This window comes from Dendrobates tinctorius, unplaced genomic scaffold (assembly GCF_039654945.1).
Source record: "Dendrobates tinctorius isolate UK_male_01 unplaced genomic scaffold, ASM3965494v1 ptg000366l, whole genome shotgun sequence".
NCBI classification, from domain to species: domain Eukaryota; kingdom Metazoa; phylum Chordata; class Amphibia; order Anura; family Dendrobatidae; genus Dendrobates; species Dendrobates tinctorius.
Window position 1 is genome coordinate 652,790 of NW_027362032.1, and position 72,089 is coordinate 724,878.

Genomic DNA, 72,089 nt, shown 5'->3' on the forward strand with positions numbered 1-72,089 from the left:
ATACATTTTTATAGCACGATTTATTCCATGTCACTTTACAAATATGGACAAGTACAATCAACATGAGCAAAACAAGGTACACACAAGTACAGAAGGCAAGAGGACCCTGCCGGCAAGGGCTCCCCGTCTACAGGACACGGGTGAGGGTACACTAGGAGAGGGTAGAGCTAGTCGTGTGGCGGTTCACTAGACTAAGGATCACCGCAGGTTGTAGGCTTGTCGGAAGAGGTTGGTCTTCAGGTTCTTTTTGAAGGTTTCTGTGGTAGGGGAAAGTCTGATGTGTTGAGGTAGAGAGTTCCAGAGTATGGGGGAAGCACAGGAGAAGTCTTGTATGCGGTTGTGTGTAGAAGAGATAAGAGGAGAGTAGAGAAGGAGATCTTGAGAGGATCGAAGGTTGCGTGTGGGTAAGTACCGGGAGACCATGTCACAGATGTATGGAGGAGACAGGTTGTGGATGGCTTTGTATGTCATAGTTAGGGTTTTGAACTGGAGCCTCGACAATAGGAAACCAGTGAAGGGCTTGGCATAGAGGAGAGGCTAAAGAATAACAGGGAGATAGATGGATTAGTTTGGCAGCAGAGTGTAGGATGGATTAGAGTGGTGCAAGAGTGCTAGAGGGGAGGTCAGAGAGTAGGAGGTAGCAGTAGTCAAGGTGGGAGATGGTAAGGGCATGCGCTAGTGCTTTTGTGTCTTCGTAGTCAAGGAATGTACGGATCCGGGAAATATTTTTGCGTTTGTGTCAGCAGGAGGAGGCAAGGGCTTGGATATGTGGCTTGAAAGAGAGGGCAGAGTTGAGGATCACCCCAAGGCATTGAGCATGCGGGACTGGGGAAAGTTTATCTCATGATAAATTCCCTCTTGTAAGTCACTTTGTAAGGCTGGTTTCACACTTGCGTTTTTTTGCGCTGCGTTTTTGCGCATGCGGTTTTTCCCCTATACTTAACATGGGTGCGCATAGTCATGCGTTCGTACGCATTTGTATGCGCATGCGTTTTTTTGTAGTGTGCGCCCGGGCACACAAAATGCATCCTGTGGCATTTTTTGTGCGTCCGACCTGTCTCAAAAAAATGCATGCACTCGCAATGCGCACAAAATTCACCCAAAAACACATTATAGTCTATGGGTGCTCTGACGTGCGCATGGTCGTGCGCACGCAGCGCAAAAAAACGCAAGTGTGAAAGTAGCATAAGGGTGTTATTTTATCATGTGCGGTTCCATGACAATTGTGTACAAGATAATGGTGTACGGACAATTGTGTACAGAAAATTGTGTACAGGCCAATTGTGTCCAAGGACAATTGTGTACAAGGACAATTGTGTACAGGGCAATTGTGTACAAGGACAATTGTGTACAGACAATTGTGTACAGGGCAATTGTGTACAAGGACAATTGTGTACAAGGACAATTGTGTACAGGGCAATTGTGTCCAAGGACAATTGTGTACGGACAATTGTGTACAGGGCAATTGTGTACAAGGACAATTGTGTACAGACAATTGTGTACAGGGCAATTGTGTACAAGGACAATTGTGTACAAGGACAATTGTGTACGGACAATTGTGTACGGACGATTATTTACAGACAAGTATAGGGAAAACAAAAAATTAAACGTCCAAAAAAAGAAAATACTATATTCATCATTGATTTTAACGTAAGATTGCTTATTGAATAACAGTTTCAAAGCTTCTTCTATTCTTATTCTACAAATATTGCTGGTCTTGTCTATCGTGCCTGCATGTTGCTGATCGCTCGTAGATACCGCAGCTTGTCTCCTTGATTGTGATAATCAGCCACTTTCACACGCAGTCGTTCAGCTAGCTGGACATACTTGCTTCGTGGATGCTCAACATTCAGTACCTCAGCATTCTGGGCTGTAAGTCTATGAATTGCCATGTCACTAATGAGTCCGTTGAACAGTTTCCACACGGTAGGATGAGCACAAAGAAAGAGTGCTTGTAAGGCGTTATGAAACCCCTCGCAGCAATTCGTGGTCTTGGGGGCAGAGGCCAAAGCGTCAGCATAATGATTCCAGACCTCTGGAGTAAACCTTGCATTTCGAAAGCGTCCATCTACTCCTGGCCCCCTAACGTAGGTATGCTCAAAGTAGGAGAGGAGCTGATTGGTAGCATCATCATCAGGGAAGATTTGGGCTAGTTCGTCATACCTTGCACTTACTTCGGCTGGTGGGACAAACGCCAAGGAGGCCAAAGATTTTACCTTGAGATTGAACTCTCCATCCTCAGCCTCAAATTCAGCCTTTAGGCCCAGCTCATTGACCTTTCGAATAATGGACTGGCTCAGATGAAAGAAGCAGCCAGAAATCGCTGCAGCTGGAAACTCATCTTGGAAAGCTGACATTGCTGCCATCTCAAAGTCAAGAAGAATTTTCTGGGGATTTGCACCTGGCATCAACCCTTTGAGCGCCGTGATCATTCGACGATAGGTTGGACCAGTCTTGTTTGGCAGCAGGCAGTAGATCAGGGGAGGATAGGAGTTGCTGACTTTTGCATGGAGAGAATACAGCTGAAAGAACATGGTTGGCACCACCTTGAACGTTCCATCGCCAAACCATGTGTCTCCTCTTTCGAAATAAGGCAACAGTTCATTGCTACCAATGACAAGAATCCTTTGGGGGTCATCTCTTGCAGAGTCATATAAAATGATGTCGCTGTATTCCTGGGGGATAGCAAAATTGATGCTTTGAGGAGGAGCCAGCATGGTGTTTGCTCGCTGCCTGACCCGACGTGTATTTCGCTCAACGTCACTTCGCTTGGGCATTCGAGACAACACGTCATCAGACCTGTCTCGAAGAACCTGTCCAACAATGCTTCTAGTAGATGCTTGAGAGCTGATTGCTTCTTGCCTCAGAGCAGCCATTGTAGCTCTGGCTTCAGCTTGAACTGGATCTGCAGAGTGACTGTGCTCAGTCGGCTGTTTAACAATCGCGGCTCCAGATGTGTGCATGCGTGCGGGACACTTGAATTTGTTGACTTGCCTGCACCGCCATTCTTTGATGCTGTCATCACGTGTCCTGTGCAGGATATACTCGTGTCCCCCAAGCCTAAGGACATCTTTGTCTTTTTCAGACTTGCTCATAGTAAAAGTCATGGTGAAAGTTGCAAGGGGTGAGTAATGAAACCGAAAGTAAGCGTCAGTGTGAAAGTGGCCTGTACAATTATCTTTGTCTTTTTCAGACTTGCTCATAGTAAAAGTCATGTTGAAAGTTGCAAGGGGTGAGTAATGAAAGTGAAAGTAAGCGTCATTGTGAAAGTGGCCTGTACAAGTGGCCTGTACACAACAAGTAAAAGTCATGGTGAAAGTTGCAAGGGGTGAGTACTGAAACCGAAAGTAAGCGTCAGTGTGAAAGTGGCCTGTACAAGTGGCCTGTACACAAATAATTGCCTTGTACACAATTGTCCGTACACAATTGCCTCTTGTACACGGTTCCATGACCTTGTACACAATTGCCCGTACACAATTGCCTTGTACACAATTGCCTTGTACACAATTGTCCGTACACAATTGCCTTGTACACAATTGTCCGTACACAATTGCCCGTACACAATTGCCTTGTACACAATTGCCCGTACACAATTGCCTTGTACACAATTGCCTTGTACACAATTGCCTTGTACACAATTGTCCGTACACAATTGCCTTGTACACAATTGCCTTGTACACAATTGCCTTGTACACAATCGCCTTGTACACAATCGCCTTACACAATTGCCTTGTACACAATCGCCTTGTACACAATTGCCTTGTACACAATTGTCATTGTACACAATTGGCCTGTACACAATTGTCTGTACACAATAGTCCGTACACAATTATCTTGTACACAATTGTCCTGTCACCCCATGTTACTGCTAGACAAGATTAGAGGGAAACATGTGGATAATGGAGAGGATCCAGCTATGGTCACACTGGACGCAGAAAAAGTGTTCGATAATGTGAGGTGGCCATGGCTGGGTCAAGTGTTGGATAAAATAAATCTGGGGGGTCCGTTTAGACAATTTTTGGCGGTACTACATCAGAAATGAGACAGTCAAAAATGCCCTATTTGCAGATGACATAATTCTGTTCATGAACAACCCAGAGGAAGATCTCCCTATGTTGCTGCTTGAAGTTTGGAAAATTCTCGGCTTTCGTTTAAACAAGTCTAAATGTTGAGATTCTGTTCATGAGGACTGAGGTAAAACGTGGCCAGGAGAGTAATATAATGGGTATCCAGAAAGCAACAACATCTATAAAGTACTTGGGAATTTACTTGGGGAGAACACCAAAACAAATTTATGATCTCAATTATAAGCCTATCATAGACAAAACAGAGAAGGAGATGAGAGGTGGGGAAATCTACCCCTCTTGCTGCTAGATCGCTGCCACCTAATCAAGATGACAAGCTCTGCGAGATTACTGTACCCAGTGCAAACTATCCCAATGTTAATTCGTCACGCAGATGTTCTCAGATTAAACAGGGCCTTTTCTAAATTCATCTGGAGGGGTAAAAGGGCGAGATTGGCTACAGGAACTCTAATGCACACAAAGGAGGGAGGGGGCGCGGGATTGCCAAATATTAGGGGATATAATTTATCGTGTTTAATGAGGAATGTAATAGAATAGATTAAAAAAACGGGGCGATATACTGACTACAAATTGGAAACGGAATTTTGTGGCTTGTGGGACCTGATGGCGCTGCTACATACGCCGCTGTCACACATACCGCCAAACATTAAATATACGGTAATATGTAAAGATACCATTGCTACATGGAAGGCAGTAAGAAAAAAACTAAAAATGTCGTGGAGAGTGTCGAAACACCTGAACCCTTGGGCATCTCCTGCCTTTAGATTAGGAAGAGAAAATAAATTATACACAGTGGTTGGGGAAAGGAATAGAGACGTTAGGGGACTTACTACATCTACAAGAAGGCCGCTGGTTGATGGGATTGGAAGTGATAGACAAATTTGAGCTGCCGAGATTTCATTTGATGCTATATAGTCAATTAAAGCATTATGTATTAGACCTCCTTCAGGATGTGAGGAAGGAAATCGATTCAGAAATATGGTAGGACTTGGTTACCAAAGACATTTAGAAATATCTATCACCTCACTATATGGGATGCTGAGGGACATAGTACGCCCTTCAGGGAAGGGCAAAATATTTCACAAATGGGAATGAAGAACTTGAGCATAAGATTCTGCTGGGCTGGGAATTGGTAAGAAAGCATATCATCAATGAACAATGGAGAGATAGTCAGTTCAGAATAATGCATAAAACAATAGGTGGCTTCAATATACCTCCGACTCCGCAGAATCCTGATAGGCAGACAAGCTGCCCAAAATGTACAATGGCCAAATAGACACAGAACATGGATTGTGGTCATGTCCCAGGACACAAGAACTCTGGGTAAAAGTCCAGGATATGTATCTGAAGACCTGTGGTATATGGGTAGAAGTAGATCCATTGTGTTGGTTGTTTGATGACTTCCATTGAAGGAGAACTCACCACTTCTCATGGCAGCTTGCTCCACTCATTGATCACTCTGTCAAAAAGTTTTTTCTAATATCTAATCTGTCTCCTCCCATTCAGTTTCATCCCATTGCTTCTAGTCTTTCCTTGTGCAAATGAGAATAAAGTTGATCCTTCTACAATGTGACAGCCCTTTAGATATTTGTAGACAGCTAATAAGTCTCCTCTCAGTCTTCTCTTTTGCAAACTAAACATTCCGAAATCCTGCAACCTTTCCTCATAAGACAGGGTTTGCAGACCAGTCACCATTCTGGTCGCTCTTTTCTGAACTTGCTCCAGTTTGTTGATGTCTTTTTTAAAATGTGGTGCCCAAAACTGGACACAATATTCCAGATGAGGTCTGACCAAAGAGGAGTAGTGGGCAATAATGACTTCACGTGATCTAGACTGTATGCTTCTGTTAATACATCCTAGAATTGCATTTGCCTTTTTTGCTGCTGCATCACACTGTTGACTCATATTCAGTCTGTGATCTATTAGTATACCCAAGTCTTTTTCACATGTGCTGTTGCTTAGCCCTATTCCTCCCATTCTGTATATGCTTTTTTCATTTTTATTGCCCAGATGTAGTACTTTGCATTTCTCCCTGTTAAAAACCATTGTGTTAGTTGCTGCCCACTTCTCCAGTTTATTTATATCTTTTTGAATCCTCTCTCTCTTCTCTAGTATTAGCTATCCCTCCTAGCTTTGTGTCATCAGCAAATTTAATCAGTTTACCCTCAATTCCTTCATCTAAATCATTGATAATGATGTTGAACAATACAGGGCCCAGGACAGAGCCCTGTGGTACCCCACTTGAGACATTCTTCCAACTGGATGTGCAGCCATTTACGACCACTCTTTGGGTCCGATCACTAAGCCAGTTAAGAATCCACCTAACAGTTGCCTTGTCCATTCCATACTTAGTTATTTTTTCAGTAAGGATTGTATGAGAGACTTTGTCAAATGCTTTGCTGAAGTCAAGATATACTATATCTACAGCATTTCCTTGATCCACCCAATCAGTGATTCTGTCATAGAAGGAAATTAAGTTAGTCTGACATGACTTATTAGTTACAAACCCATGCTGACTCTGTTTAAGGTGCAGGCTTTATTTTCAAGTGTAGGGGTGTGAAGTATGAGGTCCTGCAGCAGCTGAGGTGTGCAGTATGAAATTCTGCGGAACAGTATGAGGTTCTGCCCCCCCAGGTTTGATCCTGGCTACGCCCATAGTGTGAATGTAGCTTGAGGATCTAGGCTTTATCTTAGCTGAGATAAGTCATAGTGTGTGTGTGTGTGTATATATATATATATATATATATATATATATATATATACATACAGTACAGACCAAAAGTTTGTAGATTGTAGATTCACTCTGAAGGCATCAAAACTATGAATTGACACATGTGGAATTATATAATTAACAAAAAAGTGTGAAACAACTGAAAATATGTCTTATATTCTAGGTTCTTCAAAGTAGCCACCTTTTGCTTTGATTTCTGCTTTGCACACTCTTGGCATTCTCTTGATGAGCTTCAAGAGGTAGTCACCGGAAATGGTTTTCACTTCACAGGTGTGCCCTGTCAGGTTTAATAAGTGGGATTTCTTGCCTTATAAATGAGGTTGGGACCATCAGTTGTGTTGTGCAGAAGACTGGTGGATATATAGATGATAGTCCTACTGAATAGACTGTTAGTATTTGTATTATGGCAAGAAAAAAAAAAGCTGAGTAAAGAAAAACGAGTGGCCATCATTACTTTAAGAAATGAAGGTCAGTCAGTCCGAAAAATTGGGAAAAATTTGAAAGTGTCCCCAAGTGCATTGGCAAAAACCATCAAGCGCTACAAAGAAACTGGCTCACATGAGGACCGCCCCAGGAAAGGAAGACCAAGAGTCACCTCTGCTGCGGAGGATAAGTTCATCCGAGTCACCAGCCTCAGAAATCGCAGGTTAACAGCAGCTCAGATTAGAGACAGGTCAATGCCACACAGAGTTCTAGCAGCAGACACATCTCTACAACAACTGTTAAGAGGAGACTTTGTGCAGCAGGCCTTCATGGTAAAATAGCTGCTAGGAAACCACTACTAAGGACAGGCAACAAGCAGAAGAGACTTGTTTGGGCTAAAAAACACAAGGAATGGACATTAGACCAGTGGAAATCTGTGCTTTGGTCTGATGAGTCCAAATTTGAGATCTTTGGATCCAACCACCGTGTTTTTGTGCGACGATGAAAAGGTGAACGGATGGACTCTACGTGCCTGGTTCCCACTGTGAAGCATGGAGGAGGATGTGTGGGGGTGCTTTGCTGGTGACACAGCTTTGCTGGTGGCTACCACAGCATCTTGCAGCGGCATGCTATTCCATCCGGTTTGTGTTTAGTTGGACCATCGTTTATTTTTCAACAGGACAATGACCTCAAACACACCTCCAGGCTGTGTAAGGGCTATTTGACGAAGGAGAGTGATGGGGTGCTACGCCAGATGACCTGGCCTCCGCAGTCACCAGACCTGAACCCAATCGAGATGGTTTGGGGTGAGCTGGACCGCAGAGAGAAGGCAAAAGGGCCAACAAGTGCTAAGCATTTCTGGGAACTCGTTCAAGACTGTTGGAAGACCATTTCCAGTGACTACCTCTTGAAGCTCATCAAGAGAATGCCAAGAGTGTGCAAAGCAGTAATCAAAGTAAAAGGTGGCTACTTTGAAGAATCTAGAATATAAGACATATTTTCAGTTGTTTCACACTTTTTTGTTAATTATATAATTCCACATGTGGTAATTCATAGTTTTGATGCCTTTAGAGTGAATCTACAATTTTCATAGTCATGAAAATATAGAAAACTCTTTGAATGAGAAGGTGTGTTCAAACTTTGGTCTGTACTGTATATATGTAATCGATATTATACAGTGTATGACATATTTACAATTTATTACAGTTTTTTGTGTTCTAAAGTTGTATTCCAATAAATAGATATTATGTTCTTTCTAAATATCTTGATTATTGGATCATAGAAATGATTAAATGTCTGATGTTCACATTGTACTACAATAAATTTTTCACCTAAATATAAGCAATATATGTGGGAGATGGAGTCAGTGTAAGGGAAATTGAGGAGTTGGAGTCGCAGGTTTGGTTTACCGACTCCACAGCCCTGTTAGCAGGTTTAAATATGTTCCTTGTAACAATTCAATGCAACGTTTATAACTTGTAATATGCAACTTCATTACAAAATCAATAAAAATGATGCTTCAAAAAAAAAAAAAAAAAGATACAATGCTGTATGTCTTCACAATGCCAAAAGTAAAAAAAGTTTTTAAAAATATAAAAAAAATATAAAAGTTCAAATCACCCCCCTTTCGCCCCTTTTAAAATAAAACAATAAAAAAAATCAAACATACACATATTTGTTATAGCCATGTTCAGAATCGCCCGATCTATCACTATAAAAAAGAATTAACCCGGTCGCTAAATGGTGCAATTAGAAAAAATGTCAAAACGCCAGAATGACTTCTTTCATTAAAATGCAATAAAGGATGACAAAAAAAATCGTAGCTGCACCAAAATGGTATCCATTAATAACGTCAGCTCGGCCCGCAAAAAATAAGCCCTCACCCAAACTGAGATCATGAAAAAATGGAGACACGACGGGTATCGGAAAATGGTGCAATTCTTTTATACTTTACCTAATAAAGAGGAGTTATTTTTACTGATACAGCGGGTATGGAAAGTATTCAGACCCCTTTATATTTTTCACTGTTTGTTTCATTGCAGCCGATTGGTAAATTCAAATTCATACTATCTATTCCTGACACTGGAGGGGCTTATAAACTTACGAAGTATATAGTTTGAGGTCTGGGATCTGCCAATATATGGCTAGTTTTCTGACTGTTTCGGATAATACATGATTTTAGGGTTTTTTTCCTTTTGTCTCGTTCGAATATAGGTCAATATTAAATAGTCTCCTGATGAGTCGACTTTGGTGAGGACGATGAAACCCGTAGAAATGAGAGGCTTGGAGAATGAGTGTGTATATGTCACCTCACCCGATATACTGAGAAGTGGGGTATGTTTTTTCTATTAGTCATCTTCTGACTAAGCTTCAGGGGGTGAATTATGGGTATAGTTTTACATTTGGAATTAATAAAGTTTAGTTTTATCCTTTTGTCAGCAAACATGAGGAATGACAAGAGACAACCCATTTAAGAAAATTCAATTTTGGGTAAAACTATTCCAACACTATGAACATAAAAAAGGCTTCTCCCCTATGTGACATCTCTGATGTTTATTAACAGCTGATTTCCAAGTAAAATATTTCCCATATTAAGAAAATGAAAAAGGTTTCTCCTCTGTGTGACTGCTCTGATGGTGATCAAGAAGTGCTTTCTAGTTAAAACATTTCCCACATTAACATGTAAAAGGCTTCTCCTCTGTGTGAGTTATCTGGTGCTTAACACAATTTGATGTCTTGCTAAAACATTTCCCACATTCTGAACATGAAAAAGGTTTCTCCCCTGTGTGAGTTCTCTGGTGCTTAACGCAATCTGTTTTATTGTTAAAACATTTCCCACATTCTGAACAGGAAAAAGGCTTCTCCTCTGTGTGAGTTCTTTGGTGGATAACAAAATGTGATTTCTGTGCAAAACATTTCCCACATTCTGAACAGGAAAAAGGCTTTTCCCCTGTGTGAGTTCTCTGGTGAGTAACAAAACGCGATTTCCATGTAAAATACTTCCCACATTCTGAACAGGAAAAAGGCTTGTCCTCTGTGTGGGTTCTCTGGTGGTTAACAAAATGTGATTTCCATGTAAAACATTTCCCACATTCTGAACAGGAAAAAGGCTTCTCCCCTGTGTGAGTTCTCTGGTGGTTAACAAAATGTGATTTCCATGTAAAATACTTCCCACATTCTGAACATGAAAATGGCTTCTTTGCTTTAGGAGCAGTTTGTTTTTTAATGTCTCTTTGGTGACATTGATTTTCCTTAGTAGTCAGTAATGAATCAGAAGATGGGACCTGTTTCAAAGGATCAGATGACAGATCTTTGCTGTGAATGGATGATGATATATCTGGTGTAATGGCAATCACTTCAGTTGTATCTTGTAGAATCTCAAGATCATCAGATTTAAAAGTTGAAGATGTCAGCTGTCCCTCTGATCTCCTGGTACAGTCATCTGCTAAGACAAAAAAACAATTTTTTTTATAAAATATCCTTGAGCTTTATATTTTTGAATGTCTCTATTTAAACTGTCCATAAAAATGGCAAGCTATGTAAAAAAAACTTTAATTATTTACCAAGACAATGACAGTTCACAGTCTAATAGAAAACCTTGTTGGATGAACCAGTAGTGTGTGGTGTTCAACTGTTTGTTCATTCTGCCTCCCAAATATCAAATAAAAAGAAACCAATCAATGTTATGTAGATGAAAATAATACCTATTCTCATCTCACAAAAAACAAGTCCCCACTCAGGTCCATCATCTGTCAATGGAAATACAGAGGTTCCCACACTATTAGTGGCTCAAAGGCTGTTGAAAAGCAACAGAGTTTCTATAAACCAATCCAGCAAAATCCGCTCTCACTTCGGAGTCTTGCAGTGTGCGCAAACAACATTTAGGATCCCTGTATTTAGCAATATTATAGTGAGAAGAATCCACTTAATTTGCGGTGTGTGTCTCCTGGAGCACAATCTGGGCACTATGTGCTGGGTAATAAAATGGCAAATGTGTAATTTTCACTCTCCAACATCCACTGCGTGTTAATTTCCGGAAAGTGGCTGTGGAGTCAAAATATTCACTCCTCCTAAGGATTATAACCCTCAGTGAATTAATAACATGGAATCACTTTATGGGGATTTCTACTCTTCTGGTTTTCTGTGATTTAGTTATATTAGGGCTTCTGCATATGGTGTGTCCAATCTCATCTGGGATCTGTTCCTGCTGTCCAGCTGGAGTAATCTGCTCCCTACTTCAGCCAATTGGAAAGTACCACACCCTACTAAAGCGCAAAGCACATGGCCGGAATCTGCCAAATACAGCGTTGTTCTCCTCTGGTTCAGTCCTCTGTGCTCAGCTTGCGCATTTGCTTCCTGTTGTGACCGTGGCCCGTTTACTGACTACTCTTGTGTCTTCTGATTCTGTATTCTGTCCTTCTGGTTCTGACCCAGCTACCTGACTATTCTTCTTGCCATCGAACACCACAGACTAGCAGGTAACATCATGGTCCAAGCCTAGGGGTCCCAGTGTAAGTCCAGATCCACGTAATGGTGTTAGATGAGCAAGGCAATCCTTGGGATATGGAAAGCAGAGAATGTTCATGGTGGACATCTTTTGAGCTGCCAGGTGACCATGAACAGTGCTCCCAATACATTCAAAGAAAAAAAGGGGGGTTTCCAGCTTCCAAATGTACAAAAAGTTTATTAAAGGCATAAGAACAGAGATAAACGGACATGCCCCATAATGGCGGAAAGCAGAGCAACGCGTTTCATACAATATGTTCTTTTTGCGCTTGAAAAAGAACATTGTTTGAAAGGCGTTGCTCTGCTTTCTGCCATTATGGGGCATGTCCGTTCATCTCTGTTCTTATGCCTTTAATACATTTTTTGTACATTTGGAAGCTGGAAACCCCCCTTTTTTTTCTTTGGATGTATCTCACGTTTGGCTTGACTGAAATCCGAGCTTCCATGCACCACTATTAGCCGGGACAGGTGAGCTGGTTACTGTTTTTTCATTATACTCCCAATACATTGTGTCTGCAAACTATTCCAGCTAGATCTGCATTCAAATAGCTAAATGGCGCTCCTTCCCTTCTGAACACTGCCATGTGCCCAGACAGTAGTGTACAACCGTATGTAGGGTATAGTGCGAAGCTGGAAAATAATTTGTAAGATCCATTTGTTTTCTATTACCCTTTGTGAAGAATTCCAAACTTACCACCACATAAAGTGACACACATCAGATAATAATAATGGGGCCTGATTAGGAACTACTGAAATGATCAAACTCCACAGTCTCCATCAGTAATAAATGAGTAACTAGTGGTGAAACCTCTCTGGGGTAATTAGAGTATGGGGCTCGGAGACTTCACAATCTATACTAGCCTAAGCTTCAATATTTTCTGTCAGATAAGTTTCAAGAAGAAATATTAGGCATTTAAAGAGAACTGTGTATTAGGCCGGTTTCACACATCCTGATATTTCCGGTACCGTTTTTTCTGATCCATGTGCATAATACTTGTGGCACATGTGTGACAACCCTGTGCAGCATCAGTACCACATGGACGGCCGGCAGGGAAGAAGCGCTACAGTAAGTGCTGTTCCCCTGCGGCGGGTGCTGAAAACGCTCTCATCATTCTCCCCTGATCTGCCGGCAGGGAGAATGATGAGCGTTATATTAAAGTCAGAATGATGACAGCAGGTGGGGGCTTTTGGGACTATTACTCCCATCAACCTACACCTGCTGCTAAGAACAGTGACAGCAGGAGCGGATGATTGGAGTATTCCTCACCCGTCGTCTGCACTATAACTAAATAAATGAATGAAAAAAACGGCGTGGGTTCCCCTTATTTTCTATAACCTGTCTGGCAAAACTCACAACTGGGGGCTGCAACCCTCAGCTGTCAACTTCTGCAAGGCTGGTTATCAAGAACAGAGGGGTCCTCACACTGTTTTTTTAATATTTAAATAAATAATTTAAAAAAACGGAGTGGAGTCCCCCATTTTTGAAAACCAGCCATGCTACAGCTGACAACTGGGGGGCTGGTATTCTCAGGCTTGTAAGGGGCCATGGATACTGACCCCCCCAGCCTAAAAATAGCAGCCCACAGCTGCCCAGAAAAGGCACATCTATTAGATGCGCCAATTCTGGGCGCTTTGCCCGGCTCTTACCACTTAGGTGTTAGTTGAGTATAACTGTGTTTGTTATTTTTGAAAAAGGAAAACTGTTTTGTTTTATTTCTAATAAAATACTTTATTCTGACTGTGTGTTTATTTACCATGTAACTATGGGGTTAGTAATGAATAGACACCTTTCCATTACTAAGCCATGGGCTTGATGTCACCTGACAATACAAAGGTGACATCAACCCTACAAATATGAACTCCACGTGCCACCACTACAGGGCAAGTGAGAAGAGCCGGGCAAAGCATCGAAATTGGAGCATCTAATAGATGTGCCTTTTCTGGGCAGCTGCGGGCTGGTTATTGTTTAATCTGTAGTTGTAGTTTTCAGTTAATGAGATTCTCATGCTCTGGGGCGGGGCTGTGGGTTGCGTTGTGGGTGGGGCCTTATGTGGTGCTCTGCGTACATATTAATCTGTATTTGCTTATGACATTGATCCTTCAGTGACCTGCCCCCTATTTTACATAAAAAAATTACATACAGAAAAATGTCAGCGCAGTACCATCTATAAGTAAGAGATAGAGGCTACTGGACAGGCGCCGTCAGTGTCATGTGTAATTTTTTTTTTCTAAGCCTCACAATAGCCACAATATTATAGGCATTATCAACAATAATATCAATACTATTATATGCATTATGTAAAAATGGGGGGCAGGTCAGTGAGGGATCAGCGACCTGTCATAAGCCAATACAGATGAATATGTAATCAGCGCACCACATAAAGCCCCGCCCATGGGCCACCACAGCCCCGCCCCAGAGCACGAGAATCTTATTAACTGAAAACTACAAATACAGATTAAACAACAACCACAAGACGGATTTCATCACCAGGTATCATTGTAATCAGTATAACGGCGCCGACCTGATAGTGTCTGTAGGTTACTGAGCACAATCCTGCTGACAGGATCCCTTTTATATTTAGATCTTAGGCATTTGGAAGAGGCAATGGAGAGATTTTTTTCCAAGACTATCAAGAAGTTATAGACTCACATTAGGCAGGAAGGCCGATCCCACCACAATCAAACTATCATACAGAAGGAACAGGTTAAAAAAAAAGACAGAATAAAAAAATATGCTACATCCCCAACAACAACGTATGTATGAGGAGAGAACACTAAACTGGAGTTGCACTCATTTATAGTGGACCATTGGAGCCACTATGAGTCCTGACCAGAAGATTAGAGAAAGTATTAGTGCCTCCATTTCAGGAGACATTGTGCAGTAATCTGAATTTCTTAGGTTGGAAAACATAATGTAATTTATGACGTGGAGTGAATCCATGAAACCAGGGCTGGAGCCATGCCAACACATCTCCTGCAGGCGTGAATAAATGTATATTACAGCCATCAGCCACGCACAGTTTAGAGATATATCATGGCACAGGTGGAATGTTTGTCCTGTAGATTATCACAATCCTCCTTGAAGTTAGTTAGAATCATAGAATCGTGCATTTTCTCACCTCTATCAAAAAGCAGCAGTCACAGCCACCAATGTGCATCACATCTATTGGTCTGCCTTCTATTGGTGAGTGATCTGTTATATATATTGTACATGCCATTAGTTTATCCATGTATGTTTTAGAGCAGGTGTTTTTCTATTTGGTTTTTATCATTGCTTATTTTCTTTAGTCCTATAGCGCAGGTCAATCTGTTTATTTTTGATATCCCCAAAATCCTTTATTATTGCTTTTGACATCTCTTGCAAGCCTCAATTCATTGTCAGCTTTAGCTAATCTGATTTGTGCCCTGCAGGTTCTGCAGACAGCATTATATTCTTCTTTAGATATGCCTCCCTCTTTCCATTTTATAAACATTTTTTTCTTCCTTTTTAGCATGTGCTTAAGTTCTGTGTTCATCCATCCTGGTTTCCTTAAATGCTTCCTATTCTTCCCTCTTTTCGGAATTGTTAACAATTGTGCTTTGAGAAATTCATTTTTCAAGATTTCCCATCCTTCCTGGACATTTTTGTCTTTAAGGATATCCAGCCCTTGGATCCCTCCAATTCTCTTTCTGAATCCCTTAAAATCTACCTTTCTGAAATCTAACCTTGACGTCTGAGTCTTCACAGGTCTTCCTCCTCTAGTTATCCAAAATTCTAAAATAGCAATAGTTGGTTTTAAAAGAAATTGAAATTTCAGGCTAAAGGGAAACTCACACTTGCCATATTTTTTGGACCATAAGACACACCTAGGTTTTAGAGGAGGAAATTAGGAAAAACAAATTGAAGCAAAAAATGTGGTCAATTCTGTACTTAATATCCCCTATCCTGGTATATATGGTCCCTTCACCCCCATCCTGATACAAATGTCCCCCTCATCCCTACCCTGGTATGCATGGCAACCTCATCCCTATCCTGGCATGCATGGATCCCTCATCCCTATCTTGGTATGCATGGCCCCATCACTATCCTGGTATGCATGGCCCCATCCCCATCCTCGTATGATTGGCCCCCATCCTGGCATGCATGGCCCCATCATCCCTATCCTGGTATGCAGGGCCCCATCTTGTCCTGGTATGCAGGGCCCCATCTCATCCTGGTATGCAGGGCCCCATCTCGTCCTAGTGTGCATTCCACCTCATATCTATCCTGGTATGCCTGGCCCCCATCTTGTCCTAGTATGCATGGCCCCATCATCCCTATCCTGGTATGTAGGGCCCCATCTCGTCCTAGTATGCATGGTCCCATCTCTATCCTGGTATGCAGGGCCCCATCTTGTCCTAGTATGCATGGTCCCATCCCTATCCTGGTATGCAGGATCCCCATCTTGTCCTAGTATGCATGGTCCCATCCCTATCCTGGTATGCAGGATCCCCTATCTCATCCTAGTATGCATGGTACCATCATCCCTATCCTGGTAAGCATGGCCCCATCCTTATCCTAGTATGCATGGTCCCATGTTGTCCTGGTATGCATGGCCCTGTAGGAGGAAGGAACGGAACAATGAAGGCAAGTGTCTCTGGGCCGTAACCATTGGGTATGCCACTGGTGTGGCAGGGGGACGGAGAACCTGACCGGGACAGACCTGTGACCTCTGTTTCAAAGGTCGAGTCTGATATAAAAAGTGGGGTGCGCCGGAACCTGGGGCTTCTGGCGGGAAGACAGGAGGTGCAGCAGAGGAAGATTTGCTCCCTCCCTGCGGGTAACACTACTGACGACAGACTGCGCTTGAGTGCGCACCCCCCCACCATCCAGCAACAGCACCAGTGACTGCTTACCGCTGCCGGACACCGACCCTACGCAACCGCAGGCAGGAAGGGCTGACCGTACTCTGCAACGCTTGACAGCAAACAGTGTAGAGTGCATGGCTCCCGTCGGAGACTTTGACTTTACATCCACGGCTACGGCCTTAATACCAGAACCTTCCGCCTCATCCGCTGAAACAACAGCCACCGATACCCGGACATAGAGCAGCCCACCAAAAGGTCCCGGACTCTTCTTCACCGCTAAGAGACAGTGCCTCCGGTACATCCAGGATCGCTTCCTCAAAGTAACGCGCCATCTGCGGGGCCATCGTGGAATCTTCCAACCACCTCCCTTCGGATGACAGAGTCTGATAAGTTGAACCCTACGTTTTTTCCTTTCCCGCCGTTAGCAATTCTTTTTTTGTTGTTATCATTGTTGACAGCTGAAGTCAAGCTGTCACTGCATAATATTGAACTTCCACATATTTGTCTGCGCAATACTTCTGTGCATCTTGTATATATTAACTCCCTGCATGGAGAAAGCATTATCTTTTTCTCTGGTTATAAAAAGACACCCGTTAACACTTGCTCTGCCCCCTGCTAGTCACTGCATCCAACGCACCTGCTAGTAACCTACAATTGGTGTAGTTGGCAGGATGCAGTCTATCAGCATGGTGGTGGCAGACCAAGGAGTTGGGGACAGCCCAAGGTCTAGCATATCATTGGTGGCCATACTGAATAATCTGCCAAAGTACACCGGTAGTAACACCATGCTGCGGAGCTGGACCAAGCGGATACGGGCCATGATGAGAATGCACCCGATGACCCCTGCTTTAGAGGCTGAGGTGGCCATTATGACCTTAGATGGGGAAGCCCGAAACTCGGTAATGTTACGGACCCCTAGGTAACACGATACCTTCGGCAAAGTTCTGCAGCTCCTAGAGGAGACTCATGGGGACCCGACTGATGTAGAGGAACTGAGGACTCACCTATTCAGCCGTATGCAGAGGGAAGGTGAAACAGTGACCCAACATATGAATGCTCTGCAAGAACTTAATACCGCCACTGTTAGAACAGTGTGGGAGTGGGCCCCATAGACGTAACTTTGCGAGACCTCTTAGTGACTCGACTGCGGGATACCCTGACGAAGCAGGCCTTGTGGGAGCGCGTACGGGTGAATCTTCGCCAGACGTTTTCCAAAATAGGGAGTGAGGCGTGCACACGGGAGCAGAAGCAGGGGTGGCAGTCCCAGTGGGGAAGGCTCAGTGCACTAAAACATCTGTGAGTGCGGTGGCCAAGCCCCAATGGGTTGAATAGATGAGAAAAGAACTGCAGGACATAAAAGGAGAGTTGGCGGAAGTTAAGAAAAAGGCTGAAGCTGCTGTGACTTGCTCTGGGGCAGAGCCCTGCCATGATTCCAGAATGTACCAACAACAGCGACCCCTCACCTGTTATGAATATGGGGAAACAGGACAAATGTCCAAGGCGAGGAAGAAACCAACCTCGCCGCCCGTTAAACTAGAGGGCTCTGAGCAGGGGGGACTCCGCTTGGAGCCAGAACAGATACGGGGGAGTAGTGGAAGTCCCACAAATTTAGTGTCTACGTGCCCGTTGATCTGGGCAGAATTCGAGGGGCGTGCTGTGCAATGTTTGGTGGATACAGGGTCCCAAGTGACCACCATGCCTGAGGCCTATTTCCGGCAACACTTCCCTGAAGCTATGAGACCTGAATGGGGAACCGTGATAAAATTGATGGTTGCCAATCAGTTGCCAATCCCGGTTGCAGGGGTAGCTTGGATGCAGGTTTCTCTCTGTGGCAAAGACCTAGGATGGAGGGGTGTGGTGCTGACTCAAGGGGAGGAGAGCCATGAACATACAGTCACGTTAGGGATGAATGTGCTAAAAGAGTTCGGAAGTCTCCTTTTCAATGAGCCCTCCCAAAAAATCCTGAAGCAATGGAGCTCCCACACCCCCCTCAGAGGAAAATCATCCAACAGCTGGTGCGGGTAGCCCAAGCCCAGAATTCGTGCCGAGAGGGAGAAGTGCTGGGGAAAGTGATTGCACCCTCGTCAGTGAAGCTCGTGTTACTACCCAGACAAACATTAATCTCTCTGCCTGTCCGGGGTCGCATTCCCTTGGAAGGGGTGGAGATACAGATCGAGCCTTCTTTCTCGGAGCAGTTACCCTCGGGATTCTTGTTAGCCTGCTCTTTGGCTACAGTAAAAGGCGGGGCTGTTCCCATTCGGTGTGTAAACCTAGAAGATCGAGATATCACCTTGTGGCCCCGAAGTGAAGTGGCCAAGGAAATGGGTTTGCCTAAAGACATTCTGCTCTCCCAGATACTGCAACTGGAAGCTTGTTGGGGGGACTCCTGGACAGTGACAGTGATTTCAACCATGGCTACAGAGCCGGAACCTACCCTAGAGGGGCAAGTAATCCTGGAGCAGATGCGGGCCGAGCTCTCAGAGCTCACTCCGTCTCAGGTGCAGCAAGTAAAAAACTTCTTGGGACGATATAGAGAGGTGTTTGCCCGTCATGAGGATGATTTCGGTTGTACCATGGCCATTACTCACGAAATTCCAACTGGAGACTCCGCACCCATTGGGGAACGTTACCAGCAAATTCCCCCACAACTGTATCAGGAGGTGAAGACGATGTTGGGACAGATGTTGCAAAAGGTTGTCAACCGAGAGAGTCAAAGCTCATGGGCAGCTCCAATCTTTCTGGTGAGGAAAAAGGACAGCACTCTGCATTTCTGTGTGGATTATCGGAAGCTTAATGCCTGTACCATAAGGGATTCGTATCCGCTTCCCTGCATTAAAGAGTCCCTGTCTGCTCTAGGAAGAGCAAAGTAATTCTCCACGCTCGACCTGGCCAGCGGATACTGGCAGGTGCCCATGCCAGATCAGGATCGGGCGAAGACAGCTTTCATACTACCCATGGGGTTATTTCAGTTCAATCGGATGCCCTTCGGCTTGGCCAATGCCCCCGGGACTTTCCAACGGCTGATGAAGAGATGCCTGGGCGACCTGAACTTTGAAGCCACCTTGATCTACCTGGACGACATCATTGTGTATGCGGCTTCATTTGAAGAGCATCTATGACGCAGAGAGCAGATACTCAGTCGTCTCCAGAAACACGGATTAAAAGTAAAGCCGCAGAAATGCCATCTATTTCGTACCCAGATTGAGTACTTGGGGCATGTAGTCTCAGCAGAAGGCGTGAGGCCATCACGGGAAAAGATCGCAGTCATACAGGACTGGCCTACTCCAGAAATGGTGAAGGATGTTCATGCATTCTTTGGCTTGACAGAATACTACCATCGATTTGTGAAGAACTTTGCCCACTGAGCCCAGCCACTGCTGGATTTATTGAAAGGGGCGCTGTCCAGTGCAAAGAGTTGGAAGATCCACTGGCAAGAACCGCAAGAGAAGACTTTCAAGATCTCAAGAAGGCATTAACCAAGGCCCCTGTCTTGGCTTACGCGGATTTTACTCAACCGTTTATTCTCCACACTGACGGGAGTTTGCACGGACAGGGAGCTGTGTCTCAGGCGCAGGGCGGAAGAGAGAGGGTGATCGCATACGCTAGTCGGTCCCTTCACGATTCTGAACATAATCCTGACAACTACAGCTCCTTTAAGTTGGAGCTGCTCGCGTTGGTGTGGGCTATGATGGAGAGGTTTGCGGAATATTTGTCTAAGTCATAGTACGCATGGACTTCAACCCGTTGGCACATCTAGAAAATGCCAAATTATGGGCATGAGAACAGTGATGGGTGGCCAGAATGGCCAATTTAGGTATAAAATCGCCTACAAGAGAGGAGTGGAGAACAGCCATGCCGACTTTCTTTCCAGGATCCGCCATGCTGCCCTCGGACTGAGCAGAGATGAGGAGTTGGAAAATGAAGAGATTCCATGTTTCATGGAGCCCGCCAAGACTGTAGTGGCGACGCAGGAACAGCTGTGAGCAAAGACAACGGAAGGCATTTTGGGTCAATCTAGGGATGAATGGGTTCAGTTACAGCAGAAAAATACAGAGCTCACCCTACTGCGACGGTGTGTAACTCAAGGAAGATTTCCCAGTACGGCCCAGAGGGGCGCTCTGTCCCCCGGAACCCTCTGGATCCTTCGCCAGTGGGAGTGCCCACAGATGAAGAATGGGCTATTTGTCATGATCTGCTGTTTGTGTGATCAGGTAGTTCAGAGGTTAATCTGGACAGCCTCACTCAGACTCTGGGAGGCTTTTTATAGCCTCATTGTGGGCTCACTCCTTGTCGCTTATACTCAGACCCTTGGCTGAGTGTGTGACCCTAGTGTGCTTTGTGACTGTGATACTTTGTGCTTGCTTGGTTTTGATCCGGTTCTGTCCCTGTTACGAGTTCTGCCTGTTCCTTTTGTACTGCTCTGATATTCCCGTGTATGACTCTTTTGCTTTGGACCTGACTATTTTCTGACTCCCCCCTTGTACTGCGTTGCCATCTCTGTGCATGATTCATTGCTTACGTTTTGACTATTCTCTGCTTGTCCCCCTGGTACCACGCCGCCCCCTCTGTGAATGACGCTCCGTTTGTCTGATCTGAGTTTCCCTAGCCTGTACTCCAGGATTCCTGTTATAGAACTCTATTGCCATCTCCAGCAGCAGGACGCTAAGCCACGCCCCCTGTGGTCACATGATCGTAGGTCCTGGTGCTGCTAAACTACTTTCAGTGTCGCAGGTCCTGGTGTCAGAATTTTCCCTGCAGTATTGGACCCCGGGTCCCCCCGTAGTCTGGGTGAGTTATCCTGTTCAGCCGCAGCAGTCCGCCGGCGCTGACAGGATCCTGATACTATTATATCGGAAGATACAGCTCCAGACGGAGCTGGCTGCCACATGGCAAGCAGTAACACCTGAAACCCTACTTCCTGAAATTGCCCGTGAAGCACATGAAGGAGGAACACATTTTGGCCCGGAGAAAACTTTCCGGTGGTTACAATGATTCATCTACCACCCTCGACTGCAGACAGAGGTTGAGAAGGCCTGCAGGAAATGACGGCAGTGTGAACTGGCGAAGCCGCCTGAGCAAAGGGCTCCCGTCCAAACCATAGCGACATCCGCCCCCTGGAACTCCTGATGATAGATTATCACACCATTGGCCCAGTTCACCAGGGTGACCACTTCACACAGTTTGCCGTGGTGACTCCCACTCGTGACCAAACCGCAGAGTCCGCCGCTTACTCCATCTGTAAGAATTTTATTCAGATCTACGGCTGTCACAAACGGATTCATTCGGATCGAGGTGTCTGCTTCTTGGGGAAGGTAATGGAGCAGTTGCATCACCTGTATGGCATCGACATGTCTCAGACCACTCCGTACCACCCGCAGCTTGTGAGAGATTCAATCGGACTCTGATTCAAATGCTTCGAACCCTAGAGGAAGACCGAAAAGCCTGTTGGCCTGAATATGTCTCCGAACTGGTTTGGGTGTACAATAATTGTGTACATCGAGTTACTGGCTACACCCTGCTGTTCAGTCGTGAAGGAAAAGAGATCAGCGAGCTGGAACTGGATCCTGAAGAAAAATATCCAGCCCAGGAGAGGGGGTCTCTTCTTGGTCCTAGATCACCGGCATTGTTTACAGACACTGCATCGGCTGGTGCAAACAAGAGCTAGAACACTCAGTCAGGCCCCTTGCCAGGCAGCTGAGCTTCAAGTAGGAGATCGAGTACTGGTGAGAGAGAAACGTCCTCAAAACAAACTGGAACACCGTTGGGAGAAGGAACCTTATCGGAAGTGACGAGTCAGTTCTGAGGGAACTGTTTACGAAATCCAGAGACCCTGTTTACGAAGTCTAGAGACCCAATTTGACCAGAGGAGATTCCCGAGGCCCTGGAGCCGACTCCAGCAGTTCTAGAAGAAAAAGAGGAAGAGAACGTCCTCACACCAAGCGACGGCCCTCCAGAAGAGTACATCTCTGGATCCCCCATCATACAGCCAGATTCCACCTCTCCAGAGAGCTCCACTACTCTTCCCAGCTTACGACGCTCCGAATGGTCAACAGCTGGCAAACCCCCCCCCCGAACGTTATGAGCAAGACCAATTCGTATGGCAGAAGCGAATCCAGAGAAGGTAAAAGTTTTCTAACGCTCTCCGCAAATCTTCACCCGTAGAATGGCGAGCAAAAAGAGTGGGGGGATGTAGGAGGAAGGACCGGAACAATAAAGGCAACAGTGTCTCTGGGCCGGTACCATTGGGATTGCCACTAGTGTTGAAGGGGGACAGAGAACCTGAGCGGGACAGACCTGTGACCTTTGCTGCAAAGGGCGGGTCTGATATAAAAAGGGGGGTGCGCGGGAACCTGGGGTCTCTAGCCGGAAGACAGGAGGTGCAGGGAAGGTTTGCTCCCTACCTGTGGGTAACACTACTGACGGCAGACTGCGCTTGAGTGCGCACCCCCAACATCCATCAACAGCACCAGTGACCGCTTACTGCTGCGGGACGTTGACCCTACGCGACCACAGGCAGGAAGCGCTGAACGTACTGTGCAACGCTTGACAGCTGACAGTGCACGGCTCCCGTCGGAGACTTTGACTTTACAGCCGCGGCTGCTGCCTTGATACCGGAACTCTCCGCCTCATCCGTTGAAACAACAGCCACCGGTACCCGGACCTACAGCAGCCCACCAAAAAGTCCCAGACTCTTCTTCACCGCTAAAAGACAGTGCCTCCGGTACATCCAGGACCGCTTCCTCAATGTGACGCGCTGTCTGCGGCGCCATCGTGGGATCTTCCAACCACCTCCTTCCAGATGAGTCTGATAAGTTGAACCCTACGTATTTGTCCACGCAATACTTCTGTGCATCTTGTATATATTAACTCCCTGCGTGGAGAAAGCCTTGTTATCTTTTTCTTTGGTTATATAAAGACACCCGTTAACACTTGCTCTGCCTCCTGCTCGTCACTGCATCCAACGCACCTGCTGGTAACCTACAGCCCCATCTCGTCCTGGTATGCAGGGCCCCATAGTTATAAGTGGCCCCCACCCCCATTCCTATCCTGGTATGCATGGCCCCATCAGAAAACATTAAAAAAACAAACCATTACACTTACCTACCCCGCGCTCCCTCGCAGCGTCCTGCTCCAGTGCCAGCAAATGCTTTATGCTTGTAAGCAGCGCTGAGAACAGTGAGTATTCATGAATATTTCTCTTAAGTAGCGGCACACGTGACCGCCAGTAGCAGCAGGAAGCTGGCGGCTGACACTGAAGAACAATGAATACTCACTTCCCTTTGAGTGCACAGTCCTGGCATCTGTGCTCTGCTTATGAGCAGCGCGTGACGTCCCTGCCATGCGCTGATTACAAGCATATAGCAGTTGCTGGCACCGGAGCAGGATGCTGCGAGGGAGCGCGGGGTAGGTAAGTGTAATGATTTGTTTTTTTAATGTTTTCTGATGGGGCCATGCATACCAGGATGGGGATGGGGGTGTGGGCCAATTATAAGGATGGGGCCTTGCATACCAAGACCGGGGTTGGGGGGTAATCAGATCAAGATACTATTATTAAAGAGCAATTAATATTCATTGCCCTTAAAGCCCATTGGCGTGGAATGCAGTGAATATTCATTTCTCTTTAGCAGCGGGAACAGGAGTTAGCCACAGCCACCTGCTCTAGCTTCCTGTGATCCGCTGCTCCGCCGATACCGTTCCCCCGCCTCGCCACCACAGCCAGAGCCGGTACATCCGGATAATAAGACACACCTCCCATTTTCTTCAAGCATCTTATAGTCCGAAAATTACGGTAGTTTAATTGAAACGTGAGGATAAAGGGAAATTAGTTATTATACAGAAATTCACACTTGGCCTCACTGCAAATTTAATGTTGTCGCTGATAAAAGCAAAGTTTGACTAGAAAGACTGGACCTGGTCTTGAAGGGACCATGAGACATTCAGCAGCACAGAAGGGAGAGAAGATTCATCCGATAAGATCTCAGGGATCTAGGAAGCCAACAGCATCATTACCCTCCGCTTTCTCTTATGGGCCATCATGATATTTTTCTTCAAGTGATTTTGTATCTTGTCAGCACATTCTACGTACGCTGTCATTTGACTTCCAGGGAGTAGGTGGATCTACCAGGTTGTAAGTTCTATAGAAAAGGGCTTTCAATACCCAAAGTCATTTGAACAGTTTTGGGTGGAGGAAAATGTTGTGGTCTAGAGGCAAAATGGTGATCATGGTAATACGGCCGGCCTACACCACCGATATAGTAGCCACAGCAGGTGACTGAGAGGAATCTGCGACTTCTCTGCATTCAGTGGTTACTACTCACCTGGGTAGTCATATGTAGGAATCTCCTCTTTACACCACTCATCACCCCTCACATATGTCTCTGTAGTATTAATATGAGTCAGATCTTCACCCTGAAACAAATATTGTAAGAGTCACAGACAGATGGAGAAGTCCCATCTATGATCAGCTCTAATCCTGCCATCCCCACCGTTCTTATTACACAAGTATAAAACATATAATACTGGGGGATAAAACAAGACTGAGCACAAGACCTTCACAGTCGTCTACACATCATAGGTGTCAAGGTATGCCTAGGTTACTTTAGGCAAAAACCCCGGGACCCCTGCGATGTCCCTCAGACTAGGGGAACCCTGTCTGTCCCTCTACCCAGGGTTTACACTGAAGGGGTGCCTGTCTGAGCCTCCACCCTGTCCCTGTCTCCTGTCCAGCCCTAAGCTGAACCCACCTCCCTCCACCCAGTGAGGGGACCAGACACCAGACCCCACAAATACGTATGGACAGGGGTAAAAGAAACACCACACAGTTAATACACAAGGGAATACAATAATGTGCAAGGGCAACCATATATATATATAACAGATTGGAGAAAGAACCACTGAGGGATATACTGCACCAGATATCAGACGCTCCAACACCACCACTGCTGACCGGTATTGCTAGCACTAGGCAAAAGCTATAGTCGGCGACGCCCATAGTCAGGACGAACTATTTAAAGACCAAGGGCGTGGCCCAGCCCTCAGCCAGCATGACAACCTGGTTAACCCTATCCCGACTGGAACAGAATACCCAACAGGGTATTACCGCTGTCTGCCGGACACCCTGGTGTGAAGAGTGTCCGACATGACAGTACCCCGCCTTCTACGAGGGACCTCCAGAACCTCACCATGTCGAGGACCTGGCTTGTCCGGATGGCGACGATGGAACATAGTAACCAGTCGATCAGCATGAATGTCAGAGGCCGGCACCCATGTCCTCTCCTCAGGACCATAGCCACGCCAGTGGACCAGGTACTGTAGAGTGCGACGCACAACCCTAGAGTCCACCACTTTGGACACCTCAAATTCCAACGCGCCATCCACCAAGACAGGAGGTGGTGGCCCGGGGGAACCATCCACCAAACCCACGACCTTCTTTAGCAATGCTTTGTGAAATACATTATGAATCTTATACACAGCCGGCAACTCCAAACGAAATGCCACGGGGTTGATCACTGCGGAGATTCTAAATGGGCCAATGAACCTGGGACCCAACTTAAGTGACGGTATCTTGAGCTTAATGTTCCTAGTAGATAACCACACCCAATCACCCACACACAGGTCCGGACCTGGCACACGTCTGCAGTCAGCCACCCGTTTGTACCTGGAACCCACCTTCAACAAGCGCTGCTTGACTCTCCTCCAAACAGACGACAATTGAGCTCCCAACTGGTCCTCCTCAGGGACGCCAACTGAGCACCCCTGACGCAAGGTGCAAAATTGAGGATGTTGACCATACACACAAAAAAAAGGAGATTCCCCAGACGATTCCTGGCAATGGTTGTTTATTGCGAATTCTGCCAGAGGAAGAAACGCTGACCACTCTTCCTGATTGTCGGAAATAAAGCAGCGCAAGTATTGCTCCAGGTTTTGGTTCATCCACTCAGTCTGTCCATTCGACTGAGGGTGGAAAGCCGATGAATGAGATAATTTGATTCCAAGGCGAGAACAAAAAGCTCTCCAAAACTTTGCCACGAACTGCGTACCTCAATCAGACACAATGTCAGACGGGACACCATGAAGTCTGACCACCTCGCGAATTAATATCTGAGCAAGAGTCTTAGCATTGGGCAAAGACGGTAAAGCAACGAAATGTGACATTTTGGAGAACCTATCAACAATTACCAAAATGACCGAGTTCCCTGCCGAGGCGGGCAAGTCAGTAATAAAATCCATGGAAATCTCAGTCCATGGCTTACTGGGCACCCCGAGAGGCTGCAAGTTACCAGCGGGACGGGAACGAGGAGTCTTGGCCCGTGCGCACGTGGTACAGGCAGCCACATATGAGGCCACATCCTGCCGGATTTTAGGCCACCAAAAACGACGCGATACCAGTTCCAGAGTGCTCTTAACCCCTGGATGACCTGCCAGTACAGTGTCGTGATGTTCGCCCAACACTCTAGAGCGTAGATGTAGCGGCACAAAAGATGTATTAGCAGGCAACCCCGGCGGTACCACCTCCTGAGCCTCCGCAATCTCTGCCTCAATCTCTGTCGTGATGGCAGATACCACCACACCCTTTTGGAGAATAGGCACCGGCTCTTCACATAACTCTCCACCAGGAAAACACCTCGATAAAGCGTCTGCCTTAACATTCTTCGACCCAGGTCGATAGGTAACAATGAAGTTGAACCGGGTGAAGAATAATGCCCAGCGAGCCTGTCTGGAGGACAGGCGCTTAGCAGATTCTAAATAAAGCAAATTCTTATGGTCGGTTATCACAGTAATCTGATGAACAGCCCCCTCCAAGAAGTGTCGCCACTCCTCAAATGCCAATTTGATGGCCAATAGTTCCCTGTTGCCAATATCATAATTACGCTCCGCAGGCGACAGCTTCTTGGAGAAGAAGGCACACGGATGCAACTTGGCCCAAGAAGGGCCCTGAGACAGTACAGCCCCCACTCCAACCTCCGACGCATCCACCTCCACGACAAATGGTAAGGAGACATCGGGCTGCACCAGAATGGGCGCTGAGGCAAAACTATTCTTGAGGAATTCAAACGCCTGTACCGCAGGCTCAGACCAGTCAGAAAAGTCGGTACCCTTCTTAGTCATGTCAGTTAGTGGTTTGGCAATCATAGAGAAGTTCTTAATAAATTTCCTATAGTAATTGGAGAAGCCAAGAAATCGCTGAAGCGCCTTAAGATTATCAGGCCGATCCCAATGTAGTACCGCCTGCACCTTTGCGGTGTCCATCTTAAAACCTGAGGCGGAGATTATATAACCCAAGAACGGTAGCTCCTGTACGAAAAACACACATTTTTCAAGCTTGACATAGAGCCTGTTCTCTCTGAGCAACTGCAGAACCTGTCTAACATGCTCTATATGTGTATCATGGTCGCGAGATGAAATGAGGATGTCGTCAAGATAAATTATAACGAACCTCCCCAACAACTGAGAGAAGACATCATTAATGAAGTGTTGAAAGACCGCCGGTGCCATAGTCAACCCAAACGGCATTACCAAACTCTCAAAGTATTGAATGCTGTCTTCCACTCATCCCCCTGACGGACTCTTATAAGATTGTACGCCCCCCTGAGGTCCAGTTTGGAGAACCACCTGGCACCAACCACTTGGTTGAATAAATCGGGTATAAGTGGCATAGGGTAAGGATCACGGACCGTAATCTGGTTGAGTTCTCTGAAATCCAGACACGGGCGTAAACCGCCATCCTTCTTTTTAACAAAGAAGCCAGCAGCCAGAGGAGAAGAGGAAGGTCTAATATGACCCTTGCTCAGGCTATCCGCAATATATTCCTTGAGAGCTAGCCTCTCGGGACCTGAGATATTAAACATTCTAGCTTTAGGTAACTTGGCCCCTGGTTTCAACCTAATAGCACAGTCATAGGGGCGATGCGGTGGTAGTTCCGAACAACCCTTCTCAGAAAATACATCCGCATAATCCAGCAACGGCTCCGGAATATTGGGGGTCAAAGCGGAAATACATGTAGCCAGGCACCTCTCCTGACACTCCCTGCTCCACTGAATTATGTCCTGGGTCTTCCAATCAATAACAGGATTATGCATTGACAACCATGGAAAGCCCAGAACCATCTGAGTCGGTAAGTTATTAAGCACCTTACAAGTTACCTGCTCTGAGTGTAATACTCCGATGTGGAGTTGTATATCCAACACACACTCTGTGATCTCCCCTTGAGACAACGGGGAAGCATTGATGGTAACCACCCGGATGGGGTTCGGCAATTTCTCCACCGGAAATCCCGCTGTATGCGCGAACCTCTCATCAATGAGATTGGCAGCTGAGCCACTATCAATAAATACTGTAATAGAGAGCATTTGCCCCCCCAAGTACCACCCTAGCAGGGAGCATACACTGGGAAACCATGACGGAGGATACACAAAGGCTCAGACAAGACTCCTCCAAACCCTCTGAGCCTATCAGTTTTCCGCCGGCGCGCCCTTCTTAGGTACCAGAAGGCAAGCGTTAATAAAATGTCCTCCTTTGCCACAAAAAAAACAGAGCCCCTGCCTTCTGTGCCAAGGACGTTTAGGCTTGTTACTCGGTGACTGTGCTATACCAGCGATCTGCATGGGTTCCACGGATTCACCCGCGGCAACCTCACCGACCACTCCCCCACCTCCCGGAGGCAACGAAACCAGCGCCCCCTGACGGAGACGTCGGTCTATGCGTACTACAAGTGCCATCGCAGCCTCCAGAGAGGCGGGAGTCTCGTACATTAGGAGAGTCTGTTTAACCCTTCCAGAAACCCCATGCAAAAATTGACTTCTAAGCGCAGGGTCATTCCACTGCGTGTCCACCGCCCAGCGCCGGAATTCCGTGCAGTAATCCTCAGCTGGTCGATCACCCTGTAGCAGTGAGCGTATCTTAGACTCTGCTAAGTTTAATCTATCCGGATCGTCATAGATCAAACCCAGAGCAGAGAAAAAAAAATCTACAGATTCAAATGCCGGTGAGTCTGAAGGGAGTGAAAAGGCCCAGGCCTGTGGGTCACCACTCAGCAAAGAAATCACCAAGCCCACGCGTTGAGCCTCATTACCTGAGGAATGTGGACGCATACGGAAATACAATTTGCATGATTCACGAAACACCGTGAACTTACCACGATCACCAGCAAATCGTTCAGGAAGGGGAAACTTGGGCTCAGCTGCCCTGGCTGCAGCCTCAGCAGGTACTGCAGGAGCTGACAGGCCTTGTTGCTGGACCGCCCCCCTGAGTTCAGTGACCTGTATGGATAGAGCCTCCAGCTGCTTGGTTAGGGAAAGTATAGGATCCATAGTAAGTAACCCCTATATTCCCTATCTATACCTTTTTTTTTTTTTTTTTCTCTCACTTTATTATTTGGGCCGACTATAATGTCAAGGTATGCCTAGGTTACTTTAGGCAAAAACCCCGGGACCCCTGCGATGTCCCTCAGACTAGGGGAACCCTGTCTGTCCCTCTACCCAGGGTTTACACTGAAGGTGTGCCTGCCTGAGCCTCCATCCTGTCCCTGTCTCCTGTCCAGCCCTAAGCTGAACCCACCTCCCTCCACCCAGTGAGGGGACCAGACACCAGACCCCACAAATACGTATGGACAGGGGTAAAAGAAACACCACACAGTTAATACACAAGGGAATACAATAATGTGCAAGGGCAACCAAATATATATATAACAGATTGGAGAAAGAACCACTGAGGGATATACTGCACCAGATATCAGACGCTCCAACACCACCACTGCTGACCGGTATTGCTAGCACTAGGCAAAAGCTATAGTCGGCGACGCCCATAGTCAGGACGAACTATTTAAAGACCAAGGGCGTGGCCCAGCCCTCAGCCAGCATGACAACCTGATTAACCCTATCCCGACTGGAACAGAATACCCAACAGGGTATTACCGCTGTCTGCCGGACACCCTGGTGTGAACAGTGTCCGACATGACAATAGGGGAGATCTCCTGACACCTTCTCTCCATCTACCTGATGATCCTGAGGAGCTCTGGGATCTTCTTGTTTACAGTCCTGTGGAAGAAGAGGACGGGGACATCTCTCTGGTGTTGTCCTCTTACTGGATAGATCTGGAGGAAACACATACAGGGACTGAATTCATTCTCTACATACAGATAATTATAGGCCGTGTGTATTTAGTCCTGTCTATTACCTGGAGATGTGAGGAGCTGGGGAACCTCCATTATGACGTTCTTGTACAGATCTCTGTGTCCTTCTAAATACTCCCACTCCTCCATGGAGAAATAGACAGCGACATCCTGACACCTTATAGGAACCTGACACATACAATGATACCGTCATCCCCCGATCCCTTCATAGTGTTACTGTATAATGTCCCAGCATTCCCAGCAGTGTCACCTCTCCAGTCAGCAGCTCAATCATCTTGTAGATGAGGTCTAGGATCTTCTGGTCATTGATGTCCTCAGGGATCAGGGGGTGAGGTGGAGGCCCCGTGATTGGGCTCAGGGGTCTTCCACATCCTTCAGACACAGGGTCCTGACAGCGATCACTAGAGGTCTTCTTCACCACTGTGTAATCCTGGTAAGGGAGGGACACATTAATAAATCTCACTACAGACATTTCCAGAGTCCTCACCTCTCCAGTTCTGTCCATCTGTTATTCCCATAGATAACAATGATGTAATGTGACGTCATCAGAATCTCTCACCTCTCCAGTGAGACGGAAGAGGATCTCTAGGGTGAGGTGCAACATCCTCTCCGCCATCTTGTCTCTGTCCATATCCATCCTTGATGGGTAAATCAGGAAAATTCTCTTCTGTAGAAGATCTTCACTGAGAGGATCCGATATTGTAGAGACCTGAATGAGAGGAAGATGATCCGATGTAACATCATAAGAATCCTGTGTAATAATACAATTACTGGAGATAATAAGGGAAACATATGAGGAGATTTATTATCTTACAGGGTTTAGTTTTCTCCCCTGACATCTACTAATAAAACCTATATATTTAGTCCACAGACAACAAGCAGTTTCCTCCTCGGAGTCGGCAGCTGAACACGTTCCTCATAGACTCATCTTCCATAACGCTAATTCTCGTCTCATTACCGACACTGGAATCGGCATTAGCAATACTGCAGGAGATATTCATTACACGCGACATGAGAAATAACTCCTTCATGGTGAGAACGACATCTTCATCTTCTACTGCGGCTCTAGAGACAGATGTGGCCAGAGTCGGTCACTGCCTCCATCCCCACCGGCCGTCTATATGAAGGTTTCCCGTCTTCCCCGCACTGGAATCTTCTATCACGTTAGATCTCAGCTCTGAGTCACACACAGAAGTTTGAGGCTTTTAGAAAAGATTTTTAGTTTCCACAAACACAACGGACAGAAATGATCTGATCCCAAAGTCTCCATGTACAGTGATTTATGGGGTTTATTTCTGGCCTTAGACTTTCCCATATTACAAGATGGATGTGAAGACTTTTCTGCCCAATGATGATATAACTATTCTAGGAGTGACGCCTTTATAACCAGATAATAGTGTGTTTGCAGCTTGCAGAGCACAGCGGCTCCTTCTTCAGGCTCCTGTAACAATCCAGTCTCTCAGCACTGACAGCTTCTATGGCTGCTCTGAAGATAAAACTATTTTTTGTGGTAAAATGTAATTATTTTTTCCTCATCGCCCAATGGTATAAAATTCTGGGAGAAAGATGAGTAATTGAGAGGTGGCGGGTGTAACATGGCGCCTCTTATTGGGGGCTCTGATAATGTGACATGGCCCCTAACACCATAAGAGCAGACTCTGCCCTGTCAGACGGCGCTCCTTCCCTCCTGAGGAGTGTCCGGCCCCTTATGGGGTATCGGCACTCAGGGGAAATTGTGGAACAAGTGGTTTCTGTTTTCTCCTCTTCTCCCGTGTGATAATTACAGACTCGGGGACGGAGCGACATTTTAGTGGGAACATTTCATTCCTCCGCTCAATGTTACACAATTCTGTGACCCCCTGAGGGTTAATAATCCTCCCTGCCCCCTAGATGAGCCCCCAGAGGTGGAGGGGGTAACATGGGGCCACTTGTGGGGTCTCTGCTGTTCTGGTGTCGGCGCTCTTCACACGTCACACGGCGTCCGCCGTCTATCCCAGCCACAATGGCGCCCCTTCCCTCCCGAGCCTGTGGGGTATCAGCACTCAGGAGACACGGCGCACTATGCGGCCTCAGCGCTCCTGTCACCTTTAGGACAATGATACATTGGGGGGAAAGTCACATTTCTGTGAGGAAAACAGTAAAATTGTCATTTCTTCCTTCCACATTGCTGAAATTCCTGTCACACTGTCCGAATTCAGAGATTGTCCTGTCAGAAAGGAGACGACAGGGGGCGAAAGGGTTAACAGGACTCACAGGAGGAACCGACCCAGAAAGCAGAAGGTCCAGGAGCGTCCGCCACATATATGACTGCTCTGTGCACAGGACCTGTGATGAGGTCACAGGAGGGGAGGAGTCAGGGGTCACATGATCAGGGGCCTCAGTGTGTGCAGGACTCTGCTGTGCTGGTTGTCATGGTGCTGGATGAGGGGAAGTTTCTGTGTGGGGTCAGGAGGGGTTTACAGGGTGGATGTAGCAGAGCCGTGTGTACGAGGTGTGCGGAGCGGAGCCGTGTGTGTACGAGGTGTACGGAGCGGAGCCGCGTGTGTACGAGGTGTACGGAGCGGAGCCGCGTGTGTACGAGGTGTACGGAGCGGAGCCGTGTGTGTACGAGGTGTACAGAGCGGAGCCGTGTGTGTACGAGGTGTACGGAGCGGAGCCGCGTGTGTACGAGGTGTACGGAGCGGAGCCGCGTGTGTACGAGGTGTACGGAGCGGAGCCGCGTGTGTACGAGGTGTACGGAGCGGAGCCGCGTGTGTACGAGGTGTACGGAGCGGAGCCGCGTGTGTACGAGGTGTACGGAGCGGAGCCGCGTGTGTACGAGGTGTACGGAGCGGAGCCGCGTGTGTACGAGGTGTACGGAGCGGAGCCGCGTGTGTACGAGGTGTACGGAGCGGAGCCGCGTGTGTACGAGGTGTACGGAGCGGAGCCGCGTGTGTACGAGGTGTACGGAGCGGAGCCGCGTGTGTACGAGGTGTACGGAGAGGAGCCGCGTGTGTACGAGGTGTACGGAGCGGAGCCGCGTGTGTACGAGGTGTACGGAGCGGAGCCGCGTGTGTACGGGGTGTACGGAGCGGAGCCGCGTGTGTACGGGGTGTACGGAGCGGAGCCGCGTGTGTACGGGGTGTACGGAGCGGAGCCGCGTGTGTACGGGGTGTACGGAGCGGAGCCGCGTGTGTACGGGGTGTACGGAGCTGAGCCGCGTGTGTACGGGGTGTACGGAGCGGAGCCGCGTGTGTACGGGGTGTACGGAGCGGAGCCGCGTGTGTACGGGGTGTACGGAGCGGAGCCGCGTGTGTACGGGGTGTACGGAGCTGAGCCGCGTGTGTACGGGGTGTACGGAGCTGAGCCGCGTGTGTACGGGGTGTACGGAGCGGAGCCGCGTGTGTACGAGGTGTACGGAGCGGAGCCGCGTGTGTACGAGGTGTACGGAGCGGAGCCGCGTGTGTACGAGGTGTACGGAGCGGAGCCGCGTGTGTACGAGGTGTACGGAGCGGAGCCGCGTGTGTACGAGGTGTACGGAGCGGAGCCGCGTGTGTACGGGGTGTACGGAGCGGAGCCGCGAGTGTACGAGGTGTACGGAGCGGAGCCGCGTGTGTACGAGATGTTCGGAGCAGAGCCGTGTGTATACAGGGTGTACGGAGCGGAGCCCTGTGTGTACGAGGTGTACGGAGCGGAGCCGTGTGTGTACGAGGTGTACGGAGCGGAGCCGTGTGTGTACGAGGTGTACGGAGCGGAGCCGTGTGTGTACGAGGTGTAAGGAGCAGAGCCGTGTGTGTACGAGGTGTACGGAGCAGAGCCGTGTGTATACATGGTGTACGGAGCGGAGCCCTGTGTGTACGAGGTGTACGGAGCGGAGCCGTGTGTGTACGAGGTGTAAGGAGCAGAGCCGTGTGTGTACGAGGTGTAAGGAGCAGAGCCGTGTGTGTACGAGGTGTACGGAGCAGAGCCGCGTGTGTACGAGGTGTAAGGAGCAGAGCCGTGTGTGTACGAGGTGTACGGAGCAGAGCCGTGTGTATACAGGGTGTACGGAGCGGAGCCCTGTGTGTACGAGGTGTACGGAGCGGAGCCGTGTGTGTACGAGGTGTACGGAGCGGAGCCGTGTGTGTACAAGGTGTACGGAGCGGAGCCGTGTGTGTACGAGGTGTAAGGAGCAGAGCCGTGTGTGTACGAGGTGTACGGAGCAGAGCCGTGTGTATACATGGTGTACGGAGCGGAGCCCTGTGTGTACGAGGTGTACGGAGCGGAGCCGTGTGTGTACGAGGTGTAAGGAGCAGAGCCGTGTGTGTACGAGGTGTACGGAGAGGAGCCGTGTGTGTACGGGGTGTACGCAGCGGAGCCGTGTGTGTATGAGCTGTACGGAGCGGAGCCCTGTATGTACGAGGTGTACGGAACGGAGCCCTGTGTATACGAGGTGTACGGAGCGGAGCTGTGTGTGTACGAGGTGTACGGAGCGGAGCACTGTGTGTACGAGGTGTGCGGACCGGAGCCGTGTGTACGAGGTGTACAGAGCAGAGCCGTGTGTGTACGTGGTGTACGGAGCGAAGCTGTGTGTGTAGGTAAGCGTGGCCGATGGTGCAGTGGGTCCACATCCACCAGTGTTACACCAAGTAACTGTGCACACCTCACAACTTTTGAAGCACAGAAAGAGGCACAGAGCATGCGACGCGCATAGCAGCAAACTTTGGCCTCACCCTAATCCATGGCCATTTAGCACTGCTTTCTCCCCCGGCAGGAGGGGTTGTCAGAGGGGCGCTGGTAGTGAGGGAAATTCAGCAGACGCCTGAGACTGCAGGGTGTAGACCCAAATCCGGGACTGTCCGCTGTATCCGGGACAGTTGGGACTAGAGATGAGCAGATGGATTCATAGGTCTCTGGTCCAGCGTGCGTGGGACCTGGGGATTATTTTTTGTGCCGTCATTCACAGTCGGAGCCTCCAGAACGTTCTCCTCTTTATGTAGCGTCACTATACGACATCCAGCTTATTTGTGTCTGTAAGGCTGTGTTCACACACTGCAGAAATACGGTGTTTTTTGTTTTCTGCAGGATCCGCACCATCTACAATAACGATCTTCTCCCCCTTATTTGATGCGTTCTTGGTGCAGAGGTGAAGCCGCGGTTTTAATGCGCTTTTTAGAGGACAGAAAAGCTTTGATTCTGCACTTAATAAAGTTTCTGCAGTTTTTTACCCGCGATTTTATTAGAGAGAAAAGCCCCAAATCCGCACAGATCAGCCGCGTCCTCGGGCGCACAGCGGGCGCCTTTTATGGTAAAGTAGTTTTTATTAAGGATTTATTTACATAAATGAGGTAAAGAAAAAGGGGAGACAGATTATAAATACCCAGTAATACAGACGAGAACAAAACAACAGCAATAAAGAGAAATGTAAAGTCATGAAAGATAGAGGCAGAATAAAGGGGAGAAAGGGTTAAGGAGGAGAACGGGGAAGGAAAAATAGGATTTTTAACCCCTTCGAGACCTTACCCTTTTTCATTTTTGCATTTCTGTTTTTCGCCCCCCCTTCTTCCCACAGCCATAACTTTTTTATGTTTCCGTCAGTATGGCCATGTTAGGCTAGTTTCACACTTGCTTTTTTTTGCAGCGCGTTTTTCCCGCAAAAAAAACGCATTAAAAAAACGCATACAAATGCATACAAACGCTGCGTTTTTTTCAAGCATTTTTATGCGCATGCAGGAAAAAAACGCAGCGTTTTTGCGCGTTTGTATGCGTTTTTTGTGCGTTAGCGTTTTTTTACAGATTTTGGAAAAACCCCACAAAAATGAAAAAACAACCATTCAACAACACACAAGACCAATGGGACTTCATTGTGGGTGTGGTATGTTAATATATAGACCCTGTCTACAGTATTCTTCACATTTGCTTGATTCTTCTCGTGACCATGGATCTGCGCTGGAAGAGTTTTCACTTCAACTTGGATTTGGACATCGCGATGGCTCAGGCGTATGCAGTTGCTTGCCATGAACAAAGGAAGAGAGAGAGGCAGCGAAGACGGCGGCGTATGTGGATACATCCGATTGTTGAACTCCGGGAGAGCCGTGGGGCATACCACACCCTCTACAGCGAGCTACAGGCAAACCCGGAGAAATTTACAGATTATATCAGGATGTCCCATGAAAGTTTCATGGATTTGCTTGCTCGTGTCCAACAATCCATCCGGAGACAGGACACACAGCTCCGTCGTGCGATTCCTCCTGAGGAACGGCTACTGGTGACATTACGGTATGTTTTAAAAACCAAGGGGTGCGGTCTGATGTTTTTTTTTTAAATTTAGTATTCAAAACCTTGGGTAATTAGTTTTCGTGAATGTACTAATATTTTATTTTATAGTTTTTTAAAATAATATTCATAAATATTAATTTTACTTCTTTGTCTGTTCACAGATTCCTGGCGACTGGAGAAACCCTATCTTCACTACACTTCCAGTACCGTATTGGAATCTCTACCTTGTCTGGAATTGTTGCTGACACCTGCCGGGCTCTCTGGAATGTTCTTTGCCCAGAATTTATGCCCCTGCCCACCGCTGAAAAGTGGATGGAAATTGCTGACAAATTCTGGACAGTATGCAATTTTCCCAACTGTTTGGGAGCTGTTGATTGGAAACACATACGGATCATCAAACCCCAAAGAACGGGATCTGAGTACTATAATTACAAAAAGTACTTTTCAATAGTACTCATTGCGATTGCGGATGCCGGATGTATGTTTGTAGCAGTGGACATTGGAGCATTTGGCCGTGGTAATGACTCACAGGCTTTTAAAAACTCAGACATGGGCCGGAGGTTGTATGGCAACCAATTTAATTTCCCTATGCCACGGCCTCTTCCTCACACCGAAGCTCCGCCACTGCCCTTTGTAATGGTTGGCGATGAGGCTTTTCAAATGTGCGGAAACTTACTGAAACCCTACTCCAGCCGGGACTTGGACCACACCAAAAAAATATTTAATTACAGGCTGACCAGGGCCAGAAGAACTGTCGAGTGTGCTTTTGGGATTCTTGTTTCCAGATGGCGAATTCTGGGCACGGCCATTAATCTTAAACTTGAAACAGTCGATGAGGTGGTGAAGGCCTGTGTGGTTCTACATAACTTTGTGATGGCTAAAGAGCACCCGACCTTTGAACTGGACGATGATGCTCCTAACCCATTGCCTGAATTCACTCAGCACACTCTCAGGTCATCCGTTGAAGTTGGCCAAATGAGGGACCAATTTGCGGCCTACTTTATTTCTGATGTAGGACGGGTGCACTGGCAAGATGAAATGGTGTAATGTTGTTGTTTGTTTATGGTAATAAAAATCCTTATTTGATACCATTACTGAGTGCACTATATTTTTTAAACTCCAATTAAATAAAAAACTTCCCATGTATAACTGAATTTTTTTATGTTCACACACCTGGGCAGGTAAATACACATATGAGTTAAAATGCAGCATTGCTAGTCTGCGTGAAATATATTGGAACGAGCAAAGCTGCAGGCCATGAATCAGGAAACCATTTTTTTTCAAGAGAAAATTGTGCAACTAGTTTAAAACAAAGTATGTGATTTTCTCAAAACACAACCCTCAAAACCCAACCCCAATGAAAGTCCATGGGGAATACAAGTCAGCATTGAGTGGATGAATGTAATCTGCTCCATTACAAGTTATTACACTAGGCCTTGGAATGACTATACTAGGCCGTGGTATTTCAAATATGAGTATAGTAGGCCTTGGGCCTACTAGTATAGTCATATGTGAAATACCACGGCCTAGTATAGTCATAACAAGGCCTACTCGATTTTTGCCAACTAGGATCTTGTTTCACGAAAAACAAACGGGTGAAACTTGACAAGTTTCAACAGTTTGTTTTTCATGAAACCAGATTCTAGTTGGTAAAACTAGAGTTATTACACTAGGCCTTGGAATGACTATACTAGGCCGTGGTATTTCAAATATGAGTATAGTAGGCCTTGGGCCTACTAGTATAGTCATATGTGAAATACCACGGCCTAGTATAGTCATAACAAGGCCTACTCGATTTTTGCCAACTAGGATCTTGTTTCACGAAAAACAAACGGGTGAAACTTGACAAGTTTCAACAGTTTGTTTTTCATGAAACCAGATTCTAGTTGGTAAAACTAGAGTTATTACACTAGGCCTTGGAATGACTATACTAGGCCGTGGTATTTCAAATATGAGTATAGTAGGCCTTGGGCCTACTAGTATAGTCATATGTGAAATACCACGGCCTAGTATAGTCATAACAAGGCCTACTCGATTTTTGCCAACTAGGATCTTGTTTCACGAAAAACAAACGGGTGAAACTTGACAAGTTTCAACAGTTTGTTTTTCATGAAACCAGATTCTAGTTGGTAAAACTAGAGTTATTACACTAGGCCTTGGAATGACTATACTAGGCCGTGGTATTTCAAATATGAGTATAGTAGGCCTTGGGGCTAGTAGTATAGTAATATGTGAAATACCACGGCCTAGTATAGTCATACCAAGGCCTACTGTAATAACTCGATTTTTAACAACTAGCATCTTGTTTCACAAAAAACAAACTGGTGAAACTAGAAAGAAACTTATTTTTAAGACAAGTTTCAACAGTTTGTTTTTCATGAAACCAGATCCAAGTTGGTAAAACTCGAGTTATTACACTAGGCCTTGGTATGACTATACTAGTCCGTGTTATTTCACATATGACTATACTAGGCCTTGGGTTGGTTTTTAACATGTATTTACCCATCAGTGTGTATTAGCGGCGCAAACAACATTAATGAAACTTAGTAATGGTGAACCACAAATGTAAATTTATTTTTTATCACAAAAATAAACCAAAAAATTATTTTTTCCGGCGTTTGGGGGCAGATGGTTTCAATTTGGGGGTGTGCAGGGAATATGCAACACTTGCAGTTGAAGACGGTGTTTGAGGGGAAGGGGCAACAAAACTTGTGGGGGAAGGTAGTCCAGTTAAGGGAATTAAACTAGGAACACTTGGAGGAGAGGAAATCTGTTCAGGTACATTAGTTGTAATGGCATGTCGCCGTAGGCTTGTGTGCCTGGACCGACTTTGGCCCAATGCCCGCCTTGATAGATTTCGCCTTGAACTAGGGGCAAATATGGAATGTAGGTCCCCCGTCTGCTGGTATGGCTGCTGCTGCTGAGGTGGCGGCTGCTGCTGCTGAGGTGGCGGCTGCTGCTGAGGTGGCGGCTGCTGCTGAGGTGGCTGCTGCTGCTGAGGTGGTTGCTGCTGCTGAGGTGGTTGCTGCTGCTGCTGAGGTGGCTGCTGCTGCTGCTGAGGTGGCTGCTGCTGCTGCTGAGGTGGCTGCTGCTGAGGTGGCTGCTGCTGCTGAGGTGGCTGCTGCTGCTGCTCTTCGTTGTCAGTGCTCGTCCTTGCAGGAGGACTGGTGGCGGCAGTGATGGTCCAGGTTTGCAGAGTGGTGGTGGCAGGGCTACTACATGTTGTTGTAGCGGCAGGGCTGTTCCATGTTTGCCTAGTGGTGGCTGAGCTCCACGCATGCATGGGAGTGGCGGTGGTGCTCCAGACAGGAGCAGCGCTTGCCATGGTGGTGTCGGTGAAGTGACCAGCTGCACTCAGACTTGTGGTGGTGTAACGGTGGGTGTCCTGGCTTTGAATAGAGGTGTCCGTGCAGTGGTATGCAGCACAAGTCGGTAGTGAGGTGAAGCGAGTCAATGGTGGCACAGGTGGAAAGGACACCACTGACTGCTGACCGTACCGATTATGCTGCATAGCCTGCAAGAAAGCATTGTTGCAGGCCTGCAGCACATTCAGCTGTTGATCAGGACTAAGGTGTTCCGCCATGCCCTTTTCAATCTTACTAAAAAAATGGTGTGCTGGTCTGTTGAGGTCGGCCTCCAGACGGTCAAGGCGCTGTTCTACAGAATTGAAGCGGTGTTCAAAGTGGTTAAAACCATGTTCCATGAGTGCAAAACCGCTTTCAACTCTGTCGGACAGTGACTTGAGGCTGGAATTAAATGTCTCGCTCAAATGCATAAACTCGGGCAAGACATTCCTGTCCAAGGCCCTCTGCCGCTGGCGGGTAGTGCCCGCATAACCAGTGGCAGAGACCTGGGACAGGGGAACACCTGATGGCCCAGCTTCCTGGTCACCAGCTGTGTGTGTGGTTGACCTGCAAGGTGCTTCCTGGCTGTCGGATGGCTGGGACGGGTCAAAGGACGTCCAAGGAAGGACCGCTCCAGGGCTAGGTTGCAGGGTGCTGCTCCAGGTGCTGTGGAAGAAAGGAAAATCATTACTACCATGCCTGTACAAGAAGCATCAGCTGTGGATTAGAAAAACACAGATTAATAAAAATAAAAACCCAAAATTTATAATACTTACGATCTCGTGGCAAGGACCGGTCTTAGGAACTGCAACGCGTGATAGTGACGGTATCTAGTTCTGGTCCTTGACGCAGATCCACTGCGAACCTGGCCCTCAGCACGAACATCACTGTTGAAGCGGTCCTTGATCGAACGCCAACGTGTTCGGACTTTGTCCACTGTTGATAAAAAAAAAAACAGTGCCGTCAAGGACAACAGTCACTGTGGCACAATGTAGCAATACAATACTCAAAGCAGTCACTGTAGACCCCGATGACACTGTTGGGTTTCCTGCTAGAATATGCCTAGCACGAAACCCAACAGTGCCGTCAAGGACAACAGTCACTGCGGCACAATGTAGCAATACAATACTCAAAGCAGTCACTGTAGACCCCGATGACACTGTTGGGTTTCCTGCTAGAATATGCCTAGCACGAAACCCAACAGTGCCGTAAAGGACAACAGTCACTGCGGCACAATGTAGCAATACAATACTCAAAGCAGTCACTGTAGACCCCGATGACACTGTTGGGTTTCCTGCTAGAATACACCTAGCACGAAACCCAACAGTGCCGTCAAGGACAACAGTCACTGCGGCACAATGTAGCAATACAATACTCAAAGCAGTCACTGTAGACCCCGATGACACTGTTGGGTTTCCTGCTAGAATACACCTAGCACGAAACCCAACAGTGCCGTCAAGGACAACAGTCACTGCGGCACAATGTAGCAATACAATACTCAAAGCAGTCACTGTAGACCCCGATGACACTGTTGGGTTTCCTGCTAGAATATGCCTAGCACGAAACCCAACAGTGCCGTCAAGGACAACAGTCACTGCGGCACAATACAGAGCAGGGAAATACTCACTAAACGCCTTTTTGGAGGATGCTGTGGCGCTGTCCCAGCCATCAATCAACGCTGCGGCCACCTCATTCCATAGCCGCCGGGTCACCACAATGTCCTTGTGCAGCCGGTCACGGCTGTCCCACAACGGCGAACGCTCCTGGACCAGGCTGATGAGCTGCTCATTATCCAGGTAGACGTCTTCATCCCGTTGTGGAACCTAGACAAAACACATTCATTAGAATAATCAAATTTAAATTGAATAAAAAGTTACAAAAAAAGAAACATAAAAAAGAGTAAAAATAGAAGATAAAAAATAAAGAACATTACAAATCATTTGATACTTACATTCCGTATCACCACCGGGACTTGGCTTCGCTGCTCCTGCTCTTCGCCCTCACTAGTCCCGTCCGCAGATGATGATGACGATGTCTTAAAAAAGTTGAAAAAAACGTAAGAGATTTGGAGAAGCAGCAGATATACTTACCAGATGCACGAAAATAATCACCTCACGGTCTGCTTGCGCCAATTCCTGCCGCGATGGGGAATACTCGGATTCTGAACACATACTGCATGTAAAAATAATAAAAATCATTAGTACATACATAATTTAAAAGGACAGGCATATAATGTAATATACTCACATTCTTCGCTGATATAATGGGTTCTTGGTTGACTGTCTGCTCTTCAATCTGTCAGTGTAGTAGTGGCAGAGTTTTGGCAGGCACCTCCTTTATATAGACTTTTTTTTTTGACTTTAGAAGATTATAACTAGGACAACAAGTGGACACCACCAAAAAAACGCAGCGCTAAAAAAAAGCATACATGCGCATGCCAGTGCGCACGTATGCGCATCCATAGGCTATAATGGCCATTTTTAGCGCAAAACGTGCGCATACGTGCGCATGCGCTTTTTTCCAGGGCCAAAAAATGCAACATGCTGCGTCTGGAAAATACCAACGCACACCCCAAAAAAACGCAGCGCATGAAAATCGCATACGTGCGCATGCCAGCGCGCAGGTATGCGCACCCATGTTAAATATAGGGGAAAAATCGCATGCGCACGTATGCGTTTTTTTCCAGCGCTAAAAAACGCAAATGTGAAACCAGCCTTAGGGCTTGTTTGTTGCGGGACAAGTTGTGCTTTGGAACGACATCATTGGTTTCACCATATCGTGTACTCAAAAATGGGAAAAAATTTCCAAGTGCGGTGAAATTGCAAAAAAGTGTAACTCCACAACTTTTTTTGGATTTTCTTTCTACCATATTCACCAAATGCTAAGACTGCCCTGCCATTATGATTCTCCAGGTCATTACAAGGTCATAGACACCAAACAGGTCTCAGTTCTTTTGTATTTAAGTGGTCAAAAAAATACATAATTTGTTGGAAAAAAAAAAGTGTGCCATTTTCCAAGACCCGTAGCGTCTCCATTTTTCATGATCTTGGGTTGGGTGAGGGCTTATTGTTTGCGCACTGAGCTGATGTTTTTAATGATCCCATATTGGTGCAGATACGATCTTTTGATCATCCGTTATGGCATTTTAATTCAATGTTGCGGCGATCAAAACACCTTAATTCTGGCATTTTGACTCTTTTTCTCACTACACCGTCTAGTGATCGGGTTGTTCCTTGTTTTATTGATAGATCGGGCGATTCTGAACGCGGCGATACCAAATTTGTGTATGTTTGATTTTTCTATTTTATTTTGAATGGGGTGAAAGGGGGGTGATTTGAACTTTTATATTTTTTATTTTTTTATATTTTTAAAAACATTTTTTTTACTTTTGGCCTGCTTCATTAGTTTCCATGGGAGACTAGAAGCTGCCATAACTCGATCGGCTCTGCGATGATCAGATCACCTGTATGTAGCAGAATACCTCACTTGAGCTGACGTGTGCTGGGAAAGATGCAGGCTCACCGCCGGAGCCGACATCAAAGGGAGAGAAGTTACCTGCGCCGTACTAGTATGGTCATGAATGGGTTAAGGAACATGGGGAAAAGGGAAAGGGATCAAAAGGAAATGAAAAAGATTGGTCTGCACCGGATAGGCCGGGAAAGGGGTTACGGGACACATGTAATACCTTATATATAAAACATTTAAGAGGCGGGAGGGGAAGAGAAGGAATGGGAAAGGCGAGGAAAGAAAAGGGGAGAAAGGAAGAACAGCTGTAACCAGGCGGAGAGACGAGAATCTAGAGGAATCCTGACTGTTACATCATGGAAGATACTGAGTGTTGGAGTCTGATAGCGCCGCAGTTCTCATGAAATCTGCGCTCTCTGTGGTCTGAAGACCCTGCGGACCTCTGGGTTTTGATGCGTTTTCCCTTTATAGGCTTCTTCTGAAAAAAACGTATTAAGAAAAAAAATGTATGAAGAGAAAACCGCCGTCACATTTATAAGCGCAGAATCAAAGCTTTTCTGTACTATTAAAAAAGTGTTAAACGCGGATTCATATCTGCCAAAAAAGCATCAAATATGGGGGAAAATGCAAAAAAGAAGAAACGCAGCAAACGCGCTATAATCAGGGAGGATTGTCACTACGTCATCTGGGTCAGACATTTACAGAAGAAAGAACGCAGCATTTACGCTACGTGTGAACACGTCCTCCGTCCGCATCACAGCTTTATCACATTATTTTATGGGTTTTATAGAGAAAAATATCAATTACGCCATTTTGTTTTTCCCGTAATTTACCGATTCCTGTAAATAATCTGATCGCTGTGTTCTGCAGGTCATTACAGTTATATTGACACAACTATGTGTAGAAAAAATAACACTTTCCTACTTTTTTAAGTAAGAGCACAGTGAGGATAGAAAGGGAAACAGTACTGAATTGTGTGGATAAAACAAATCTTGTTTAATGTTCATTCAAAAAGTGATTACAAAAATGAAGAAAAGTAAGTTCATAGCACACAGAAATAAGTATTAGATTAAAAGAAGAGAAAACAAGCATTCATTGGTTCTTACATGTGGTCTTGAGGCATGATGCGGTCCGTGCTGGAGATTCTCAAGATATAAGAGATCTCCCTGAACAGGAGTTAGGTCGGCTTATACACTATTTTGACCCATAGGCCGGGGTCACACTAACCGACGCAAAATACGGTCCGTAGTTTACATGCGTAATACGGATGAATGACCCCTAAATAGTGCTCCGTATGTCATCCGTACTCAAGGTGTGGTCGCGTATTTTGCGCATGTCTGCATCCGTATGTAATCCGTATGGCATCCGTATGCGGAGATTTTCTCACAGGCTTGCAAAATGGACATGTAACGGTTTTGAGGCCTGCAAACTATTGAAATCATTAGCCTACACCCTATTTATTGCCTCTGTAACAGGTGGCTGCCTCCATTCTGTCCATTTTTGACCTTGCCTTGTCTAGGTGTGTTGGTGTTGTATGGCCAACATGACAGTCTGAGTTTCAACACAACTGAGCAGGTTCTCTTCAACTGGCTTTTGTCACGTTGCTTTGGATAGCCATACCCAGTGATAGTGGATCCGCGGAGGAGGAGACGCATGTGGGTCCATCCACTTTTGAGGCAACGACTCACAAGAGGTCATTTTCACCGCCTCTATTCTTCTCTGTGGGAGCATCCAGCTAAATTCTACCAATACTGTCGCATGAGCCTTGCAACATTTGATCTACTCTTGGAGACAGTGCGCCCTGGGATAACCTTTCAGAACACAAGGATGCGCAAAGCTAGACTGCAGAGGAGCGACTTCTACTCACATTACGGTATGTACTATACAACCACCTTCTCTATGTTCATGAGGTGTTGGCCAAAGTATGTGTCTTTTCGGATTTGTTTGGTTTGTTTTGGCCTCATCTTAGTCCAGATATATTTAAACTTACACACCAGAATGTTATGTGTAATATGTACTGAATATCACGTAGTCATTATCCTTGAAAAAATATGTGTGTTAGTAGATATGAAACCCCAACATTTTGGTTATGTATGTAGCTGCTGTTTTTCTCATTTTTTGGTTCTAAATGTCACATTTCTGCTGTTCTTCAGCTTCCTGTCCACTGGCCTGTCTTATGCCGCCCTCCACCATGAGTTTCTCATTGGAAGATCTACCATTTCTGGCATAGTCAGGCCAACATGTAGTGAAATCTGGTAAAGACTACATCAAGTCGTCATGCCCGAGCCCAGGATGGAAGACTGGTTGAGGATCTCAAGGGACTTTGAGGAGGAATGCCAGTTTCCTAATTGTATTGGGGCCCTTGATGGGAAACATATCCGGGTGTGTAAGCAGCCGAACTCTGGCTCCCAATTCTTCAATTATAAACAATACTTTTCTGTTGTATTGTTGGCTCTGGCCGACCCTCAATACAAGTTTATAATTGTCGACAACGGGGCCTATGGAAGGACGGGAGACTCAAGAGTCTTCAATACTTCCATTATGGGTCGGCGGTTACGCACTAACCAGTTAGATCTACCCCCACCACGCCAGCTACCAGGCTCAACTCAAGAATCAGTCCCTTATGTCCTTTGGCATTCTTTGTGCCAAAGGGTGGGTCCTCCAGTCTGCCATTCAGCTGAGTGAACAAAATGTTAATGAAGCTATAAAAGCCTGTGTCGTTCTTCATAACTTCACCAGGATACATGATTGTTCCTCCTCTGCTGGTGTTGTGCGTGGGTCGGACATTGTGCGTAGGGCAAGACCACATGTCAACCCTCAACGTAGACTGCTCTCTGCTCTCAAAGTGCGAGATATTTTCACAAATTATTTTATGTCACCTGAGGGGGAAACTTCTTGGCAAGAGCATGCTGTGTCTATGTTATAATTTTGTGCTTTTTGTCTGTGTAAATATATATATTTCAAACCCTTATGGTTCGCTCACTGTGTAATTGCCTTGGTAAGGCTGGTTTCACATTTGCGTTTTTTAGCGCTGGAAAAAAACGCATACATGCGCATGCGATTTTTCCCCTATATTTAACATGGGTGCGCATACATGCGCGCTTGTAAGCGCATGTATGCGATTTTCATGCGCTGCGTTTTTTTGGGGTGTGCGTTGGTATTTTCCAGACGCTGCATGTTGCATTTTTTGGCCCTGGAAAAAAGCGCATGCGCACGTATGCGCACGTTTTGCGCTAAAAATGGCCATTATAGCCTATGGATGCGCATACGTGCGCACTGGCATGCGCAGGTATGCGATTTTTTAGCGCTGCGTTTTTTGGGTGGTGTCCACTTTTTATCCTAGTTAGAATCTTCTAAAGTCAAAAAAAAAAAGTCTATATAAAGGAGGTGCCTGCCAAAACTCTGCCACTACTACACTGACAGATTGAAGAGCAGACAGTCAACCAAGAACCCATTATATCAGCGAAGAATGTGAGTATATTACATTATATGCCTGTCCTTTTAAATTATGTATGTACTAATGATTTTTATTATTTTTACATGCAGTATGTCTTCAGAATCGGAGTATTCCCCATCGCGGCAGGAATTGGCGCAAGCAGACCGTGAGGTGATTATTTTCGTGCATCTGGTAAGTATATCTGCTGCTTCTCCAAATCTCTTACGTTTTTTTCAACTTTCTTAAGACATCGTCATCATCATCTGCGGACGGCACTAGTGAGGGCGAAGAGCAGGAGCAGCGAAGCCAAGTCCCGGTGGTGATACGGAATGTAAGTATCAAATGATTTGTAATGTTCTTTATTTTTTATCTTCTATTTTTACTCTTTTTTTTGTTTCTTTTTTTGTAACTTTTTATTCAATTTAAATTTGATTATTCTAATGAATGTGTTTTGTCTAGGTTCCACAACGGGATGAAGACGTCTACCTGGATAATGAGCAGCTCATCAGCCTGGTCCAGGAGCGTTCGCCGTTGTGGGACAGCCGTGACCGGCTGTACAAGGACAATGTGGTGACCCGGCGGCTATGGAATGAGGTGGCCGCAGCGTTGATGGATGGCTGGGACAGCGCCACAGCATCCTCCAAAAAGGCGTTTAGTGAGTATTTCCCTGCTCTGTATTGTGCCGCAGTGACTGTTGTCCTTGACGGCACTGTTGGGTTTCGTGCTAGGCGTATTCTAGCAGGAAACCCAACAGTGTCATCGGGGTCTACAGTGACTGCTTTGAGTATTGTATTGCTACATTGTGCCGCAGTGACTGTTGTCCTTGACGGCACTGTTGGGTTTCGTGCTAGGCGTATTCTAGCAGGAAACCCAACAGTGTCATCGGGGTCTACAGTGACTGCTTTGAGTATTGTATTGCTACATTGTGCCGCAGTGACTGTTGTCCTTGACGGCACTGTTGGGTTTCGTGCTAGGCGTATTCTAGCAGGAAACCCAACAGTGTCATCGGGGTCTACAGTGACTGCTTTGAGTATTGTATTGCTACATTGTGCCGCAGTGACGGTTGTCCTTGACGGCACTGTTAGGTTTCGTGCTAGGCGTATTCTAGCAGGAAACCCAACAGTGTCATCGGGGTCTACAGTGACTGCTTTGAGTATTGTATTGCTACATTGTGCCGCAGTGACTGTTGTCCTTGACGGCACTGTTGGGTTTCGTGCTAGGCGTATTCTAGCAGGAAACCCAACAGTGTCATCGGGGTCTACAGTGACTGCTTTGAGTATTGTATTGCTACATTGTGCCGCAGTGACTGTTGTCCTTGACGGCACTGTTTTTTTTTTTATCAACAGTGGACAAAGTCCGAACACGTTGGCGTTCGATCAAGGACCGCTTCAACAGTGATGTTCGTGCTGAGGGCCAGGTTCGCAGTGGATCTGCGTCAAGGACCAGAACTAGATACCGTCACTATCACGCGTTGCAGTTCCTAAGACCGGTCCTTGCCACAAGATCGTAAGTATTATACATTTTGGGTTTTTATTTTTATTAATCTGTGTTTTTCTAATCCACAGCTGATGCTTCTTGTAAAGGCATGGTAGTAATGATTTTCCTTTCTTCCACAGCACCTGGAGCAGCACCCTGCAACCTGGCCCTGGAGCGGTCCTTCCTCGGACGTCCTCTGACCCGTCCCAGCCATCCGACAGCCAGGAAGCACCTTGCAGGTCAACCACACACACAGCTGGTGACCAGGAAGCTGGGCCATCAGGTGTTCCCCTGTCCCAGCTCTCTGCCACTGGTTATGCGGGCACTACCCGCCAGCGGCAGAGGGCCTTGGACAGGAATGTCTTGCCCGAGTTTATGCATTTGAGCGAGACATTTAATTCCAGCCTCAAGTCACTGTCCGACAGAGTTGAAAGCGGTTTTGCACTCATGGAACGTGGTTTTAACCACTTTGAACACCGCTTCAATTCTGTAGAACAGCGCCTTGACCGTCTGGAGGCCGACCTCAACAGACCAGCACACCATTTTTTTAGTAAGATTGAAAAGGGCATGGCGGAACACCTTAGTCCTGATCAACAGCTGAATGTGCTGCAGGCCTGCAACAATGCTTTCTTGCAGGCTATGCAGCATAATCGGTACGGTCAGCAGTCAGTGGTGTCCTTTCCACCTGTGCCACCATTGACTCGCTTCACCTCACTACCGACTTGTGCTGCATACCACTGCACGGACACCTCTATTCAAAGCCAGGACACCCACCGTTACACCACCACAAGTCTGAGTGCAGCTGGTCACTTCACCGACACCACCATGGCAAGCGCTGCTCCTGTCTGGAGCACCACCGCCAATCCCATGCATGCGTGGAGCTCAGCCACCACTAGGCAAACATGGAACAGCCCTGCCGCTACAACAACATGTAGTAGCCCTGCCACCACCACTCTGCAAACCTGGGCCATCACTGCCGCCACCAGTCCTCCTGCAAGGACGAGCACTGACAACGAAGAGCAGCAGCAGCCACCTCAGCAGCAGCAGCCACCTCAGCAGCCGCCGCCACCTCAGCAGCAGCCGCCACCTCAGCAGCAGCCGCCACCTCAGCAGCAGCAGCAACCACCTCAGCAGCAGCAGCCACCTCAGCAGCAGCCGCCACCTCAGCAGCAGCCGCCACCTCAGCAGCAGCCGCCACCTCTGCAGCAGCAGCCGCGACCTCAGCAGCAGCAGCCATACCAGCAGACGGGGGACCTACATTCCATATTTGCCCCTACTTCAAGGCGAAATCAATCAAGGCGGGCATTGGGCCAAAGTCGGTCCAGGCACACAAGCCTACGGCGACATGCCATTACAACTAATGTACCTGAACAGATTTCCTCTCCTACAAGTGTTCCAAGTTTAATTCCCTTAACTGGACTACCTTCCCCCACAAGTTTTGTTGCCCCTTCCCCTCAAACACCGTCTTCAACTGCAAGTGTTACATATTCCCTGCACACCCCCAAATTGAAACCATCTGCCCCCAAACGCCGTAAAAAATAATTTTTATTTTTTTTTTTGTGATAAAAAATAAATTTACATTTGTGGTTCACCATTAATAAGTTTCATTAATGTTGTTTGCGCCGCTCACACACACTGATGGGTAAATACATGTTAAAAACCAACCCAACGGCTAGTATAGTCATATGTGAAATACCACGGCCTAGTATAGTCATTCCAAGGCCTAGTGTAATAACTCTAGTTTTACCAAATAGAATCTGGTTTCATGAAAAACAAACTGTTGAAACTTTTCTAAAAAATAAGTTTCTTTCTAGTTTCACCAGTTTGTTTTTTGTGAAACAAGATGCTAGTTGTTAAAAATCGAGTTATTACAGTAGGCCTTGGTATGACTATACTAGGCCGTGGTATTTCACATATTACTATACTACTAGCCCCAAGGCCTACTATACTCATATTTGAAATACCACGGCCTAGTATAGTCATTCCAAGGCCTAGTGTAATAACTCTAGTTTTACCAAATAGAATATGGTTTCATGAAAAAAAAACTGTTGAAACTTTTCTAAAAAATAAGTTTCTTTCTAGTTTCACCAGTTTGTTTTTTGTGAAACAAGATGCTAGTTGGTAAAATTCGAGTTATTACAGTAGGCCTTGGTATGACTATACTAGGCCGTGGTATTTCACATATTACTATACTACTAGCCCCAAGGCCTACTATACTCATATTTGAAATACCACGGCCTAGTATAGTCATTCCAAGGCCTAGTGTAATAACTTGTAATGGAGCAGATTACATGAGCAGATTACATTCATCCACTCAATGCTGACTTGTATTCCCCATGGACTTTCATTGGGGTTGGGTTTTGAGGGTTGTGTTTTGAGAAAATCACATACTTTGTTTTAAACTAGTTGCACAATTTTCTCTTGAAAAAAAATGGTTTCCTGATTCATGGCCTGCAGCTTTGCTCATTCCAATATATTTCACGCAGACTAGCAATGCTGCATTTTAACTCGTATGTGTATTTACCTGCCCAGGTGTGTGAACATAACAAAATTCAGTTATACATGGGAAGTTTTTTAATTAATTGGAGTTTAAAAAATATAGTGCACTCAGTAATGGTATCAAATAAGGATTTTTATTACCATAAACAACAACATTACACCATTTCATCTTGCCAGTGCACCCGTCCTACATCAGAAATAAAGTAGGCCGCAAATTTGTCCCTCATTTGGCCAACTTCAACGGATGACCTGAGAGTGTGCTGAGTGAATTCAGGCAATGGGTTAGGAGCATCATCGTCCAGTTCAAAGGTCGGGTGCTCTTTAGCCATCACAAAGTTATGTAGAACCACACAGGCCTTCACCACCTCATCGACTGTTTCAAGTTTAAGATTAATGGCCGTGCCCAGAATTCGCCATCTGGAAACAAGAATCCCAAAAGCACACTCGACAGTTCTTCTGGCCCTGGTCAGCCTGTAATTAAAAATTTTTTTGGTGTGGTCCAAGTCCCGGCTGGAGTAGGGTTTCAGTAAGTTTCTGCACATTTGAAAAGCCTCATCGCCAACCATTACAAAGGGCAGTGGCGGAGCTTCGGTGTGAGGAAGAGGCCGTGGCATAGGGAAATTAAATTGGTTGCCATACAACCTCCGGCCCATGTCTGAGTTTTTAAAAGCCTGCGAGTCATTACCACGGCCAAATGCTCCAATGTCCACTGCTACAAACATACATCCGGCATCCGCAATTGCAATGAGTACTATTGAAAAGTACTTTTTGTAATTATAGTACTCAGATCCCGTTCTTTGGGGTTTGATGATCCGTATGTGTTTCCCATCAACAGCTCCCAAACAGTTGGGAAAATTGCATACTGTCCAGAATTTGTCAGCAATTTCCATCCACTTTTCAGCGGTGGGCAGGGGCATAAATTCTGGGCAAAGAACATTCCAGAGAGCCCGGCAGGTGTCAGCAACAATTCCAGACAAGGTAGAGATTCCAGTACGGTACTGGAAGTGTAGTGAGGATAGGGTTTCTCCAGTCGCCAGGAATCTGTGAACAGACAAAGAAGTAAAATTAATATTTATGTATATTATTTTTAAAAACTATAAAAAAAAATATTAGTACATTCACGAAAACTAATTACCCAAGGTTTTGAATACTAAATTTACAAAAAAAAACATCAGACCATACCCCTTTGTTTTTAAAACATACCGTAATGTCACCAGTAGCCGTTCCTCAGGAGGAATCGCACGACGGAGCTGTGTGTCCTGTCTCCGGATGGATTGTTGGACACGAGCAAGCAAATCCATGAAACTTTCGTGGGACATCCGGATATAATCAGTAAATTTCTCCGGGTTTGCACGTAGCTCGCTGTAGAGGGTGTGGTATGCCCCACGGCTCTCCCGGAGTTCAACAATCGGATGTATCCACATACGCCGCCGTCTTCGCTGCCTCTCTCTCTTCCTTTGTTCATGGCAAGCAACTGCATACGCCTGAGCCATCGCGATGTCCAAATCCAAGTTGAAGTGAAAACTCTTCCAGCGCAGATCCATGGTCACGAGAAGAATCAAGCAAATGTGAAGAATACTGTAGACAGGGTCTATATATATTAACATACCACACCCACAATGAAGTCCCATTGGTCTTGTGTGTTGTTGAATGGTTGTTTTTTCTTTTTTGTGGGGTTTTTCCAAAATCTGTAAAAAAACGCAAACGCACAAAAAACGCATACAAACGCGCAAAAACGCTGCGTTTTTTTCCTGCATGCGCATTAAAATGCTTGAAAAAAACGCAGCGTTTGTATGCATTTGTATGCGTTTTTTTAATGCGTTTTTTTGCGGGAAAAACGCGCTGCATAAAAAAGCAAGTGTGAAACTAGCCTAAGCGTATGTTATGAAATTTTTTCAAAATTGAGACACAGACATAAAATTGTGTAGACAAATTTTTACTTTTGTCTTTTTGGTTTTTTCAACCCATATTATTGCCATATGGTAAATGTGGCAATGGCCCAAAGTGGCCTTTTTGCTGATTTGCAAAGTTACAACCAAGACATTTGCTGAACCCAATAAAACAAAAACACAACATTATGCAAAAACAATATTCCAACATTACAAATGGTGGTAGGTCGGGGGAGAAGGTGGAAGACCAGCCTGTGTTTGCTGCTGGCTATTTTGCCCAACTTGCCCATCGCCTTGTGTGGGGGCATACTGTTGCCCATGATGTGGGTAGTGTACTGCCTACTGTGATTGTAGTGGGTAATGGGCTGACTGAAACTGGAGAGAGGCCTCTTGTTGGGGATGATAGGCCCGTGGCTCATACCCACCAAAATAGCCATGTTGTCCCCAACCAGGTTGGGACCAGCCTCCAACACTGGGTGGGAACTATTGGTGAGGTTGGCTCGAGGCAGACATATGTGGCTGCTGTGGTCAAGGTTGGGTAGGGAGAGGAAGGGGTTGAGGTGTTGGCCCACATGTTGGAGGATCCTCAGAGCCTGATTGAGCAAACATGTGTGGGGGGTCTAAGGCGCATCAGATTCCTTAAGGAAAGCTGCCACCTCTCCAGATATTCAAATAACTCATATGGGGTATTTGGGTGTGTGCTTGCGTCAAGCAGGATCTGAAAACATCCTCGAATACGTAGCCTCACCTCACGGGGAAGGGGCCTAAGATACCGGGCCAGGCTGCGTGAGTACGCCTACTCCCCATAATCATTATTAACTTGAGAAAGATAGTTCAGTACCCCTGTGTCAACATTGGTACAGGTATCTTGGGCAGGGATCTGGCGCCTTCTTCTTCCTCGCCAGGATGGTCCAGCAGGCTGTGGGGGGTCCTGTAGCTGGGCAGTTGGGCTGCTGCTGATGTTGCCCTGCTCATCCTGTATGGCAGATGGTACTGCAGCAGATGGTCCTGCTTGTGGATGTGGTCCTGGTGGTGGGGTTTGTGGTGCAGGTCCACATGCAAGGGCAGGCGCTGGGTTATCAGATGAAGAAACTTGACCCATGATTCTTGGAGGGGGAGAAGATGGGTCAGCCACATCTTCCCCTACAGCCACAGAATTGATGATGGGCTCTGTATCTGAGCCAGTTTCCTTTTCCTTAAGGTTTGATTGAGTTCTGTTATGAAATATAACATAGCCAAAATTCAAAACATTAGTTTTGGCCCTGTAAAGTATCTGTGTAATGTGGTGTGAGGTATCTACTTACGGTCTCAGATCCAGAATTGGAGCGAGGAAGGAGAGGCGATCATAATACACATATTTGAGCTTTGTGGGGGGCCCGTATCACCACTCCTGGCCCGCTGCTGACGTTCCCGCCTGTACTGGTCGCGGATGCTGTGCCAGCGTCTCATCAAATCTTCAACTTCAATGTGACAGGAAATAATTTAAATTTCACATATTTGCAAGATAAAATTTGCTAAAAGTTGCATAGTCATGTGGCCTTTGAGGGTAAGCTTTATACCCAGGGTGGCATATATAATTGGGGCATCCAGGCCAGATACACAAGGTCACAATAGCTCAGGGGTCAAGTAACTACTCATAAATTGTTTGCCTAGGAGGATGAGGAGCTTGTGGACAGGGACCAATTATGTCAGGGTAAAACAATGGATCAAATAAAAATCTACACACCTCAAGAGGCTAAAAGGCCAAGCACAGGAAAGAGGGGGGCCTTATTCCAAATGGCTGTTTTGATGTGAGGTAATTTGAAACACTTGTTTTGGTTGTACTTACTCATTTGCTGCTGCTCCTCACGTGGCCGATCACCAAAATCGTGGAACATCTGGTGACATATGCGCCTCCATGACGCCTACTTTCTTGCCTGGTTGGCATAATGGGCATCACGTTGGTCCCAGATTTCCGGCCACTCCTGCATTAACACAATTAGCATCTCCACATTGAGGTAGTAGGGTGCCATGATGCTCCATGGAGGCATACTTCCTGAATGTCTGGAGCGCTTTTTGAGCTAATTAGCATGTCTAAGCTTCCTGAATATTGGTTGGCCCATTTCCTGTGACCTGCTGTTAAATATTAATCGGTTGTTAATTTTTTATTACACTCAGTTCTGTACTGAATGCATTGCTTTTGGTGACACTATATGCTATTTCTGTAAGTTTAGCTCATGGTAAATGTCAACTCCACTACATATGTAAGTTTAGCTCATGGTAAACGTCAACTCCATATATATATAGACCACGTGCTCTAACAGACGGATATATATGTTGGGACTTACTCTAGGGGGGTGCTCTCCTTCACTACCATCTGAAGGGACATCACTGTTTGGACACTACATTGAATGAACAGCTGGTATGTAACTGAATCACCATGTGTGACATCGAGAGAAGCTCTTAACAGAGACAGACGCCATTTACCATTCGGAGTTCCAGGGAAAGAAGGATACAAGCTTAGCTATGAACAAATGGACAATCACTTTAAAATCATTTCACCTCATTTTATGTTTTTCTGTAATAATCTTTTTTGATGGAAGAATCCAAATAAACCACTACATTTTTTATAAGAACATTGTCATATTTTAGAGTATCACATCTGGTAACAAGTACTGAATAATATACAAGAATATGTATTTTTAACATTGGAGAGCCAGCCATATCTGAATTTTTGTCCTTTTTTTTTTGGCGGATTTCCCTCAACTTGCCCGAGGGGGAATTTTAAAGATCTTTGCTAACGTCAGATGTGCAAGTTATCAGGAACTCCACTACTATGTACAAGTCACAAGAATCAGACAGAACCTAGAAGTGAGGACTAAGAATTGCCAGATGGATTGAGAAGTACTACAAGTGCCAGACGTGCTGAAGATAGACGTGTGAAGACAAGAGCCCAGCGTTGTCATCAAAGGAACTACAAGCTGAGATATTTCAAGGTAAGAAATATGGATGTCATTACTTCGTTTTCTAAGCAGAGTAAACTGAAATTTATGTCTGTAGACGAGTCTAATTTGGATGTATTATGGCTCAGCTTATATGCAGAATGTGAAATGGAAACTCTAAAGTTAGATTCTAAGCTGTTGTCCTTTAATAGAGAAAGAGAGAAATTGAAAAATATTTTACAAATGATTGATGTATTTCACAAACTTGTATCAGAGAAATCCAAAAATTATTGTTGTGTAAAGGAAAATAGTGATGTTTCCGAGATTCACTGTAACGTGGAGAAGCAGTTACAAGAGGTAGCAGCCATTCAAGGTGACCTTGCAGACGTGGAATAAGATGGAGAAGTAGGAGGAGACTTCAGAACTGACATAGATGCCGTACAAGGAAAGATGGACCACTAAAAATAGACGACTCACAGGCCCAACTCCGAAATAAAGTTAGGAAAAATTTGTTAAAATTATGCAAAATCATTCCTGCATATGAAAACAAAATCCATGTGTGTAGAAACTCTGAGGTTTTTGAAAGCTGTGTTGACAAATTTGATTTGACTAATGAGGAAAGAATCAGTTGTTTAAAATGTGGATCCCTGTAACCTTTTCCAGGCGGTTATCTTTAAAGATATCTGGTGATAAACATGTGAACTTAAATGATAAAGACAGATTAAAAATTCTGATTCTTTTGTGCATCAAATGAAAATTATCCAGATATTGATATTCTTCAAAAATTAAGGATTGGTCGGAAGGAATGCACTTATACATTTATGTCCATATTTGATCGCTTGTACAGAATGCTCATTGAAAATGTCAAAACACAGTCCATGATAAAGAGTTTTGTAAATAAATTTGGGTTTCTAAATCCTGCATCTCGTGTTATTGCGTCACAAATAGATTCTTTATTTGAATGTGCGCAATCCCTTGATTTTGCCAGAAAACACGAGAATCGTGAACGGGAAATAAATCATGCTAATTTTGTAAAGACAGGCAGAGTAAAATCTTATCAGAAGCCTGTATCAAACTATCCCTGTAATCAAATCTATGAAGAACGAAGAAAATCACGTTTGCTTTAAGCCTTATGGAATGATGCAGACCACCGAAAAATCTTCACAGTTTGAGTTAAGAAAAATTCAAAGTTCTGATCTTCTTCTTTCTGTAAAAAAGATGGCGGAATTTGACAGACAGAAGCAGGTGGTGAGTGACATCATGGTCTGTAAACTGAACACTCTGCTCAGACAATCCATCAGCTTCAAAATCGCAAGAACTTTTCAGGATATTTTTTGCAGAGAAATAAGATTGGGTTTAGGAATTGGCTAAAAAAGTAATTATATGTTGTGTAAAAGTGTTATACAATGTATTAGTCAGTTATATGTAATTATTATATAGAGTATAATTCTGTAGTTCTATAGCTTTGTAGATATACATATTCATACAGTATATATAGAGTGTTTGTAGAAGTAGAGATTGTAGATCTGTATTTTTTTAGTGAAAATTAAAATTTACTCCAGTAATAATATTTAGAATTATGAATATGATATTAACCTTCTCTTTTATTTTTCCTTAGAATTTTCATTTCAAAGCAGGACTTAATCGGGAAAAATTCTCTTAAAAGGATTTATGCCTTTATTTACACAGGAAGTTGCAATAATTGCATGATTTCATATATTTAACACTTAAAAGAAAATAACTAACTGCATTTTAAATGTGTTCTGTGTGTGCCTTTATTGCATGGCTTGACATGACAAACCACAGCATGTGAAATCTGAACCTTTTTATAATAATAAGTATACCATGTCCCTGGGTTTAGTGCTGTAATTTAGCCTGTTCTTTAGTGAAAAGAAATGTCAACTCCACTACATATGTAAGATTAGCTCATAGTAAATGTCAACTCCATATATATATATAGACCACGTGCTCTAACAGACGGATATATATGTTGGGTTTACTCTAGAGGGTGCTCGCTCTCTCTCCTTCCCCACCATGAGACACAGACTCGAGGAGTCATCTCTGCTCGGACACGACATTGAATGGACAGCTGGTATGTAATCTAATCACCATCCATAGAAGCTGCGTACTACAAGACAGATGCCTTTTTTCAGAGTTCTAGGAAAGAAGGATCTATGAACAAATGGACAATCTCTCTTTATAATCATGCATCTATTTTTATGTTTTTCTGTAATAATCTTTTCTTTGATGGAAGAATCCAAATAAACCACTACATTTTTTTTTATAAGATATTGTCATATTTTATAGAGTCACATCTGGTAACAAGTCCTGAATAATATACAAGAAAATGCATTTTTAACAATTTACATTTGGAAGTAATAAAGTTTAGTTTTATCCTTTTGTCAGCAAAGAGGAATGACAAGAGATAACCCCTTTAAGAAGATCCAATTTTGGTTAAAACGATTTCAACAATCTAAACAAAAAAAGGCTTCTTCTCTATGTGACATCTCTGATGTTTATTAACAGTTGATTTCCAAGTAAAATATTTCCCACATTAAGAAAATGAAAAAGGCTTCTCCTCTGTGTGACTGCTCTGATGTTTAACAAGATTCTCTTTCTGGTTAAAACATTTCCCACATTCTGAACATGAAAAATGCCTCTCCTCTGTGTGGGTTCTCTTGTGCCTAACCAAATTTGAGTTATGCCTAAAACATTTCCCACATTCTGAACATGAAAAAGGCTTCTCCCCTGTGTGAATTCTCTGGTGCCCTATCAAATGTGAGTTAAGATTAAAACATTTCCCACATTCTGAACATGAAAAAAGCTCCCCTGTGTGAATTCTCTGGTGGATAACAAGGTCTGATTTCTGTTTAAAACATTTCCCACATTCTGAACAGGAAAAAGGCTTCTCCCCTGTGTGAGTCCTCTGGTGCCTAACCAAGTTTGAGTTATGATTAAACCATTTCTCACATTCTGAACATGAAAAAGGCTTCTCCCCTGTGTGAGTTCTCTGGTGAATAACAAGGTCTGATTTCTGTTTAAACCATTTCTCACATTCTGAGCAGGAAAAAGGCTTCTCTCCTGTGTGAGTCCTCTGGTGCCTAAACAATTTTGAGTTACAATTAAAATATTTCCCACATTCTGAACATGAAAAAGGCTTCTCCCCCGTGTGAGTTCTCTGGTGAATAACAAGCAGTGATTTATGTGCAAAACATTTCCCACATTCTGAACATGAAAAAGGCTTCTCCCCTGTGTGAATTCTCTGGTGAATAACAAGCAGTGATTTATGTGCAAAACATTTCCCACATTCTGAACATGAAAAAGGCTTCTCTCCTGTGTGAATTCTCTGGTGAGCAACAAGGTCCGATATCTGAGTAAAATATTTCTCACACTCTGAACAGGAAAAGGGCTTCTCCTCTGTGTGAGTCCTCTGGTGCCTAACCAATTTTGAGTTATGATTAAAACATTTCCCACATTCTGAACATGAAAATGACTTCTTTGCTTTAGGAGCAGTTTGTTTTTTATTGCCTCTTTTGTGACTTTGATTTTCCTTAGTAGTCAGTAATGAATCAGAAGATGGGACCTGTTTCATAGGATCAGATGACAGATCTTTGCTGTGAATGGATGATGCTATATCTGGAGTAATATCAGTCACTTCAGTTGTATCTTGTAGGATCTCAAGATCATCAGATTTAAAAATTGAAGATGTCAGCTGTCCCTCTGATCTCCTGGTACAGTTATCTGCTAAGATAAAAAAAATCAATAAAATATCCTTGAGTTTTATAATTTTGAACATTTCTACTTAAACTGTCCATAAAAATGGCAAGCTATGTAAAAAACTTTAATTATTTCCCAAGACAATGACAGTTCACAGTCTAATAGAAAACCTTGTTGGATGAACCAGTAGTGTGCGGTGTTCAACTGTTTGTTCATTCTGCCTCCCAAATATCAAATAAAAAGAAACCAATCAATGTTATGTAGGCGAAAATAATACCAATTCTCATCTCACAAAAAACAAGTCCCCACTCAGGTCCATCATCTGTCAATGGAAAAACAGAGGTTCCCACACTATTAGTGGCTCAAAGGCTGTTGAAAAGTAACAGAGTTTCTATAAATCAATCCAGCAAAATCCGCTCTCACTTCGGAGTCTTGCAGTGTGCGCAAACTACATTTAGGATCCCTGTATTTAACAATATTATAGTGAGAAGAACCCCCTTAATTTGCGGTGTGTGTCTCCTGGAGCACAATCTGGGCACTATGTGCTGGGTAATAAAATGGCAAATGTGTAATTTTCACTCTAACATCCACTGCGTGTTAATTTCCGGAAGTGGCTGTGGAGTCAAAATATTCACTCCTCCTAAGGATTATAACCCTCAGTGAATTAATTTGTAAAATGGAATCACTTTATGGGGATTTCGACTATTCTGGTTTTCTGTCATTTAGTTATGTTAGGGCTTCTGCATATATGGTGTGTCCAATCTCATCTGGGATCTGTTCCTGCTGTCCAGCTGGAGTAATCTGCTCCCTACTTCAGCCAATTGGAAAGCACCACACCCTACTAAATCGCAAAGCACATGGCCGGAATCTGCCAGATACAGCGCTGTTCTCCTCTGGTTCAGTCCTCTGTGCTCAGCTTGCGGCTTGTGTATTTGTTCCCTGCTGTGACCGTGGCCCGTTTACTGACTACTCTTGTGTCTTTGCACAAGAACCGGATCTTATTGTTACGAATATTTCTGCACATAATGAATATAATGGTCTCAATTTCTCTGAGCAGATAGCATTAACCCCTTCACAACCAATGACGCCACGTAGGCGTCATGAAACCTGATACAAATCTGACCAGTGACGCCTATGTGGTGTCATGACTTTAAAGCCCCCCTGCGGGTCGGGTGACCTAGGTCACTGAAAGGTCACCCGACCCGCAGATACAGGGGGCTTTGTTCTTCAGCATAGGGGGCGTGGCTTCACCCCCACGTGACTACGATCGCTCTGATTGGCTGTTAAAAGTGAAACAGCCAATCAGAGCGATAGTAATATTTCATCAATGAAAATTGATGAAATATTACAATCCAGCCATGTCCGACATTGCTGTAGCATCGGACATGGCTGGTGACAGCGATCCGACCCCCCCACCCGTTAACGGGGGCGATCTGCCCCCCCGCCACTGAATGACAGCGGCGATGTGACGCCGCTGTCATCATCTACCCCACCGCCTTCCCTCCACTCCTCCCGGCTTCGGATTCCCCCCCTCCCACCTCCCGGTACTCACCGAGTGCCGTTATGGCTCCCGGTGTCCCGCGGTCCCGGACCATGGGCGCTGCCATATTGGAAAATGGCGGGCGCATGCGCAGTGCGCCCGCCGGCTCCAATTTCCATTCATTCATTTTGATCACTTTCACAGTGATCTAAATAGAATGAAATGTAAATAAACCCCCTGTTTATCACCCCCATAGGCAGGATCAACTGATAAAATAAAGAAATTATTTTTATTTTTCCATTAGGGTTAGGGTTGGAAAAAGGGTTAGGGTTGGAAAGAGGGTTAGGGTTGGAAAGAGGGTTAGCGTTGGAAAGAGGTTTAGGGTTGGAGAAAGGGTTAGGGTTGGAAAGAGGGTTAGGGTTGGGAAGAGGGTTAGGGTTGGAAAGAGGGTTAGGGTTGGAAAGAGGGTTAGGGTTGGAAAGAGGGTTAGGGTTGGAATTAGGGTTAGGCTTGTGGTTAGGGTTGGGATTAGGGTTAGGGGTGTGTTGGGGTTAGGGTTGGGATTAGGGTTAGAGATGTGTTGGGGTTAGGGCTGTGGTTAGGGGTGTGTTGGTGTTAGGGTTGAAGTTAGAATTGAGGGGTTTCCACTGTTTAGGCACATCAGGGGGTCTCCAAACGCGACATGGTGCAACCATTGATTCCAGCCAATTTTGCGTTCAAAAAGTTAATCGGTGCTCCCTCCCTTTCAAGCCCCGACGTGTACCCAAACAGTGGTTTACCCCAACATATGGGGTATCAGTGTACTCAGCAAAAATTGCACAACAACTTTGGGGGTCTAATTTCTCCTGGTACCCTTGGGAAAATAAAAAATTGGGGGCTAAAAAAATATTTTTGTGGAAAAATTTTTTTATTTTTTATTTTCACATCTCTGCATTATAAACTTCTGTGAAGCACTAGGGGGTTCAAAGTGCTCACCAGACATCTATTTAGGTTCCTTGGGAGGTCTAGTTTCCAAAATGGGGTCACTTGTGGGGGGTTTCTATTGTTTAGGCACATCAGGGGCTCTGCAAACGTAATGACGACCGCAGACCATTCCATCAAAGTCTGCATTTCAAAATGTCACTACTTCCAGTCCTTATGTGTGCCCAAACAATGGTTCCCCCCATATATGGGGCACCAGCGTACTCAGGACAAACTGTACAACAACTTTTGGGGTCCAATATATCCTGCTACCCCTTTGAAAATAAAAAATTGCTGGCTGAAAATCTTTTTTTTGAGGAAAAAAAATTATTTTTTATTTTCACAGCTCTGCGTTATAAACTTCTGTGATGCGCTTGGGGGTTCAAGGTGCTCACCACACATCTAGATAAGTTCCTTGGGGGATCTAGTTTCCAAAATGGGGTCACTTGTGGGGGGGTTCCACAGTTTAGGTACATCAGGGGCTCTGCAAATGTTACATGATGCCCGCAGACCATTCCATCAAAGTCAGCATTTCATAATGTCACTACTTCCCTTCCGAGCCCCGACGTGTACCCAAACAGTGGTCCCCACCCACATATGGGGTACCAGCGTACTCAGGACAAACTGGAAAACAACTTTTGGGGTCTAATTTATCCTGGTACCCTTGTGAAAATAAAAAATTGAGCACTAAAAAATGTTTTTTTTGAGGAAAAAAAATATTTTTTATTTTCACGGCTCTGCGTTATAAACTTCTGTGACGCGCTTGGGGGTTCAAGGTGCTCACCGCACATCTAGATAAGTTCCTTGGGGGGTCTAGTTTCCAAAATGGGGTCATTTGTGGGGGAGCTCCAATGTTTAGGCACACAGGGGCTCTCCAAACACGATATGGTGTCCGCTAACGATTAGAAGTAATTTGCATTTCTAAAAGTCAAATGGCGCTCCTTCCTTTCTGAGCCCTGCCTTGTGCCCAAACAGTGGTTCCCCCCCACATATGGGGTACCAGTGTACTCAGGACAAACTGGACAACAACTTTTGTGGTCCAATTTCTCCTGTTAGCCTTGTGAAAATTAAAAATAGTGTGCTAAAAATCATTTTTGAGGAAAAAAAATATTTTTTATTTTCACTGCTCTGTGTTATAAACTTTTGTGAAGCACTTGGGGGCTCAAAGTGCTCACTACACATCTAGATAAGTTCCTTAGGGGGTCTAGTTTCCAAAATGGGGTCACTTGTGGGGGAGCTCCAATGTTTAGGTACACAGGGGCTCTCCAAACGCGACATGGTGTCCGATAACGATTGGAGCTAATTTTCCATTCAAAAAGTCAAATGGTGCTCCTTCCCTTCCGGACCCTGCTGTGCGCTCAAACAGTGGTTTATGACCACATATGAGGTATCGGTGTTCTCAGGAGAAATTTTGTAACAAATTTTAGGATCCATTTTATTCTGTTGCCCATGTGAAAATGAAAAAACTGAGGCTAAAAGATAATTTTTGTGAAAAAAAAGTACTTTTTTTTTTACAGATCAATTTGTGAAGTACCTGGGGGTTCAAAGTGATCACTATGCATCTAGATAAGTTCCATGGGGGGTCTAGTTTCCAAAATGGGGTCACTTGTGGAGGAGCTCCAATGTTTATGCACACAGGGGCTCTCCAAACGTGACATGGCAACCGCTAAATATTCCAGCATATTTTCCATTCAAAAAGTCAAATGGTGCTCCTTCCCTTCTGAGCCCTGCCGTGCGCCCAAACAGTGGTTTATGACCACATATGAGGTATCAGTGTACTCAGGAGAAATTGCCCAACAAATTTTAGGATCCATTTTATCCTGTTGCCCATGTGAAAATGAAAAAATTGATGCTAAAAGAAAAGTTTTGTTGGAAAAATTAAAATGTCCATTTTTTCTTTCCACGTTGCTTTAGTTCCTGTGAAACACCTGAAGGGTTAATAAACTTCTTGAATGTAGTTTTGAGCACCTTGAGGGGTGCAGTTTTTAGAATGGTGTCACTTTTGGGTATTTTCTGCCATATAGACCCCTCAAAGTGACTTCAAATGTGAGGTGGTCCCTATAAAAATGACTTTGTAAATTTTATTGTAAAAATGAGAAATCGCTGGTCAAATTTTAACCCTTATAACTTCCTGACAAAAAAATATTTTGTTTCCAAAATTGTGCTGATGTAAAGTAGACATGTGGGAAATGTTATTTAGTAATCACTTTGTGTCACATAACTCTCTGGTTTAACAGAAAAAAATTTCAAAATTTGAAAATTGCAAAATTTTCTAAATTTTCACCAAATTTCTGATTTTTTCACAAATAAACGCAAAAATTATCAACCTAAATTTACCACTAACATGAAGCCCAATATGTCAGGAAAAAACAATATCAGAATCGCTAGGATCCGTTGAAGCGTTCCTGAGTTATTACCTCATAAAGGGACACTGGTCAGAATTGCAAAAAATGCCCTGGTCATTAAGGTCAAAATAGGCTTGGTCATGAAGGGGTTAAAGAATTTGAATGAGTTACATTCCACTAATACCATTGTTTCTAGGGATGTTTTTCAAGCAGAAAATTTATGCATAAAAAATCCAAGTTTTTATCCCATCCAGTCCAGAGCTGAGTGCATGGACAAGTTTCAAAATGTCATGAAGCGGGAACTCAAGAGCTGGATGTAACAATTAAAGCACAGAGGCAAAAAAGTAATTTGAGTCACAAACAGCAGAGAGCCAATGATGAAATTAAAAAAACAACTGAAATATCAATTGAAAAAGCAGATAAAGGTGGTCTGATCGTGATCATGGATACCGCCCAATACAGGGATCAAATGAACGCTTTATTAAGTGACAGTTCTACATACAGAAAATTGCCTCATGATCCCACAAAGGATTTTCATAGAAAGGCGTTTAAACTCGAAAGCACAGGTAGATTTTTTGAAAGTTGATTTCCCTATTATTCCTACAATATATGGGTTACCTAAAGTGCATAAAAGTGCATCACCACCCCCTATGCGCCCCATTGTATCGGGCGTTGGGTCTCTCACTGAACACCTCAGCCAGTGGGCAGATTCTTATTACAACCACTGGTTACACGAGTTCCGGTGTTCTTGAAAGACTCAAAAGGCGTACTACATCAATTTTCAAATGTGGTTTGGAACAGTGAATTTCAGTGGATTGGCTGCGATGTCACTGCCCTTTACACCTCTATCCCTCAAGACATTGCAATTAGAGCACTAGAATTTCACTTGTACAAATACAGTAATTATACTAATGAATTATGTAATTATATTGTGCAGGTCATTCATTTTCTGATGCTTCATAATTATTTCTTCTTTGATGGGGACTTTTTTCTGCAATGCAGAGGAGTATCAATGGGCGGCAAACACTCGCCATCGGTGGCTAATCTTGTCATGTCGCATTGGGAGGAGGTAATTCTATATTCTGACAACAATCCGTTTTTGTCCAGCATTTTCTGGTATGGCAGATACATCGATGATACACTCCTTATTTAGAGTGGTGATGTGTCTGCTATATCAGAATTAGTGGAGTATTTTAATTCTAATGATTTCAATCTAAAATTTACATTTGTGACTGACCAACATGTGATTTCATTCTTGGACCGCACACTGAAGGGTGTTGCAGGTGCTGTTATCAGCACTGCTACATTCTGTAAACCACTTTCTGGTAATAGTATACTACATGCTTCTAGTAGCCACCCCAGGCATACTATTAGATCTATACCAGTGGGGGAGCTTACTAGAATTACCAGAAATTGTAATGATGACAATATCTTGAAAAAGGAAATGAATTCATGTTGTGACAAGTTGGGAAAAAGAGGTTAGACTAATTGGTGTCTTGATAGAGCAAAGAAAATTGTGCACAAAAAGAAAAGACATGATATGTTGTTACCTAGGACAGATAATAATGATAAAAATCAAGATACAATTGTTTGCTCTGTTCAGTACAGTTCTCAGTTCAATACCATTAAGACACTTATTCTAAAACATTGACCCGTTCTATTTGAAGATGACGTTTTATCTAATATTTTGCCCAAAGGTTGTCAAGTGGTTGCAAAAAAAGCCAACACTTTATCGGATATGTTGTCTCGGACATGGTTGCATTGCTGCGGTTTTTATCGTTGTGGCACATCTAAATGCAGAACATGTGCACAGTCCGACATTGTCCACTCTTTTTTGATAGCACCAATTGCAATGAACATAAAATAAAACAATATATTAATTGTAATAGTAAGAACGTAATATATTTGTCTGTTCAGAGTGTAATCTGAGATATGTGGGCTGCACACCTCGCACGCTCAAGACTCGCATATCTGAGCACATAACCGATATTTCATCTCCTTCTAGTGATAATCGATCTATTTCATCTGCGTCCAGACATTTCATTAATGAACATCAAAGAAGTGCTGAATCTTTTCGTGTTATGGGTATCGAGAAAATAATGCCACATACAAGAGGTGGAAATTTAAAGAAACGTCTTCTAACACGAGAAGCATACTGGATTTTTCTTATCTGAACACGTTTTCCCAATGGATGGAATGCCAGAAGAGAAATGATGTTCCATTATTGATGGTATTAATGTAATTGTAATCTATATGCATATGTTTTTTTCATTTTTTCTCTTTTTTTATATAAATGCCTGCCTTTTCTTTTTATATGGATTTCATAATTCCTTCCGTTTTTTATGTATATATAATTATTTGTGTACTATAGTTATTTTGTTTCCTTTTTTTTCTTTTCACATCATGTGTTTTAAATTTGACTTTATTGGGTGAAATGAGTATAAATTGTAGTAACAGCCAGGGGAAGTAGCTTTGAGAAACAACAAGCTTTTGTTCGAAACGCGTAACCCAACATCTGTTACTCATGTGAACGAATTTCTTCTTTTTTGTTCTGGACTTATTTTTAAACAATAAATTGGACTTTTTTGTGAAGCTGGACCCTTTCTCATCTTTTTTCTGTGCATTTATTCCCTGTTGTGACCGTGGCCCATTTACTGACTACTCTTGTGTCTTCTGATTCTGTCCTTCTGGTTCTGACCCAGCTACCTGACTATGCCTCTTGCTATCTAACACCACAGAATAGCAGGTAACACCATGGTCCAAGCCTAGGGGTCCCAATGTAAGTCCAGATCCATGTAATGGTGTTAGATGAGCAAGTCAATCCTTGGCAGAGGCATATCTAGGCTTTCTGGCACCCGGGACAAGAATTTGGTTTGGCTCCCCCCCACACACATTAACTCCCATCCCCACTCATTAACCCCCCACACACATTAACCCCCTTCCCAACTCATTAACCCCCCACACATTAACCCCCATCTCCACTCATTAACCCCCATCCCTTCATTAACCCCCCCACACATTAACCCCCATCCCCACTCATTAACCCCCCACACATTAACCCCCATCCCCACTCATTAACCCCCCACACATTAACCCCCATCCCCTCATTAACCCCCATTCTCACTCATTAACCCCCCATCCCCACTCATTAACCCCCCCACACTAACACCCCCCCATCTTCGGTGTCTTCAGCTCCACAGTGGAGCACTTACCACCAGCGTTCGCTCTGGACGCCAGGGAGTGACGTCAGCAGTGTGATCACATGACCTGATCACACTGCTGACTTCGCTATGGCCCGGCGGTCAGAGCTTCAATTGTACTGGCGTCTATATAGACGCCAGTGCAATTGTTCCCTGGGAGCTGGCATGCGCACCTTCTCTGCGCCAGCTGTCAGCTTGACAGCTGATACAGAGAACCACCGACTCTCAGGCCGGGGGGGCGGCAGAACGCAGCCGCCATGGAGGACACTGCGGACCGCTGCATTAGGCGGCCCAACTGCGCCCCCTGCCAGCGGCGCCCGGGGCAACTGCCCCGGCTGCCCCCCCCAGATACGCCCCTGATCCTTGGGATATGGACAGCAGAGAAGATAGTGCCTTCTGGTGGACATCTTTTGAGCTGCCAGTTGACCACGAACAGTGCTCCGAATACATTGTGTCTGCAAACTATTCCAGCTAGATCTGCATTCAAATAGCTAAATGGCGCTCCTTCCCTTCTGAACACTGCCATGTGCCCAGACAGTAGTGTACAACCGTATGTAGGGTATAGTGCGAAGCTGGAAAATAATTTGTAAGATCCATTTGTTTTCTATTATCCTTTGTGAATAATTTATCACCACATAAAGTGACACACGTCAGATATTAATAATGGGGCCTGATTAGGAACTACTGAAACAATCAAACTCCACAGTCTCCATCAGTAATAAATGAGCAGCTAGTGGCGAAACCTCTCTGGTGTAATTAACGTATGGGTTTCGGAGACTTCACAATCTAAACTATCGTAAGCTCCAATATTTTCTGTCAGATGAGTTTCAAGAAGAAATATTCGGCATTTAAAAAGAATTGTGTATAAGGCCGGTTTCACACGTCCTGATATTTCCGGTACCAGAGATGTCCATTGTGTGTAATACTGGTGGCACACGTGTGACAACCATGTGCAGCATCAGTACCACATGGATGGCCGACAGGGAAGAAGCGCTACAGTAAGCGCTGTTCCACGGTGGTGGGTGCTGAAGATGCTCTCATCATTCTCCTCTGCTCTGCTGGCGGGGAGAATGATGAGAGTTAGTCAGAATGATGACAGCAGGTGGGGGCTTTTGGGACTATTACTCCCATCAACCTACACCTGCTGCTAAAAACAGTGACAGCAGGAGCGGATGATGGGAGTATTCCTCACCCATCGCCTGCACTATAACTAAATAAATGAATGAAAAAAACGGCGTGGGTTCCCTTGTATTTTCTATAACCAGTCTGGCAAAACTCACAACTGGGGGCTGCAACCCTCAGCTGTCAGCTTCAGCAAGGCTGGTTATCAAAAATAGAGGGGTCCCAAAACAGTTTTTTTTAATTATTTAAATAAATAATTAAAAAGCCGCGTGGGGTCCCCCCCATTTTTGACATCCAGCCTTGCTAAAGCTGACAACTGGGGGCTGGTATTCTCAGGCTTGTAAGGGTCCATGGATATTGACCCCTTGCCTAAAAATAGCAGCCCGCAGCTGCCCAGAAAAGGCACATCTATTAGATGCGCCAATTCTGGCGCTTTGCCCGGTTCTTCCCACTTGCCCTGTAGTGATGTCAATTGGGGTTCATATTTGTGGGGTTGATGTCACCCTTGTATTGTCAGGTGACATCAAGCCCATGGCTTAGTAATAGAGAGACATCTATAAGACACCTATCCATTACTAATCCTATAGTTATATGGTAAATAAAGACACAGCCAGAATAAAGTCTTTTATTAGAAATAAAACAAAACACAGGGCAAGTGGGAAGAGCATGGCAAAGCGTTGGAATTGGCGCTTCTAATAGGTGTGCCTTTTCTGGACAGCTGCGGGATAGTAATTGTTTAATCTGTATTTGTATCTTTCAGTTAATGAGATTCTCATGCTTCGGGGTGAGGTTGTGGGAGTGGTTGTGGGAGTGGCTGTGTGCGGGGACTTATGTTGTGCTCTGCGTACATATTCATCTGTATTGGCTTACGACACTGCTCTTTCAGTGACCTGCCCCCTATTTTACATAAAAAAATTACATCCAGAAAAATGTCACCGGTGATGGAGGGGCCTGCACAGTACCATCTATAAGTAAGAGATATATGCTACTGGATAGGCGCCGCCAGTGTCATTTGTAAAATTTTTTTCTAAGCCTCAAAATAGCCACAATATTATAGGCTGTTGTGAATTCGCTTTCTGGTCTCCCTCTGGTTATTACTGAAGGTAGTGGAGCTAGGCAGATCAACAGAGGGGCTGCGAGTTCTCTTTCTGGGCTCCCTCTGGTGGTTACTGGAGGTAATGGAGCTGATCTGATTGACAGAGGCTTGCCACCTGATATTGATGATGACGATTGGAGATCTGGGGTTTCAGATTGTGATTTAAGACAACCGACTCCTCTATCCCTGCTGGTGATTTGCTTCCTGTTCCTCCTGAGGTCTGATTTCTCCAGCTCTGTCCCTACATTTTCAGCTAAGTGGTTTATTTGCTATTCTGTTTGCATTTGATCTGGTTTTGTCTATCTCTTCTTGGTGCGGGTCAGCCAGCTCCGGCTGGGGCTGTGCTGAATCACCGCCCATATGTTACTGCTTGTGCCAGTTTGTTTTATCCCGTTAGATTGGTATATTCTGAAAGCAGAGCAAAAAGAGACCAGAGTGCTGATATAGTGGGGGGCGAAGTAGTGTGACTTCAGTGTTTTTTGCATCAGACGTGTTGGACTTTTTGCAGGGTTTTTTTGCATGATTGCAGACAGTGCCTTTCCTATCGTGTCCTGTCTGGTCAGTGTGGGTCCCCTCATTTGCTCAGTCTATTTTCCTGCCTGTGTTTGTGTTTTCATCTTCTCTCACCGACAATATATGTTTGGGGGCTATCTATTCCTTTGGGGTCTGCTCTGGGGCAGTTTAGATTTCCCCTTTCTTGCTTTAGGCTTAGTTAGCTCTACAGCTGTGCCGAGGCGTCTAGGATCATCGTTGGTACGCTCCACGGCTACTGCTAGTTGTGTGGATAGGATCAGGGGTCTGCAATCCGCTTAGGTACCAACCTCTCTGGTTTTCTGTGGCTTAGCCTGGACCTGCTCTCCTCCTCGGTGACCCATTCATAACAGAATCACCAGCCCAACTGTAGACTCTAGTGTACTCCAAAGAAGGAAGGAATTTCAAAAAAAAAAAAAAAAAGTGTCAGGATTTTTTTTAATATATTTTTTCCTCTTTTTTCTGGGGCTGCAGGAGGAGATTGTCTGATCGCGTTGAGCAGCTCGCTGCTGAAGTGCGAGTAATTTCTGCCTATCTCGCTCATTCATCTGCTGTTGAACCAAAAATCCCTACTCCTGATGTTTTTTGGAGATCGGTCTAAATTTTTGAATTTTAAGAATAATTGTAAACTATTTTTTGCTTTGAAACCTAACTCATCGGGGAGCTCGGTGCAGCAGGTTAAAATTGTCATTTCCCTGCTGCGTGGTGATCCCCAGGATTGGGCCTTTTCTTTGAAACCGGAGATCTTATTCTGGCTAATGTGGACGCGCTTTTTCAAGCCTTGGGTGTTATGATTGAGTCACCGTAGGAGGCAAAAATAGAAATGCTAGCTAAGTCCAGAAAACCAGAGAAGTTGGCAGCTATCGGATTGCAGACCCCTGAACCTATCAACACAACTAGCAGTAGCCGTGGGGGGCTCCTACGATGCCCTAGGCCCCTCGATCACAGCCGGAGGACTACATAGCCTAAAGACAGAAAGGGAAATCTAAACTGCCCCAGAGCAGGCCCCAAAGCAAAAGGCAGCCCCCCACATATAATGACGGTGAAGCAAGAAGAAAGAACAAAACACAGACAGAAAGATAGACTGAGCAAAGATGGGGCCCAAGCTAGCTTAGATAGGAAAGGACAGGAAGGCTGCTGTCTGCAATCCGTGAAAAAACCTATGATAATAAGAGCCAACAAACTGACAGTAAAAAAGGCCCTGAAGACGCTAGGCTTCAAAAAAGGCTATGTCAGTACTCAGGACTATTCTGAAGACAGAGCAACAGGCAAAAGGAGATTCAGCTCACCCCAGCAGGGAATGGCAGAATCCAGAAAAGCAAGGAAAACAAAACACTAATGCAAAAAGGCAAAGCAGAAATCTCAGCTTTAGATGAGCAGGAATCAGACTGTTTTCCTAGAAGTCCACAGAGAAATCACCCGCAGGCCAGAAGGGCGTCGGCAGCCTTATATCCAGTCATTAACTCCACTCAGCCAGTCATCATCATCAGCTGTGTTTTTTCTGTGGAGACGCCTCTCATACTATTTCTGTCCACCCTAAACGAGAAAAGCGTTTTGCTCACGCATTTGCGGTGGGAAATGTACAGCCTAAGTTTCTTTTGGCGATTACCCTGATCTGCTCCTTGTCTACATTTTCTGCTAAGGCTTTTGTAGATTCAGGAGCAGCTT

General features: G+C 45.1%; 3 protein-coding genes across 4 annotated transcripts; all 3 read right to left on the bottom strand.

Moving 5' to 3' along the window:
- Positions 1–9,704: 9,704 nt before the first annotated feature.
- On the bottom strand, positions 9,705–30,858 carry LOC141075652 (zinc finger protein 184-like). Of its 2 annotated transcripts, none has more exons than XM_073562762.1 (4): positions 30,748–30,858; positions 30,567–30,664; positions 24,891–24,981; positions 9,705–10,681 (listed from the first exon to the last, which is right to left on the bottom strand). In XM_073562762.1, the coding sequence occupies exons 1-4, from the start codon at positions 30,830–30,832 to the stop codon at positions 9,915–9,917; spliced, it is 1,041 nt and encodes a 346-aa protein (XP_073418863.1). In that variant the 5' UTR covers positions 30,833–30,858; the 3' UTR covers positions 9,705–9,914. The 2 variants fall into 2 exon arrangements, with proteins under 2 accessions (XP_073418863.1, XP_073418862.1); XM_073562761.1 differs by having other exon boundaries at positions 9,705–10,684.
- A 50-nt stretch (positions 30,859–30,908) lies between these two features.
- LOC141075615 (oocyte zinc finger protein XlCOF29-like) lies at positions 30,909–44,504 on the bottom strand. The gene is made up of 3 exons (XM_073562721.1): positions 44,475–44,504; positions 31,263–31,412; positions 30,909–31,133 (listed from the first exon to the last, which is right to left on the bottom strand). The coding sequence occupies exons 1-3, from the start codon at positions 44,502–44,504 to the stop codon at positions 30,909–30,911; spliced, it is 405 nt and encodes a 134-aa protein (XP_073418822.1).
- Positions 44,505–58,231: 13,727 nt separating this feature from the next.
- Positions 58,232–59,816, bottom strand: LOC141075596 (uncharacterized). Its single transcript, XM_073562708.1, has one exon. The coding sequence runs from the start codon at positions 59,764–59,766 to the stop codon at positions 58,525–58,527; it is 1,242 nt and encodes a 413-aa protein (XP_073418809.1). The 5' UTR covers positions 59,767–59,816; the 3' UTR covers positions 58,232–58,524.
- Between the last annotated feature and the right edge of the window lie 12,273 nt (positions 59,817–72,089).

Excerpts from the sequence above, each read along its gene's own strand:
- LOC141075652 (XM_073562761.1), bottom strand. The coding sequence starts at position 30,832 with ATGGAGGAGTGGGAGTATTTAGAAGGACACAGAGATCTGTACAAGAAC. Across the intron at positions 24,982-30,566 it reads GAGCTCCTCAGGATCATCAG|GGTGAAGATCTGACTCATAT; the intron begins GTAGATGGAGAG and ends TATTTGTTTCAG. Across the intron at positions 10,685-24,890 it reads TCCTACATATGACTACCCAG|CAGATGACTGTACCAGGAGA; the intron begins GTGAGTAGTAAC and ends TTTTTGTCTTAG.
- LOC141075615 (XM_073562721.1), bottom strand. The coding sequence starts at position 44,504 with ATGCGGACGGAGGACGTGTTCACACGTAGC. Across the intron at positions 31,413-44,474 it reads AGGACGTGTTCACACGTAGC|GTCTCTACAATATCGGATCC; the intron begins GTAAATGCTGCG and ends CCTCTCATTCAG. Across the intron at positions 31,134-31,262 it reads TCTTCCGTCTCACTGGAGAG|GATTACACAGTGGTGAAGAA; the intron begins GTGAGAGATTCT and ends CTCCCTTACCAG.
- LOC141075596 (XM_073562708.1), bottom strand. The coding sequence starts at position 59,766 with ATGTTCAAAATTATAAAACTCAAGGATATTTTATTGATTTTTTTTATC.